This window comes from Azolla caroliniana, unplaced genomic scaffold (assembly GCF_043228905.1).
Source record: "Azolla caroliniana isolate FFs.n. ecotype wild unplaced genomic scaffold, voAzoCaro1.0.p SCAF_12, whole genome shotgun sequence".
NCBI classification, from domain to species: Eukaryota; Viridiplantae; Streptophyta; class Polypodiopsida; order Salviniales; family Salviniaceae; genus Azolla; species Azolla caroliniana.
In genome coordinates, this window is record NW_028230447.1 from 19943315 (window position 1) to 20007926 (window position 64612).

General features: G+C 37.5%; 4 protein-coding genes across 4 annotated transcripts; 1 reads left to right on the top strand and 3 right to left on the bottom strand.

Annotated features, from left to right (window-relative positions):
• Nucleotides 1-4836: 4836 nt before the first annotated feature.
• On the bottom strand, nt 4837-14162 carry LOC147857418 (RNA polymerase II C-terminal domain phosphatase-like 2). The gene is made up of 17 exons (XM_087328202.1): nt 12678-14162; nt 11624-12103; nt 11285-11495; nt 11038-11195; nt 10887-10957; nt 9652-9757; nt 8746-8838; nt 7762-8391; nt 7606-7666; nt 7406-7524; nt 7264-7317; nt 7074-7170; nt 6605-6852; nt 6407-6478; nt 6252-6317; nt 5944-6020; nt 4837-5808 (listed from the first exon to the last, which is right to left on the bottom strand). Exons 1-17 carry the CDS (start codon nt 12951-12953, stop codon nt 5703-5705), a joined length of 2925 nt encoding a protein of 974 aa, XP_087184328.1. The 5' UTR covers nt 12954-14162; the 3' UTR covers nt 4837-5702.
• A 3743-nt stretch (nt 14163-17905) lies between these two features.
• Nucleotides 17906-28673, bottom strand: LOC147857419 (DNA repair protein RAD51 homolog 3-like). Its single transcript, XM_087328715.1, has 10 exons — nt 28510-28673; nt 27795-27884; nt 26813-26935; nt 26671-26704; nt 26134-26204; nt 25886-26055; nt 25732-25779; nt 20424-20555; nt 18536-18602; nt 17906-18397 (listed from the first exon to the last, which is right to left on the bottom strand). Exons 1-10 carry the CDS (start codon nt 28625-28627, stop codon nt 18225-18227), a joined length of 1026 nt encoding a protein of 341 aa, XP_087184841.1. The 5' UTR covers nt 28628-28673; the 3' UTR covers nt 17906-18224.
• A 4004-nt stretch (nt 28674-32677) lies between these two features.
• On the top strand, nt 32678-39021 carry LOC147857420 (ubiquitin-activating enzyme E1 1-like). Its single transcript, XM_087328714.1, has 6 exons — nt 32678-32937; nt 34650-34867; nt 35735-36529; nt 36857-37725; nt 37819-38251; nt 38321-39021. The coding sequence occupies exons 1-6, from the start codon at nt 32700-32702 to the stop codon at nt 38909-38911; spliced, it is 3144 nt and encodes a 1047-aa protein (XP_087184840.1). The 5' UTR covers nt 32678-32699; the 3' UTR covers nt 38912-39021.
• Nucleotides 39022-58012: 18991 nt separating this feature from the next.
• LOC147857421 (uncharacterized) lies at nt 58013-60550 on the bottom strand. The gene is made up of 2 exons (XM_087328591.1): nt 59729-60550; nt 58013-58849 (listed from the first exon to the last, which is right to left on the bottom strand). The coding sequence occupies exons 1-2, from the start codon at nt 60381-60383 to the stop codon at nt 58611-58613; spliced, it is 894 nt and encodes a 297-aa protein (XP_087184717.1). The 5' UTR covers nt 60384-60550; the 3' UTR covers nt 58013-58610.
• Nucleotides 60551-64612: the final 4062 nt, after the last annotated feature.

Here is a 64612-nt window from a genome sequence, read left to right on the forward strand (position 1 = left end):
TTTCTACTTGCCCCAGTAAAGAAAATTTCTCATTTTCGTACTCCTTTCAACTTCCGTAGCTATGCTTTGATTTCAGGCTCACCATCAAATACAAAATCATTCTTGCATATCCCGATTAAGTGTGATTAAAACTAAGAGCACAATCTCTTCGTTCCAAGTCAACATAATAAACACAAAGACACAAGTAACTCTTTTTGCAAAGAATTACAATGCTCTCTACTAGACGATGGTTTCCATACAAATAGTGAGAGTGCCACAAGACTACCAAGTGTTGAACACATGAAGACTAAGGAATGTTAAGTGGAATACATCCGTTCAATAATTTCCACAATAATGTCTTAATCGTTGTCCCCCCCAATGTGCTATATATACCCTCATACTCAATGAAATATTGAACATTAAGTTTCTGTGGTTGTGAATTTGAACAATAGATATCCATAATTGTGAGTCTAGATACATGGCTTGCAACAATGAAAAACTATGAACCATCATATGCATAGATAAGTCCAATATTGCAACTCATGTGATTCCCATCGTATCCATCTTTCTCTACAACAAATATCGGATAGATTTGCAAAATCAAAATGCAAAGCTTTCTTTGTCCATATTAGCAATGGCAAGCAATATAATATCATCGATTCCATAATTCATTGTACAACCTTTAGTCATACATAAATGACCAAGATTGTGACTTCCAATATGTGAACTTATCTCTTAACTTCGTAACCATTCATTCACTCAATTGGCCATTCGTACATTCATTCCCAATTGATACCCAATTGTCGAACAATAGAGCCTACCCTAACCGTGAATCCTTGCCATCCAAGACGCCCCAAATCCCTCTTAGTACATGAGATGAGGTGACACTTCCTCCAATGAATATGTAATCTGGATGCCAATGCAAATTCCCTTCTCAAGATTATCATCTAAGGCTCAAAGAAACATGAAAGAATTGTTTGCCAAAGTCCACTACCAATTGCCCCCCAAGTGGAACATGAAGACCTACAATGTCAACATTAGTTGTGTGCCTTGATAACATCACCAATGGATGAGTAACAATAGCAAACAACAATGGGCTAAGTGGAAATCCTTGATAAACAAATCTTATGAGGGAAATATCAAATGTACCCCCACCATTTAGCCTTACTTAGGACATCATATCTTATCCTAATAAAAACATGAGGTGAGACATACGTGGTCCAAAGCCCATTGTATGCATACCATGGAAACAAAGAACCAAATGGATCTTAAGCTCTCTCCAAATCTAATTGCACCATAATCATTTCTTGATGAGCATGTCTTGCATAATCCATGGCCATTTGAACATTGAACATATTATTGGATATATTCCTACTTGTAATGAAATCATATTGTGTGCGGTTCATCAACTTTGGGAAATACTTTTAAATCTATTTGCCAAGACCTTTGTTGATATCGTATACAACCCGCCATCAATTGGTGAAAGGACTCATGTGATGCCATCTTCAAAAATAATTTAATGAGACCAACCTTCCACATTTGAAGCATACAACTAGAATCTTGGCAATGTTAAAACATCAAAGTTAAAGGCCCAAAAAGCTTCATTTATCTGGCCATCCCACCCAAAGCTCTTACCACTAGGAGGGTGCCCCCTCCCCCCCCCCCTCTCTCTCTGTCTAATGGTAAGTTTTTAGACTACTAATCTTACGTCTTGGGTTCAAGACCCAACTTTCTCGCCTCTCTATTATTGCATACATATTCTCTTAATTTACTAGATGCCACTATGGAATGTACGGGTTGAACACATGACCTTGTCCTCTCTCTCTCTCTAGTGCACGCTCTGTGTGTGGTAAAAGCACACAATTGTATTATTTGTATGTAAAATCCATTTATTACAACTTCTTAGTCTCCATTAAGATACCTATGTTGGAAGAGGGACATTCTATAAAGCCAATGGAAAACCCGAATATACACTTGCGGAAATGATCCCCACATGCTTTAACATCCAAAAATTCCACATAAGAATGTCTTTCAATTTCTTCATATAGGATTTCACCCCATATCTACTATCAAGCATGAACGCATTACACATATGCCAATTGTGTTGCAGTCCCCAATATCATAAAATTTGGAACATGAGAAAAAACCCATTGTTGAGGCCTCAAATATACGGATTAAAACTTGTCAAATGTTTGATAAGTACTTCCAAATCATATGCGTTAATAGGGCATTTAATGGACCTCTGTGTATTGTCCTACAACGGAATGGTGCAAAAGCACGTATGTGACCCTAGTCCTAACCTCTTTAAGGTTGAACCTAATGGGAGCCCATCAATCATGACTCTCCATATGAATACCCTTGCACAAAATGACAAACCCTTGCAATATATGCCACCACCTTACATTTGACTTACATACATTCGACACCAACATAATGATGCAATTGCATGATGATACAATATATTTGTAATGACCTATAATTGACTTTAATCGCCAATCCACCCAAGGTGCAACATTTCTTTTCATTGGCAAATATCCATACAACATTTATCTTGTAATTTCTCCCAAATAAATCCATAATTTGGGGGAATACATAACCATCATTTGGTATCTTCAAAATCTGACAACCTTTGAGATTCATCATCAACCACATCTCCCGGATCTACAAACCCCAATTGAAATAAACAATAGAATTGAGATCCCCGCTTCTCTTTTCCATGCCAATGCAACAATCAAGAAGAAAAGAGCAATTCATTTTGTAATGAATTACAAAATTCTTGATCACTTTATGGTGCCCACTCGAAAAAAGATAATGCATGTTGCCATGACCTTACCAATTGTTGTTCGTACATAATGTTGAATCTTTAGAGAATACATCTATTGATCAATGGCCACCACAATGCTTGAATCTTTGTTTTCCCAGGCACCAATCATTCATGCTCAATAAAATATTGGATCATAGATATCCATGGTTGATATTGTCGACACATATATCATAATAATGCAAATCTACAAGCCATCAAATGCATTTCCAAATCCAACCACATCACCTAACCATTTGGGAGTAGCCAAATGATCCCATTTCTCTCTCTCTCTCTCTCTCTCTCTCTCTCTCTCTCTCTCTCTCTCTCTCTCTCATTTTGTTGTACACCTTTTGTCTCATGGGCCAATTTTGGCCTTAGAAGACGTTAATATATCTTTCTTTCTTTCTTTCTTTCTTTCTTTCTCAACCCTCAAAGAGTCCTGCTTTCTAACGCAAACGAATTTGCTCCAACACGATGTTAATGGAAAGGAACTTTGTTATCCCTTCCTTGTTGATAACATGCACCAAGCTCAAAGAAGCTCCAAAACTCCTTACTGACCGTCAAATCAGCAAAAGAATTCGGTGTTTTCTACCAAGAATCATGATCTTTGATAACCACAAGGTAGTTAAAGCCCCCAAGAATCATGGTCTTCTAAGACGCACATGTAGGATCTTCTCACCTACAAGAATCATGATCTTTGATAACCACAAAGAAGTAAAATTTGGTAATTAGTAATGAAGCCAACAAAAACAAAATCCAACTTCAGCCTATATAGATGTCAAAGAAGCTATAAAAAAATAGAGGTGATGCACTATAGGACATCAATAGAACCTCTTCCTATTTACCGCATCATCTTCAATCAACTATAAATGACCTCTCCAATGAGGGATGTTGGATTTAATAAAGTCAAACATTGCATGCAGCAATTGAATGGCATCATTGTTGGTATAAAGCTAATACTGTAAGTGGTCTTGTGCCTTATGCATGTTACATTGCTTGATATATCAATTAGAAATATGAAAAGCTAATCACTTCCATTTGAGCATTCCCAATTATAAATGGAATTCATAAAAAAGCCAATTTGCATTTGATATACTATGACATTTCCAAGCTTACTCCAAATTCTAGCAATTTTATTTGTCTTCACACTGAACTCTGAAAATTGCCTATTTCTAGAAAGCTACCATAGCATTCTACTTTGTGTTAAACATGCTTACTACACAATCTGAATTCCTCGAGGTGGATTGATTGGATGTTCAAACAGTAAACATTTGTGAGCAAATCAAACATTTAATAAATTTCTAACCCAAAAAACTAACTGGTTTCCCTGACCTGTGTGATATTGATGTGCTATTAACAAGGTAAGCATTTGCGTCAAGATACAAGTTTGATTGATGTTTATAATGTTCCAGAACAGACTTCGCGGCTTGTCCAGGACAGACTTCGTACACATTCACCTCATTTCTTCTAGATCATGTGCATCATCATCATGTAGAACAATCAAATCAGTGTGACGACATTGAACAAAAAAATTAAATATTTACGATACAAATGGAAACACTTGACAACCACCAACTTTCATGTAGACTACCAAATTCTATATATTCATATTCTTTAGTACAATATTTGGTTCTACAATGAACTTTCATGTCCATTCAACCAATTTCTTCATGCATCATTACATCAATATTAAGCTGTACTATCCCCTGTTTCATCTCCTCAGTTGTAGGAGTAAGATCCAAATCCCTGCTCATATCATTGACATATATAAATGAAGTATTAAGCACAACTAAATTAACAAAAAAATCCATGTCTTCATCATTAGAGACTATATCTTTAAATAAATAGACCTTTGTGAAGACGGATTGGTGATTGATCCTTTTGGCGATGAAATTCACGCAAATGAGAATGTCTTCTCTTAAACTCCAATTAGAAAGATTCCAGCAAAATCAACTGGTAAAAAGAGATACACCTAAATTCAAATGAGAAAGTCAATTTCTCTTCATTGATTATGGAGCAAAAAATGCAGAGTCCTTGACATCGAAACATACATGTGAACGATGGCAGTATATTTATTCCTGACAGATGATTGATTTTGTCCATGTAAATAAAATGGTGCTTTTTTCACCCTCAGCTACTTCAGTTGTGAATGAGGTTTACAACTTCAGAATATGTCATTTTCAGCTCTTTTTGAAATGTATATGGGAGGCCTCAAATACATCATATATATATTTCTGTACTGAATTGACCAACTCAGCACTGAAAAAGACAAATAAAAATAATTACCCACTTCAATGAGAACTTTCCATTCACAGCTTCCAAAGAGATCCCCAAAGCAATGATTACATCCTCTCTGGTCAAAACTTGAGAATCCATTGGGTAGAGTAGCGAATCTTCACTAGGCAATTTGCTTTCTGTGTGTTACAGATACCCAGAAACATTCATAGGCAATTTGCTTTCTGTGTGTGCATACATGATGGCTGCTGTTATCATATCCATAGTGAGTTAATTGTTTGTGCCTCTTTCACAAACTTTTTTCGCACCTTGTGAGCGATTGGTAAATCGGATTTTTTGGAGAGATTGTAAAGCTACGGAAGACTCAGAGGTTGCTAGGCTCAGCCATGATTTGTTCTATGGATAAACCAACTCACCGCAACTCAAGACTCGATCACGTATAGAGCACAGGGTCTACCCATTGGGTATATTGCCATCAAACTCATTCCAACTCAAGATTTGATTTGAACAGAGCACAAAATTCCACCAAAGTGGGGTACATTGGTCCTCAAACACATCCCAGGTTAGACTTGATTGTATAGAGTCCAAAGGTCCACCCAATACCGTATATTGGTCATCAAACTCATCCCAGGTCAGACTTGATTGTATACAGCACAAAGATCCACTCGATAGGGCACCCTGTCATCTAAAAGCGTCTCGGAGAGAGGTCACGAGGTGATGGTGGCGGCCGCTGTAACCCCCGTGGAACCTCACCTGATCTCATACGTTTGTTCGATTGAAGAGGTGGAGACCTGAAAAAACAATGAAGATGCTTTGTTGTTTTTTATCACCAAAAAATGCCAGGGCAGGTGTCAAATGGAAAGCTCTTCAATGTTATTTTTGTAAAGTTAAGCAAGAAAGAATATAGTGGTGGTTCAAAAGTGCACCTTGGTGAATTCATCCTTTTTTGAGGTCCTCGTGCTTGAGATGTCACCTGAAGAGACCGTAGTGCTTCCTCCGCTGCCTGTCCAATAAATAAATAAAAATTTATTAGAAAGTAGAGCTTTATATGAAAAAGTACAAAAGGCCTTATCAGAATTGTCATGTGGTGTAAGAAAATCAATTGGCCATCAACACTATTTGCTTTTAAAGTATGCATTTTTACATATATATTCTTTACTTCCTGGTTATAAGTGGATATATAACGACTGATTCTGATGAAACAGAAAATTGGAAACCTGGCCTTGTGTCATACCTTATGTTTGGCTTCTTCCCAAGAACTTCCAATACCCTTCCCCATCACTCGACCTGCAACTTCAACCTATCACCAAACTACGTTTAGAACTAGTTTTATAATTTCGTGTAGTCCATCTTGAAATCCCTAATTTTAGAGGAGGCACTTCAAGTTACCTGACAAACATGTCCTTGTTCTGAACCAGACAAACCTGAATTAAAGATGACATTCATTCCCCCCATCGTACACTGCACAAAAAAAGGTGGATTCCCATTTTAACTATATGTACTTTCTCTAATACATCTTTGAAGACGTTAATATATCTTTCTTTCTAAAGTTCAAGTTTCCAAAAGGCTAACGTAAACCATTCTTACGTAATCTTTCAAATCTGTAACAGGATTCTGCACTCTGTTTTCTTCAGTGAAAGGCACATACGTTGTATGCCCTGAGACACTAGACACAAATGGCATGGCTTCATCACCAATGGGATGCCCCAATCCTGTCAAAAAACGAGGATCCCTTGTATTCCACCTGGGTGCACATTCATCATTTGAATAGGAACCCATTAGTTTTCCATGACCAAGTACATTTATAGCTTGTGTTGGATGGGATATGAACTGGCCTACAGAAAGCGAGAGAGATATATTAGTGTCTCTAAACGACCGTGATGGCCTATGACACCTAATAAAGATTTACAAGCACTTTTGTTAAATCATAAGCAGCAACAAGAGAAAAATATGTTCATGATTACATGTATCCTTGAGTAATTATAAGAGAAAAGCAAACAATTTGATTTTAGAACTTGTGCGCATAATGAAGAAAATAGTAAATGAAAATACTTACTAGCCATAAACCGCAGAGAACTATCAGCTGCCTTATGTTGGGCCTCTTTCTTTGTCTTTCCAATGCCTTCTCCTACCTTATCACCACCAAAAAGAACCTACAGTTTTCCACAATTTCCAAAAAACAGATTATCCACGTAATATATGGACTTCAGGAGTGCAAATGATAGTACAAAGAATATGGATAATACCTCTACAGCAAACTGAAGCTCTTTTGTTGTATTTAATAATGATTTGAACTCCAACTGATAAACCAAAGTTAAGAAATCTTAAAATTAAAACGCATTGAGACATGGACATGCTTGATTGTATGGCAATGAGATGACAGTCTACCTTTGTGTTACACTTCTGAGCAATCTCCTGTAAGACAGCTACAGGAGTTGACATGTTTGATCCAACATTTTGCCTCATCTGAAGAACTCGTTGATTCATAACTGAAGAACTGTCACTTTCTGCAAACATCACAGCTTATTATTATAACTACAGAAAACACACAATATATTATGCAAGTTGAAATCGTGAAAATATATAACCTGAATACAACTGACCCATAAATGTGGTATCAGGTCTTTGTTTCTCATCTCGAGGGTACACCTATTTCAATGAGAAGAAATTTAATAACCACTCTGGGGAAAAAAACTACCATGTAAAATCATCTATACAAGTTTCATGGGGTCATAAATATATACTTGGGAAATTCCATCATGACCCACAAACTCTGAACTGCCATAGAACGGGGGACTATGAGACCGTTGCTTTGCAAAAAGAGATGGCGATTCTGGCTCTAATACCATTCCAGATGAGGTTCTTGACACTTGCCTAGGGCTCATCTCTTCCTCAGCTCCGAGCCAACCACCAGCAGGTGCCGGTGCTGGTACTGTTACATGCAAAATTGGCTTCAATGGAACTGTTGAAGGCCCATGAGATGTATCTATATATTGTGGTGTCTCTTGTCCATGTTGCAGAATCAGTAATCTTCTTCGTGTGTCAGGATCAAGCTCGGAATCGGGAACCTCTCCTTCTTCTCGTATAGGGGAGCCTTGTCGGGAATGTTCAAAATGATGGGATGCCGGTGGTGTGGGAGGTATCACTGTCAGCATCTCACTTGGGAAACGGGACAGTTCTTGTTTTTCAACAGCAGGTGGTGTGAGGGGTCTCATTGTGGTCAATAGCATAGGAGAAGGAAATACACCTGTGGGGACAAAAGGCAACGGCAATGGCAACGGCAACGGCATAGGTGGATGCAGTACAGGTCTCTGTCCTTCGCCTTCACTTTCAGCCACAACACTTGGTAGAAGTGTAGAGCTGCTTGACATTCCCTGTATATGTACATAGTATAAAATGCACACAAAGGTTATGATAAAGGTAAATCACATGAATAAATAAAATCAAGATCATACACACTGTTTTTAAAGTTTCTCACAGCCAATTCCATTATATATAGCATAAAATTCATGTAAAGATGGCGATAATAAATATCATAAGTCAAATCATATCTTTCATTTATTGTTTTCTTACTACTGTCTCATCAGACAAATTTAGCTTTCAGATACGTTACTTTTCACCTGCAGTTTGAACTACTATATGATTCAAATTCTAATTATCTTCGATGACCCAATATGATAGGAATCAATTATCTGTATTTAAATTCACATGAAAAAAATTAACAAAACCTCTGCTAGTTTTTTCCCAACTTCAACATCTGTCATGCCATCTGGAAACACCTTCTTTTCATTGGTAGCATCAGCAGCAAACCCATTGCCTTCCTGAAACAAGGTAAATTTTATTATATAAGATGCTAATATACAACATCAATGATAATATCTAGCAAAAAAATCAAGATACCAAATTCACAAACCATTATGCATTGTGTATCTACAAAGGATAAAGAGTCTAAATGTTCCAGTATGTCAATCATTGGAGAACAATTAGCTGCTGTGATGCATTACATACTAGATCAATGTTTCCAGAGGCATAAGGAATGACTACTAAATATCCCCATCCATGTAACTGCTAGCTAAGGGTGGAAGTAGACTCATAAAGACAACCAAGAAACTCAGTTTCTACTCATTTCATAGAATGATGTGAATACGAGTGGCTTTTTAAGTCCTGATTAACTGGTCCGTTTTAGGAGGGAGATCCATTTTCATTGTCATTTAATAAAAATTGCTCACTCATCTGTAACCATCTAAGCTCCCACTAAACTAGATGTCTAGCATATATGTATATATAGGGAGACAAAGAGAGGGAGAAAGAAAGATATATTAACGTCATTTATGAGGCCAAAATGGCCTATAAGACCAAACAAGAGATTACATCTTAAGTGTTGTCTCGTCTTTGAGAATAACAAATAAATAAATAAAAGTAAATAATACTCTGTAAATATAAAAGTATATAAGATAAAAAGAGACGAGGGAATCTGGTTTTCGGCACATGTGAGATTTTCAAGTTAGATATATTGTAGCTTTTGTCTTCGAAAGATCTCTAGCATAGGTCGATCCAGAATGGAGATGTCTCCAAAGCGAGGGGGAGAGAGAGAGAGAGAGAGAGAGAGAGAGAGAGAGAGAGAATCTTTGCACCTCTACTATCATATAATTACTGACTATTGGTGGTTGTGGCAAAGTAGAAATTTCTGCATCAAAATCCACATCATCCATCTTCTTTAATAGTACTTCATCAAGATCCCTGCAATTTTCTCATAAGAAATAGCAAGTTACTTAATCTAGAAAAAAGGTATTCCAATTTGTACAAAACCAGCCAAAATACTAAAGTTAAATATCAGTAATATATATAAGAACCAGTCCAATCTCTTGAGGACATGCACCCTGTCAAGGACTAATGACACCTTAGTCAATGCCTCTTAGGTGCCAATCCCCTTGACAGTTGACTGTAAACACATCTTAAATTGGTTGAGAAATAACTTCATAGGTGTCAATCCCCTTGAAAGTAGATATATTTTCTAGTGACTGTAAGACACATCTTAAATTGGTTGCAAAATAACTTCATAAGACAAGAACATTCTGGGCTTGCAAACTTACGCTATAAGTGTGTATAAATAACACTGATCACGGACTAATCACAGTGCTTAGTCAACACCTCCTGGTGGGAACAGGGAACCATATAGTGCAATCACCCACAGATCTCCTAATATACTGTACAATCACAAGTGTAATGCTCCTTGGTCTCAGGATCTGTCTTGCAGAGAATGGTTGAGTTATCGTGGCTCACACATGAGGCTACGTGAAAGTGGGTGCTCCATAGAAAACTGTTCTTAATGCTACTATAGGAGGCGCTACCAGCTGTATATAGAATATATTTGAAGCCAAGTATGAACATTACTTCCCACACCACAAACACAAGAAATTTGACTGGAATAAGTTCAAGCTCCCACATGAGGAAGAAAAGCGAAAAACCCCAAGAGGGGAACAATCCAATTTGGTCACTATATGTAGCTAATATTAGGAACTAGAACAGTCTTGTATTGCATGTTATTGGCCAAGCTGCCGAAGTTGCAGCCAAACCCGTTGACAATATGAGACCCATGGAAAGTCTGTCTATGTGTACATAAAGGGAAGTGGAAATCTACAGTTCGTGAGAAAATCATCTCTAAGAAATGGATATGGATATCTTTTATTGCTGGGCTCATGCACAGGATGAACTAGTTATTATGGCATCTCTATTCAGACAACCAGCATTGCAGAGCAGGTGAAGTTACGTAAATCAGCATTCAAAATTAACTCATGTTAACAAGGTGATATCCAGATCAGCCACAAAGAACTGACCTACTCAACCACATATCGGAAAACAGTCTAACCTGAAAAATCCACCCCGTACATTGCAAGCTACGTTCCTAGCAACACAAAGGATTGGGACAGGAGTGCTTGTCTGAAATGAAGAAACCAAGCCATGTCATCATGCAAGCTCATTTCTGAACCTTGTAATGATAAAATCAGCTTAAAACATACCTCGGCCTGTGGCGCATAATAAGGTGCAAAAGCTGGTACAACATGTACTTGGGGCTGATCTTGGTCTTCCCAAACTTTAAGCCGATCATCGATAACCATAGCCATTTTTGGATGGCAGTTCCCACTAGAGAACATACTAGTTAAAGATTTCTTTGAGCCTGATGAGTTAAACATTATGCACATATTGAAATTCAAAGTAAAAAAACCAATGTTCAACCACAAAATGAAGATCTTTGTCCCAACTTACCTGACTTTACACAGACTACTCGATCTATCATCTCCTTTCTATTTATTAGTTCAGCATCTGGATCAAGCAATCGCCACATCTCTAGTGCATATTCTTTTTCAGACATTGTACACACAAAAACTTCAAATCGCTTGCGACCTTTGGCAGTCAAATACTTTCGAAGCTCTTCCCAAGCTGGACGCAGTTTTACCACTACACTCGTATCCCGGATCTACACCATTGCATATGTTACATAGAATTACAGAAGTGGATCATTATTTCAACATCTTATGATAGAATAATTAAAGTGTGCCAGTACTTGAAGAAAATTCTGAAGAAAGGGTAGTTTGTTTCACGCACATTAGGGTTGATGCGTGTAAAGATCATGTCACGGTCTTGCAATCTAACTACAGGACGTTTAAGGGGAAGACCTCCTTCGGTGGAAGATGGAACCACTTCCACATTGGCAGTCACAAATTTTTCTCCAATATTGTCCCACACACGATCCTCTTCTATGTACTGCTTGAGCATTTCCCGATCTTGCATGTACCGCTTCAGTTCAGAAGACATCCCTGAAACTTTCTGCGGCTCTGATTCTATTTTGAGTTTAGAGCTAAGAGCATCGATACGATCTTCATAGGATCGCATTGTATTTGCAACGATCAGAGTCTCGTCTAGATCAAAAACAAGAGCTAAGCACCTCAAGTTGAGCATGGTCAGGCAAGTATTGTACAATCCAGATGTAATCACAAAACCCCAGAAGTAAGGCTTTGACTTTCTTATCACATTCATCGCCACTAAATGAAGCTCCATTCCACCTGGCATATAAATAACAGCAGTCTGAAAAACAAAAGTCAACAAATAAGTTTGATACAAATGATGAAATTATATATTAGCTAGAAAAGGAAAGTAATCAGGTGGAAAATGTGATTTGTACTTTCATGACTCTGACGCACCCAAATGCACATAACCTATCTAAATTAGTTCGGTTTAAAGTGAGATACTTAAATGCAAGTCTCTTCAATATTAGGACCTGATGCATATGTCTATGAGCTATGATTGGCTTGACATTTGAAGTTTCTTTCCACAAATACCAGAAAATGCCCATTTACTACTGATATGTCAACTGTTCTCGTTTATCAATGTCAAATTGGTTCCGGTTCTCGCTATTTACTTAAGCCACAGTCTCAAGCCAATGGATATTAGGCTACTTCTAATACACAAAAATAACCCAAGACAACCGTTCTTATAGAGAATAACATCATAGTAAGGCTCTTCAAATAAACAAGAAAAATATGTGAAGATTCATGTACATCCACATTATTCATGAGTCACTCCGCCAGCACCACATCAAGAGTTAGAAAAATCAAAGTAGCTGAATAGTTTAGTGTTTGTTGGAGGATAATAATGTTACCTTTAATTCCTTCAGGCATGCAGAATGCACCACCTCAACTTCCCTCGACTCAGTAGAAGATTCGAGAGGTTCTATCTTGAACACCATATCATCACTTGCAACTGTACGGAGAACTACCAATGGGGAACAACGATCACTTGCGATTGAGAATGATGAGATCCTGAGATCTTCACCAGATACAAAAGGTATCCGGTTGCTTTGTGGAGAGATTGACACATCGCAGATGAATTTATCATCATTGTGTAGCCTAGCTACAACCCCATCCTTCTGTCCCATGGTGAAAGTCAACTTTATTCAAGACCTACCAACTCAGTCGAACCATTCGAAAAAAATCTCCCCTGTATGCATACAAGGAAGAACATATGAATGCTTGTAACGAATTTGTGCCCTACAATATGTAAACTACTTAGGTGATTCTTTTAAGTTTGTGTTTCATCAAGACATTTCTTTTTTCAAATCCAGCATGTTATCAAGCTGCTCATGCAAGTGGGCCCAGATTTTTAATTTGCAGGTCATCTTGGAGTGCAATCAAGGAGACCTCTACCAATACAAAGTTTCAGGTAAAGACCCCAACTTGCATGCCTGTTATAAAAAAAGTTCCTTCTTTTAAAGGCTTGGCATGATGATGTTCAAGCAAAAACCACTTCACTCCAAAGTTTAATATATGTTTAGAGAATTCCATAAGTATAACATGTATAAACCATAACATTTCATGCAAAATAATCCTTTCACTCCACAACTTCTCTAGAACCTTGTTGGCATGCCAAACATGAAAGTGATAACAAAGCCTCAAATTCCAGTGATAATATTCAAGAAAACAGCTCCCTAGCCATGTTGAAGAATGTTCAATTTAAAATCCCGTGTGAACACCAAAAAGACTTGCGTACCTCTTCAAAAAATATAATCTTAACTCGAAAAGCCCATCTCTCTTGCTATGGCCCTTATTGGCATATTCACCTATGAAGAAAATATATCACTACGAACATCCCACTTCACAATATCATACATAAATCAACAGAAAACCAGTCCAAATTCCTAATTAATGATTTTTAAAGGAGGTCTCAATCTTTGAAGATGATTACTTCTGTTTGATTTCTTCTTTTTGGCGATCAAAACGTAACCACAAGCAGAAAATTTTGGGTCCTTTTGATGGGATCAACCTCTACCAAATCACAAAAATGTAGGGTTTTCTTTACTACATCAAAGATTGTGGGGTTTTCTACAACCCAAATCAAAGGGAGAACCAAACTTTCTGTGCTTGGTGTTTCGTTTAGCAAGTTTCTATCTCTATCGATCTAATGTCTATCTATCTACCTATCTCTGTCTGTCTATCTGCCGGTCGGTCGGTCGGTTGGTCTCTATCTCTGCATACGTGATTGCCATAATCGTGTGGATGGACGGATCTTTCAGTGACAGGGATCGATCTGAAACCCTAAAAAATACAATGGAAACACAGAAAGCTTAAAGAAGCAGAGACAAACAGAGGCAAGGTTGGAAAAGCTCTTGTTAAAATATAAATCACAATTTTTATTCACAATTTGTGTAAAAGAAAAAGAAAAAAACCCAAAACTTAATAAATAAATACAAGATTTCAAGCATGAAGGAAAACTAATTAAAAACAATTCGGTAAAAATAGGGGACAAAAAAAATGTGTGTGTGTGTGTGTGTCGGTGTTTGTGTCTTTGTGTGTGTGTGTGTGTGTGTGTGTGTGTGTGTGTGTGTGTGTGTGTGTGTGTGTGTGTGTGTGTGTACGTCTCTTTGTGTGTGTGTATCTCTCTCTCTATGTGTGTCTATGTCCGTGTCTCTGTCTCTGTGTGCATGGACAAAAAAATGTTTGTTGTGTGTGCATGGACTCGAGGAATACGTATTCCGAACCCTCAAACACTACCACCGATCACAAGATGGTTAACCACACACTTCTGACACAACCAAAAAGCGTAAAGAGAAGAAGAAGGAAGAATGAGCCTTGATGCCACATCTCCGTGCGTGTATGGCCAACCATTGTCGGCCTTACTAGAGCTTTGTGCTTTATATGTATTTCGAACCCTCATACAGTAGCTGATCACAAGATGGGCAACCACACACTTATGACGTGACCAAAAAGTGTAAAGAGAAGAAATAGGAAGAATGACCCACATGCCCATACCACCCATTTGCCTGATGCCACATCTGCACGCATGCATGGCTGACCATTGTTGGCCTCACCAAAACTCTGTGCCAAGGCCAAACGAGTGCTCGCGCCCGACCCACAAATCCTTGTGTTCCTCAATTTGTCATTGCGCGATTGAGTACGATGAGTTAAGAGTTGTGATTGTTTTCCAAATAAGGTCATGTGTAATCTCAAAATATTTGTCTTTTTAATGACCATGCATTTGTCATTTGAACCAAGATGAACATATGTGCAACCTCTAGTGATCTAACCTCAAATAGACATATGATCCATCACCCAAGACCTTAGGGTAGGGTTGAAACTATCGAGCAATGGAAGCTCGTGTAAACCATCAAGAAGGAGAACACCATCAAATTGTGGATATGGTTGGTCCACAACTCTAGTTTCGTCCTTGCATGCTCGTGTATCACATACATGATTGTAATAATAACTCAAGTTCGTGTAATAACATAAATATTATTTTAGTAATAATATTGTAATGATGACATCCGTGTTGTTTGTTTAATCGGGTGATGTTAAGAATGAGGAGACAACATAGCATCCAATAATATATCTAAAAAAAGCTATGTTAGGAAGCAAGTTCATCCAAATGGTTGACCAATACAAGTTACTTGCATATTAAGATAGGTTTACCAAAGAGAGGTTGACATGTGACATCCACACACCATTGTATGATGTATCTAATGACATAATGATGCCAATATTATGACATTTTACTAAGATAGGCTTATCAAAGAGAGTTTGACATGTGTCATGTACACACCATTGTATCTAATGAGATAATGATACCAGAGGGACCTTGCAAGTGTGTCAGTGATTCTCACCACAATCGAGTTTCTTAAACATATTACCATAGTCATGATCTCAAACAACATTCCAAGTCATTCCTTGAACACATTGGATACAAACATTACCTTCAATGAACAACATTAGGATTGGCTTGCTTTAATGATGACCCACAAATTTACCAAAATAATTGAGTGCAAAACCTAGTTGGGGGACAATGTCCTTTTCAAAGTGGAAAGGCATTGCTATTTTCCTCTTCTTCACATTAAAGAATTTTGTTTTCAATATGCATTAAAGAAAACTCTACCTCCAAATGCCTTCAAAGGTTATTTTTTGCGTTTTTGTATCAAGAAAGGTGACGTGTCCCTAACTTACTATCCAAGTGATTCCAAAATAGCACCATGATCCCAAACTCTTTACAATTAGATAAATTTTATTTTTGCATTTCCATTTCATATGCTTGCATTTATCTTTTCAAGTCAACGAATAGCTCAACCAAATGCAAACAGAAGGTGTTAAACAATTGTAAATTTTTTGAGTTAGAGACTTCACATTTATATGAATGTTTTAATCACATTGTCAACAATTTCTTGCACATAATGAAAGGTTAAAAGCAATCACATCTCAAGTCTACACTAGCATCATGGAACGAACATCAATGTGACAGATAATTATTTGCACGGGGTTTCAAATCATATGCCACGAGTGAAGGTAGCGTACAAAGCAAATGATACATATTTGCACCTTCAAGCAATATGCATTCTCTTCACCAAACATTCTTGCACAAGGCATGTATATAAATGAATACACTCCCTTGTCAACGAACTTGTGGAGTTGTTTACAGCCCAAACAAATAGAAACATGTACCATTTATAACATGTCATCCAATTATAGATTGAAAGTCAAACGTGTTGAAATTAGACAGATCATAAACAAGATAATATAATTTTAAGATATAGAATAGCATACACTTCATTAACTCATGGGATACCATCAACAGCTCAATAACCTGTTTAAAAACTTAAGCATTTATATTGCATAGAATCTTAATGTTCTTTTCCTCAAATTTCTGAAATACCAATATGCGTGGCTTTTGATTACAATAAATAAAATGTTCTTTCCTGGTGTTTCAAGCCAACTTTCATAGCATACGTTATCTGATGCAAAATAAAACTTATTATCACATCTATTATCATTGTGTGAAAGAATCTAAATAATGAAAAACATGTCTATGGTCTTCTAAATTGACATGCAAATATTGCACATTATTGATACAAAACCACGTATTCATATTTGTTGAAATCATAGATTGACATATTCGCATTCGTGGGGGTTACCATACGAATACATATGAATACGCATAAGAATACATGAAAAAAAATTCGTTAAAAAAAGAAAAAAAAAGAGTTCCTACTTTTTAGTTTCTAATATATATATCATATTGTTTAACAAAGAGACTTTCACATTAAATATGGGATATTTAACTTGACATTAAAAAGGAGGCTTACACTAAATAATATTTTTATATAATAAATGGAAAACTTAAAACTTAAAAAGTATTTGTTTTATTTTTAATAAATAATAAATAAAAGTTTCATTAATTTCCCACTTTACTCTCCCACAAAAATTAATATGTTTATCCGTTATTAAAAGGGAACCTCGTACTAATAATATTTTTATAATATATATAAAACTTAAATGTATTTGTTTTATTTTTTAATAAAACGAAAAATAAATAAATAAATGTAAATAAATTAACTAAATAAAAGGTTCCCATAAATTTCATATTTTTATTTCACATTAAAAAGGGGAACTCACACTAATAATATTTTTAAAATATATTTGTTTTTTTCCAAAAAAAAATATTTTTATAATATTTATCAAGATGTATATGTTTTAATTTTTAATAAAACAAAAAATAAATAAAATATATGTAAAATAAATAGAATAAATAAATGGTTCTCACAAAATTTTATATTTTTATCTCACATTAAAAAGGGGACCTCACACTAATAGTATTCTTATAAATTATAATAGATGAAAAACTTTGAAGTATTTGTTTTATTTTTAGTCTCTTGACATTAAAAAGGGGACCTTAGACTAATAATATTTTTATATATAATATATAAAATTATTTTTTAAATAATAAATAAATAAACGAATGGTTCTGTAATATACTTGGGGTTGAATTTTACGAATATTGAGGATGTCGAATATTACGAATTTCTCGCATGGGTCAATCTATGGTTGAAATCATAGAAAAAACCATCTTGCTGAAATAACTAAATAGATATATTCAAGAAAGTTTAGTTACAAACAAGTCTTTTTTTAATTACAAATCTCCCTACCTCCAACCCTATTTACCATAATTCATTATTGCCCATAAAGACCTTTCTTTTTGCCACTATTACAGGGGTTCAATTATGTTCATTCTTTACTTCATAGCACCACCCTCTCACCAAGCCACACCCAAGTCTTTGATCATTTCTCATTACATTCTCAGTTCCCATGTGAGCTTTTTAAGCATCTAATACTACAAAAACCCAGCAATCTATAAAGCTCCATTTTGGGGCACACACTGCAAGGAGTATCTATGAGCTTCTTAACCGTTTATTACAATCATTGCCACGAATACCCTCAGGAGTTACCATGAACGGGGCTGTCTCCGAAGGGAGGGATGGTGATTTAAATATGTATGCGTACCTTTGTTTATTTTCCCAGTATAAAATCACTCTATTTGTGCAAACATGTGACCAGCTTTCACCTGTGCAAAACTAAACGTCTCATTAACATTATCATATACATATATATGCACTGACATACTATGTAGAACAGAAAAAGTCATGGACAGATCTGAACCCAGCATTATCACCATTTCACTTAAATTGTTTTATAACATTACCTAACGCTGGCACTAGCTTCGAAGAACCTCCACTAAATTTTGTAGTCACCTGGTTCATGGCTACTATCTGCGAAATCCACTCCACCAACATTAGCGCTTAGTCCTAATGTAAGCATAAGATAAGGAAATATAGAATAGTTATAAAGAGAAGAGAGAGAAAGAAGGTGTCGATCCACCCGACCACCCCCCAACGAAAGGATCGAGATAGATTCAAGCCTTGATTAGCGTCCCATACCACCACCGTGGCATCAAGTCGTACTTGGTATTGGCGCGCTAGCTAAAAGAGTTTGATCACAACAAGATCAGAGTCTCGATGTAGTTGAATGATGTGTCTGATGAGGATAGCTAGAACAAGTGGTATCATAACGAAGGTTCATACCTTCCGCAAGATTGGAACATGTATGTGTTAACGTACGAGATGTACGTAGAGTTAAGTGTGACGAGGGTGAAAGAGTAAAGTGTTGATGTGTATGTGTAATTGTGCACAAGTGTAATTGTGAGTGTGAGTAGATGCCTATGTAAACACATGCACATAAGAAGAGGTGTGTGCATGTGGACAAATAAGAAGAGGTGTGAGTGAGTGATTAGTGTGAATGGCCAAGGGGGCTTGCACCCCTATGTACCCCTCTTGTAACTATTTAACCCCCTTATGGGGAATGAATGAAATAATGAATACGTTCTCTCTTAATCTCTCTCTCTCTCTCTCTCTCTCTCTCTCTCTCTCTCTCTCCCGATGTGCCAAAATAAGTGTTATAGGTTTTAGGCCTAGGGTTGATGACAATAATGTTAATCAAGATGGTAATGAACGATGCGTGTGATGATTAGCATTGCGAGATTAATGATGATGGGATGATAATCATTGCGGGGTGCGTTAGGATGATGTTGAGAATCATTGCGGGTGGGGGTTGGTGCCAAAGAGAGAGAGAGAGATTAAGAGGGAACATATTCATTGTTTCATTCATTCCCCAAAAGGGGGTTAAATAGTTACAAGATGGGTAAATACATAGGGGTGCAAGCCCCCTTGGTCATTCACACTAATCACCCATACACCTAAATCCATATGAGGGGAGCAAATCTATTCCGAAGATTAGGTGTTGTAGCCAAAACATAAGCTTTACGTAGAGGGGCGAGGAAAGGGATCCAAGTAGTTGACTTGAAAATGTATACTTAACCTTGCAATGTCTTGTGACATTAGCTGCATGGAAAATGGTGTTGGAACTTTCTCAAGATCTCCACTTCTTAGAGATGGACGAATGGAATCAAGGAACCCATTCACATCATGGCATACTCCATCTACAACATACAAGTTGAGCACCGTCTTGTGATTTTTAGATCGGAATGTTAGCATACCTTTAGATGAACTCATGTTGGGCATAACTTGCATTGATCATTAAAGCTTGGGACAAGTGAGCATATTAACCTCAGTTATGGCCATGTTCACAACGAAATGACCTAAGGCCCCCAAGCAAGTTCACACTTGGCCCTTATGGGTTGTCTCAATTCCTAGGATTAAAAATAATCGTCCCTTCTTTACACTCTTGTTCAACCCTCACACTTTATCCATGTGTATAAAATACTACGGTACAAACTTACCACGGGATAATTTATGGTCATGCCCGTAACAACCGATATTAACAAAACTCCCAAACTCTTGCAATACTTCTAGTGACTAATCTTGTGTTGGATTTCGTATATACTTTAATGTGCAAGCTAATGATAAGTTTTGAGTTCATATCTACTCTTATAGTTGAATGCAAACCCCAAGTATATGGACAATTTACTTGCAGAAGCTAGATTGTACATGCTACCGCAAACATGATTCTAGTTGAACACACCCCAAATATATGAACAAGATGTCATCATGATGAAAAGTTGTCATGTCACTTACCGCCACTTCATGCTGTTCTGCCAAGTGCATAAGCTTTTGTCCCATGCTACCAAGTATCCTTGTTCGTAGGGGCATGTCCTCAAAACCATGTCGGAAATGAAATGTGATGCTGTCAATTACTATAAGTCTTACCTGAAATCAGATTTGCAACTGAATCATATTCAATTCATCAAAGTTCAACTTTAGAGTTAAAAACCATTAAATTCATGCAGAATGGTATCTAAAGTTTGAGATAATAGTTAATTCATGAGTCAGGTATTGCATCCAACAGGACATTTAAGCCTTTGACATCGAAGTACAGCTAGGTAATGGTATATAATGTGCTTACACGAATCAAATACACAATCAACCTAAGTAATGAGCATCATTACAATTTTTAACACTAATCAGTGCTAAATCTCAGCAATTCAGGCATTGTTTGACAATGTTAGTTTTGGCGTCATCCTCATTATTGTACACAGTCCCAAGCTAGAATTTTAAGCTTCTTTTCACGTGATATTAAGATAAACATGTGGGGTTTTTCCACTCAAGTGGAACCCATAACTCAAAGCCGGCTGAGTGCCGGCTCTAACAGCTAAGAACTGTTTAAGAAGCAGCTAAGGGCCAGAAGGAGGCAGATATATGTAGAAGTTGCATAAGGAGGGAACGTCAGTCAGAGCAAACACAAAAGAAGAACACGTGCCTATGAGAGAAAACAGAGAGAGTGAGAGCATGACTCGGATCACAAGAAAGAAAGAGCACGAGAGCGTGAGTGAGAGTGATATCGTATTGCAGATGAGGAGATAAAGATTTATAAGAGGATGTTTGTGCCACCAAGGAGCTCGTACCCAATGACTGGAGTGCACCTCTCCTATCTGTCTATAATTAGGTTTTCACGTTCTGCATTATTCTGTCTTTCTGTTGTTCTTTCCACTCAATCGGGTGAAGATTGTTACCAAGGCTATTGCCTTGAGGTATATTCCTCTAGTGAAAACTAGAGAGGTTGTACTCTGAACATAGTGAAATGTTTTGGTACCCTAAGGGTTCCGCAGTTTTTCCCGATTTGGGGTTTCCACATAAAACCTGGTGTAATCTGATTTCTGTTTTGGTTGTGTCTGTCATTCGTTATGTTGGTGGTCTAAGGTAATTCTGGTTCACATGCACACACGTGTGCATGTGTTCACATAGGCATCTACTCACACTCACAATTACACTTGTGCACATTTACACATACACATAAACACTTTACTCTTTCACCCTCTTCACACTCAACTCTATGTACATCTCGTACGTTAACAATATGAATCTCTTGGTGGGATGATTAAGTTGACCAGACCGAACTATTCAATATGGAAGTCCAAAATGAGGGACATGTTATACAAGGACTTGTGGTTGCCAATACAATGTGGTACGGACAAACCAAAGAAAATAGACGCATCGACTTAGGACATTAGGCATTTAAAAACAGCTGCATACATATGATACTTCATAGACATGAGTATATATAACAACTTTGGTGATAAAACTAAATCAATTGTATTGTGGAACAAAATAGAGAGTATGTTTGAAACCAAGAATGCCTTGAATAGAGTTTTTGTGTTCAAAAATATTGTAAGGCTGAGATACCAAGATGGCTCTAGTATGGCTGAGCACCTGAATGCATTTCAAGGGTTGATCAATCAAACAATCTCTTTAGACATACCTCTAGCAGATGACTGGATCATTGACTCGGGAACCTCGTATCATATTACCCTGTATTAGGAGATGTTTGCATCATATGGTGGTAGTGAATTTGGTAGAGTCATAATGGCTAACCACTGTGTGATAGAGGTTGTTGGCATAGGGAATATAATTTTGGCCACGGATATGAGTTACAAACTCATATTGAAGGATATTAGACATGTACCAGATATTCAAGTAAATATCATTTCTGCGGGTAAGCTTGATGATGAGGGTTATGCAAACTACTTTGGTGAAAGAAGATGGAAGGCTTTGTAATCATAGCAAAATGTTCCAAAAAGAATTCCCTCTATCTTATGCATGCTATAGTGTCCAATAAAGCAAAAAATGTTGCTAATAAGGATGTCTCTATTGAGTTATGGCACAAGAGACTTGGGCACATAAGTTAAAAAGGACTCGAGGTTCTAGCAAAGAAGAACATCTTGCCTGCAATAACAAGTATGCATCTAAAAACTTGCATTGATTGTTTGGCCGCTTTTCAACAATTGCCCCCTAAAAGAAAGTCTCAACCATTGGAATTGGTGAATCCGGATCTATGCTATATGAAAGATAAAATGCTTGGGGGAGCATTATACTTTGCTACATTCATCGATAATTTCTCGACAAAGTTATGGTGCTTTGCAATGAAAACTAAAGATCAAGTATTCGAGATCTTTAGGGGTTTTCATGTGAGTGTGGAAAGAGGAACGGAAAGAAAGCTGAAATATATTTGTGTTGATAATGGCGGTGAATATTGGGGTCGATTTGAGCAATATTGTCATGAGCATGGTATCAAGATTAGAGAAGTGTTCAAAAAAGACCTTAGCACAATGGTGTGGTTGAGAGGATTGTTAAGTCAAATCACTCAAAATTGCCAAAATCCTTTTGGGATAAAGCAATGAGGATTGCAGTTTTAGGCAATTTTGAGTGAATTGACTTAACAATCGGCAATGGTTCGGTTTGGTTTGAGAGGATCCAAACCGAACCGTTAAAATTTTTTGAAACCTAAACTAAACCGAACCGAACTGCGAAACCGTTAAACCATTAAATCGTAAAAACCGCGGTTTCGTGGTTCGGTTTTGGTTTCGGTTTTCAACATAGGCCAAATTTTTTATTTTTTAAAATTTATAATATTTCATTATTTAGAATTTTTGTTCCTAAAATGTGAGAATAAGGTGTAAAAATGAAAAGATTGTTTAAAAACAAATTTTTAGATTTTTTTTAAAATTTTTAAATTTGTTTTTAAAAAAATTAAAAATTAAAACCATTTAAACCACGGTTTTTGATTGTTGAAACCAAACTGAAACCGAACTGAACCGTTTAAAAAAACCTAAACCTAAACCAAACCAAACTGTTGAAACCGCGGTTTCACGGTTCGGTTCGTACCGATTGTTAAATTGACTGCAATCCTCATTGCTTTACCCCAAAAGGATTTAGGCAGTTTTGAGTGAATTGTCCTATTCCTCCTCTCAGCCACAGCATTGTATTGAAAGTGTTTTGGAAACACTCCTCTCAAGCCTGATACCATGCTCACGTTGCACAAAGTGTCCCTGATATTCACCATCGTTATCGGCACAAATAAATTTTAGCTTTCTCCCAATTCCTCTTTCCACACTTACATGGAAGTTCTTAAAGATCTTGAACACTTGATCTTTAGTCTTTAATGCAAAGCAACACAACTTTCTTGAGAAGTCATCAATAAATGTGGCAAAGTACAATGCTCTCCCAAGGGTTCTATCCTTCATATAACACAAATTTGTGTGCAATTCCAATGACTGAGATTTTCTTTTTGGGGGCAAACGCCAAAAGGCAACTATGTGTTGTCTCTCGCCAAACAATCAACACAAGTTTCTGAATGCATACCTTTGATCTCTGGTAGGATGTTCTTCCTTGCTAACACCTCAAGTCCTTTTTGACTCATGTGCCCAAGTCTCTTGTGCCATAGCTCAATGGAGACATCCTTGTCGGCTACATTCACCTTTCCACCAAACACCATAGCATGCATTAGATATAGAGAATTTTGTTTTAGACATCTTGCCATAACTAGAGATCCTTTGGTGAGCTTCCATTTTTCTTCACCAAAGGAATTTGTATAACCCTCATCATCAAGCTTACCAGCAGAAATAATATCCAACCGAATGTTGAGTACATGCCTAACATCCTTCAACATGAGTTTGCAACCCGTGTCCATTGTTAGAATTACATTTCTTATGCCAACAACCTCTATCACACCATGGTTGGCCATTTTGACTCTACCAAAGTCACCACCGACATATGACATAAACATCTCCCAAAATGGGGTAATGTGATACGAAGCTCCCGAATCCATAATCTAGTCGGTATGTTGGCATACTAAACAGACACAAGCATCATCACATGCAATGATAATATCACCATTACATGTGGCCATTATAGGATCATTTTTCTTGTTGTTAGTGGTTTCTTTCTTTTGGTCTCTCTTTTTCTTCCAACAATCTCTCTCATAGTGATTCGGGCCACCACAATAATGACATGTAAAATCTTTCTTAGAGTCTTTCCTATTTCTAGATTTAGACCTCCCCTTAGAGTTATTTCTATTATATTGTGGGCCTTGAGTATGGCTTCTTCCTCTATTTGAGTATGGCCTTATGCTCATAGTTGGGCTCGCGCTCCTTTTCTTATGCTTCTTTATTAAGAAGGCTCAACTTAAGCGTGTCCAATGCTAGCTCTTCCTTTTGTGTTGAACTCCCAAGAGTCACCACAAGTGTTCCCCAACTATCTAGGAGAGAGCCTAACAATAATAAAGGCAATACCTCATTTGCTAGAGGTATTTTAAAGGAAATAGTTTGATTTATTAGCCCTTAAAATGCATTCAAATGCTCTGCCATACTAGAGCTATCTTGATATCTTAGTCTTACCATCTTTCTAAACACAAGCACTCTATCTATTCAAGGCATTCTTGGTTTCATATCTCTCTATTTTCTTCCATAATACATTTGCTTTGGTTTCATCACCAAAGTTGTTATATAGACTCATGTCCAAAAAACATTGTGTCTATAGATGTTTTAAATGCATGACATCCCAAGTTGATGCATCTATTTTCTCAGGTTTGTTCATACCATATTATATGGGCAACCACAAGTCCTTGCATACTAGCATGACCCTCATTTTGGACTTCCATATAGAGTAGTTGGATTTGATAAGCTTCATTATCCCACCTAGTGGTTCATCAATATTCCAAATTTTGCAGAAGGTATGAACCTCGACTCTAATACCACTTGTTAAGAATACTAAACTGAGTCAGGATTAGCTCAGATTTCCAAGTCAATATATAGATCAGACGCAACGAAAATAAAAACAAAGTACACCCGATATTAACGTGGAAAACCCAAAACGAGAAAAACCACGGGAACCTTAAGTTCCAAGACAAATTCACTATAGTCTAAGTATAGGTGTTGACAATCTCTAGAGATTGCACTATAGGATTACAAAGTTGTGGGCTCCACTTGAGTGGATAGACCCCATAATTCATCCTAGAGTTCCCTAACAAAACAAGCATCTTCATTCTCCAATAAGCTAATCTGTACTACCAGACTTACCAACCATTTGAGTAGAGAACTAAGAAGGGCACCTCTTTATGCTCTAAGAGAAAATTCTCTAGTTGATTCACAACTGCAATCTGCCCAATAGAACCACAAATAAGGAAATAGTAAAAGATCTTATCAACATTGTTGCAAGATTCATACACTTGTTTAGACTAAATTTTGCAATGAAAACAAAATAACCTGTTCAGTAGAATCACAAATGCGGAAGTAGTAAATATTAGAAAGAATCTTATCCACATTGCATGATTCCTCCACTAGCTTAGAGTATCCTGTACGATGAAAATGATGTTGTGCGACATATGCTTCAGCTATCTGTGAAGCACGCTCAACCATAAAGCTGCCTTCAGTATCTGTTAGCAAATAAATAATAACATTCACACTCAAGTTACAACCATGAATAATTGAAGAGCAAGTAGAAGATGCACCACCTATGTATACAGCACTTCCACCAACACCATCTCCATCTTTGGAAATCTGCACATTAATTGCTAATTGCATTCTGGAAAAGATTTTATTACCATGTTTTCATGTTTATTCGTTTCACTAATCCAAAAACAAGGTAAAGCTCACAATTTATCACCTTAAGGTCATGGGTTTAAGTCTAAAGAAATATTTCTAATATTGCATTCACCATGGACAAACATTACTTCCTTCGAGATCAGTGCATTAGTCATTAATAATTAATTTAATTTTCGTAAAAGCATGGCTTTATGAATTCAATTTTTTGCTACACAAGGGTTGAAAACAATATCCTTGCCCAAGCAACGGGAATGCTAAAGAAAATATATTAGCTTCCTTCTTACTCTATTCTAGATTTGGATATCATTACAATAGTTTTTGACAAACATTTGTCTTCGAAACATGGATTTAAGATGTTTAATTATCTCACAATCCAAGAATTTAAAGCACAAGTATTGCCTCATAAAAGACAATGCAAGAATAAAAGAGGTTTGCAGCATTCTTACCCGAACTGAGTCTTACCAATGCCTGGTGCACCACCTGTTCCGAAAGGTCACCCTTTTTAATTAAGGGCATGTTCTAGGGAAGAAATTGAATTTCCTCATCAAGCTTATCAATATTAAAAGATTTCTTCAATGATAAACTTACAAATTTCGGTGACTTCTTTGAGACATATCCCTCCTCCTAACAATGAGTCAAGTTCTGCACAGGATGTGGTTATGCGTTTTCGTGCCTTCTCATAGCAAAGCAAGTCCCATGCTGTTTTCCCACCTGAGAAACTTTAATCTATTATATTTGATATCAAATCAAAGTAACACGGGTTTCCATTCATTATGTCTGATATCCAATCTAAGAAACTAAGACTTTTGAGGAGTATCGCCGATATCTGACAAAAATCACTTATGTTTTTGTGCATTACAGCTGAGCAAAGTCCCTTAGATTTTCAAGCATTGTAGCTGACACCTGTTCGAAATTACTTGGGATTTCGTGCATTATAACCAAAAGCTGATCAAAATTACATAGGCTTTTGTGCATCATAGCCAAAACCCGGCCAAAGTCACTTGGGTTTTCGCACATTATTGCCAATACCTGATTAAAGTGACTCCATTTTAGATACTATAGCCAATATCTTATCAAAATCACCATGGATTACATGCATTGCAACCAGTACGTGATCAGAGTCACATATGTTTTCATGCATTATAGCTGATATTAGATCAAATTCAATAATGCTTTCATGCATTATAGCCTGTAAGACTATAAATGATTGAAGTTCCTAACGCATTCTTGCACCTCAAATTCACTTAGGCTTTCATGTATTATAGCCTATAAGGCTATACAAGATTGATGACACCAAAGCATTCATGCACCTCAAAGTTACTTAAGACTTTTCTGCATTATAACCTATAAGACTATATATGGTAAAAGTCACTTAGTCATTTGTGCAGCATGACTAATATCTATAATCTGATCAGATTTGTTTAGGCTTTCAGCCATAATAGACAATAACATATCAAAGTTATCATAAATATTCCATGCATTATAACAGGTATCCTATTAAACCCATTTAGGCTATCCAAAAAAGAAACAGATTTTTATCAACAATCCAGGGAGTAAGTTGTGATCTCACCACGAAGTAAGCTTTGATTCTGCGGGGATGCGCCAATGCCCCGTAAGGACTTGATGATGTGCAGAGCTTCTTCCTGAGATACTTGAATATCTAGACAAGAAAAGTGAAAGCCGTCAGAAAAACAAAAGGAAATGAAAACCTAAACACAGAGTAGATCCCTAGAAGCTTGGTGAGAACCTTAACCTACAAAAGAAAACTATGCACAATGAAAACACTTGGCGTGCAGTACGTAAATATTAGTAAAAACCTAAGAAAACGGTGAGATCCTAAACACGTAGGGGTAGGTGCCTACAAAAACGGTGAAAACCTAAGCTTTGAACAAATATGCTGAAAATAAAGTAAAACAGGGTTCAGAAAGAAAAACACAGAACACTCGGTGACAAACACATTCTGCAGGAAATGCTAGAAAGAAGAAGAGATGCAGAATAAAGCCAATGGCCTAAGCTTTGAAAAAACGCGATGAAATCCGAGACACAAAGATGGAAAATGGAACTCATGAACAGTGTATTTAAGAAGAAAAAAATCCGTAAAACACACAGTTCAACAGGAAAAACGAAAACCTAAAAACACGTGATCGGAAGAAATCGTGAACCGAGATGTTTCAAAGAAACCCTAGAAAAACAACACAAGTGGAAAGAGAGACCTAAAACGGGGAAATGCAGGAAATAAGAGACGCGAGCGACGACGAACTTCATTTTTCCGTATTTTGACTTACCTCGAGCAAGTGCAGAAGGGGCAGTGGAGAGCAGGGAGGCGATGGAGCGGTATCCAGCTTCGGCGAGCTTGGAGCGAAGGGCGACAGGGAAAGGCCACACTGCGTTCACCTCCTCCATGGCCCAAGCAAGGGAACCTGTTTCCTCTGATTCTCTCTGTCTCTCTGAGCTTCTTCTCTTTCCTCTGATTCTCTCTGTCTCTGAGCTTCTTCTCTCCTTTCAGAAGCTCTCTCTCTCTGCAATGGTGGCGGAGCCCCCGCCATGGCGGCCTTCAGGGTTTAGGCTTTAGGCTTTAGGCAGCCCTTTTTCCAGGATGTGGCTAGCAATAGACACGGTTTCGGTTAGAACCGAACCGTTAAGCCATGGTTTAATAGTTTATTGGCTCCGAAAAAAAAATTAATGGTCTGGTTTGGATTTTCGATAAACGGTTCGGTTTTGTTCTAAAACTTGGGTTTATTGGTTTTTGGTTAACCTTTCTTTTTTTTTACCTTAATAGTTCAATTAAAGTTTCTTTTATTGATTTAATAAATTTAACTTAAATGCTTATTTAATTTAATGTACATATTTTTGTTTTTTTGGATGTTTAATTAGTTTGATTTAAGCTTAATACGCCATGGCGGTCTTCAGGGTTTAGGCTTTAAGCATCCCTTTTTCGAGGATGTGGCTAGCAATGGACACAGTTTCGGTTCGAACCGAACCGAACCCTTAAGCCATGGTTTAACAGTTTATTGGTTCCCAAAATTTTTTAATGGTTTGGTTTGGATTTTTTATAAACAGTTCGGTTTGGTTCTAAAACTTAGGTTTACAGGTTTTTGGTTTACTTTTTTTTACCTTAATATGTAGTTTATTAAATTAATGGATTTTTATTGATTTAATTAATTTAACTTTTATATGAGGAAATAATAATCGACAACAGTTCGGTTTGGTTTGAGAGTGTCAAAATCGAACCATTTAAAATTTTTGAAACTTGAACCAAACCATGAAATTGTGTAAATCGAACTGTTAAAAAATAATCTAAACCATTAAATCGTTAAAACCGCGATTTCGTGGTTCAATTTCAGTTTTCAACTTAGGTTGAATTTTAAAATTTTTTATTATTTTAAATTTAAATTTTTCTACAATTTAAAGATTTTTTTAAAATGTGAGACATTAGGCTTAAAAATGAAAATATTGTTTTAAATTTTTTTTGAAACCATTAAACCATTTAAACTATGGTTTCTAATTGTTAAAACCGAACTGAACCATTGCCGACTATTATGGGAAAAGGGACATTTGCATTTAATGCAATGAGGCGCATGGGTCCTTCATTCTTCATTTTTGGGGTGGTCTTCTTCAGTGTTAATGGGAGCTTGGGAATGTTCATCTTTGTCTACTTCGATTTTGTCAATTGGGGGAGTCTTCTTTCGTTTTCTTTTCTTCTTCGACTCTTCTTTATATAAGTTTTCAAATCTCGAGTGGAAGCAATGAGGAGGCAACAAGCAAACACACCAATTGTTTGTTGGGAGGATAGAGTGACATGAGAGGTACTCGTGGTCTTCATGGCCCGCTTGACTCACCTACACCTAAAGCTTTGCTCCTCTCACTTCTATTTCTTGAGGTTGCCACCATTGTAACCCCTTCGCCTTTGTTACTTATTAACCCTAATTTATAAAAGGGTTTTTCTTTGTAATTGTGTATTCTTCGGCCTTCAAAGTGGTCATTATGTCTTAAACTCATACTCGTTGCATTATTCACGTGATTAATCTCTCTTGTTTAAGCGCCCAAGATGATTTAGTTTGCATCCGCGAACCCCCGCGATTTCGTGTTTCACAAGCGTTTGCTCCTCTTTGTGCATCACCTTCGAGTTACTCCTTTCTTCGACAAGAGTGAGTCTTTGACATATGTGATTTCTTTGACTATAGGGATTTCTTCAACATACTCCTCCCTTCGACACGTTTCTTTGATATCAACTAATCCTTTTTTACTCCTAGATCTTTTCGACCCCATGTTTTTGAGTCCTCCTAACCTTAACGTCCTCCTTGGTTCGAGACCCCATGTGGTCCCACTCAAGTAGAACACACACGCCCTTTTAAGGCTTAATCGGTTTGGATAAACCGGTTCCTAAACTGATTTATGGGTAAACCGATTTAGGAGCTCATTCAGTTCAAGTTTGAAAACTCCTAAACCGGTTAAGGCTTAACCTGTTTCGTTTGGACTAGGCCAAACTGCTTAATCCAAAACCGAATTGTTGTCAATCCCATAATTTCTATAAAAATACGTAGGAATTTTACACAATATGCATAATAAATTATATATATATATATTCTATTTTTATATCTCAATTTTGGGCTTTAAAGTGTACGCGTAAATAAAAATAGGTAAAAACTACTAGTGTTTATAAAACAAAAAGGGTCCACGTAAATACACGAATACAATTATTTATATTTATATTTATTATAACAAGATTAAATATGTACATGTTACAACACGTATAAATAAATATACGAATACCTTATTTATATTTATTATGACAGATTAAAGATATGTAAGAACACGTATAAAACACATACATACGTATTTAGATATACGAATACATGATTTATATGCACGTTTATTATCACATATTAAATACATGTACGAAGTTAGAACACGTATAAATATACGAATACATTTATTATACTTCTATTTATATTTGTATTATTACACATTAAAATACATGTATAAACACGTACGTATAAATATACGTATCGAAAGGTAAATAATGTATTCAGATCTTCTAGCAGCAGCAGAGGATCTGCAGCAGTGATTGATTGATTGATCTGAAGAAGAAGAAGAAGAAGAAGAAGAAGAAGGTCGCTCGCTGATCGTTTCGCTAATAGGTATGCTCTCTCTCCCTCACGTTCTTCTTCTTCTTCTACCTTCACTCTGCACCTTTCTATGCTCTCTTGCTCAAATCCACTCTTGATGAAGTTTTATTTATTTGTTTTTATTTTATATCAATTCTTTTCTTGATTCAATTGGGTGATTGTTTTCCGTGAATGAAATTTGGAGGGTTTTTTGTTTGATTCGTGTCTGTTTCTCTCTCTCTCTCTCTCTTATCTATCTATCTATCTATCTATCTATATATACACACACACACACACACACCAAAGGCCAGATTGTTTAGTTACGATTTCGTTTTTTCTTTTTTTTCGGACGATTCGTCTGAGAAATTTCAGGTTTTGGAACAATTGATTCCGCTCTTAGATCTGGTGATTGTTAACTTTTCAATTATATCTGCAATTCCGTGGTTTCTTTCTAAAGCTTCAATATCACTGAGATTTTATTGTTTGTTGTTTTATTTGAGTTATTCTATCATTGGAATTCCAGGGGTTTTACATGTTATATGCCATTTGATTATCCTTGGCTGTTGTCAACGATATTGTTATAGATTCAATGTTCGTTTTTTTATGGATTTCATCATATCTGAAATTCTAGTTTTTCCGAAAGACTTCTTCTGGTTGTGGCGATGTAACATCAAGATTAATTGTTCCTGCCACCTCCGCAATTGTAGGGTTTCCCATTTAGTTTCAAATAATTCTGCTGAAAATTTAGGGTTATTTAAGCCTTTCTGCAGTTTCTTTGTACGATGATTTGTGGCCAAGGTCAATGATATTGTTATGCATTCGCTATTTCTGAGTTTTGTTTTTGAATGCATTTTCTGAATTTCTTGCATTTTTATTTTCTATGATGGCCAAGAACTTTAATATTATTACCTATTTCATTAACTTTAAACTTCTAGAATTTGCTGTTCAGTCCAAACAAATCTTCTGCATTTCTAGGGTTTTGAATGATTTCTGCTGTTTGACATTCTGGGTTATGGGCAAGATGAATGTGCAGGTCTCATCATCCTGGCAGTTCCTGGGTTTGTTTAGTTTATACTGTTTCTGCCATTTCTAGATCTGATGACCTGTTTCCACTAAAACATATTAGGTGTTTTTTCCTGATGAAGAGTATTGCCCACTATTATTTTATATTAATTACTCAATTGATTATGCTTCCATTTTTGTATATAAATATTGCTGTCAATTTAATTATTCTGGGACATTCTGTTTCATTTGAATGATTTTTGTTATTACAATGACTACAAGGATTGGCTGATCTTGGTCAAGATTAACGTGATAGCTAACAGTTGTTGTTTTTTATTTGGAGGCTTTGCAGTTCTTTCCATTATATGCTTCCTGAGAAGAGAGGTGCCAGAGGAGATTCAGGAAGCATGTTGAAGAAACCGCTGCCCGAGGACAATGCCACAGCGATCGAGGAGTCCATGCCCTCTGATATCACGTCTGGAATTGATATTGATGAGGATCTTCACAGTCGTCAATTGGCTGTCTATGGAAGAGAGACCATGAGACGGCTCTTTGCTGCAAATGTGCTGATCTCGGGGCTTCATGGTCTAGGTGTTGAAATAGGTAAGCATCCATCATCCACTAGCACTCCAAAGTTGTGTGCTCCACTAGGGAAGAAGGGCATGCGGCACAAACCAGTCTTGGTAGAAAATGTCAGGCCTAAAAAATAGTGCAATTGTGAAGTGTTCAAATAGGTAAGAATGTGCTTGCAATGTAACGCTCGTTGTGGCTGGCCTAACGCACAACGATGCATGGCACATAGTTCCTATGATGCGCAAAGTTTTGCTTGCTACTCGACCAAGTTTCCTTTCATACATAAAGTTGTAGGAAATTATGATTTTAACTACCTAGGGTCTCTAGCGCCAGAGATCATGTTAGAGTAAAGAAATACACAAGGTACATCTGATTGGGTGTAATTTTTGAATTTGATTCACTACTCTGAAATTAGAAGATTTTTTAGAAACAGCCCTAGCAGGTTTTTTTTTGCTGGTATTGATCTAGATCTGGACACTTGGATTGAATCTGGAGCATTCTAGTATACTAGTGCACAAAGATATGATTGCCTAGCAGGTGGTACACAGGATAACATATGATGCACCCTTTGTCCCTATGTGTTGCCAACAGGATCTAGAGTATTTTAATCAAGAAAGATTAATGAAATTTCCAGTGAGTATTAGTGCTGTAGCAATGCTGTAAATTGAGTCCATCTAAAGCTTAATTAGTGCCAGTGTTAGTATTTTCATTGTTTCTAAAATTCTGATATTTCATGTAAGGTTTTTACTGCCCGATGGGAACATTGAAGGTGACAGGTGAATAAAAAGAATACCATAACCAACTTAATATTAAAAAATGTAATGAGAATGGACAGATAATCATGAAACAAACAGGCAAAATCCCTGAAGGCCCTGCACATTTGGTGACTTTGTCCCATCACACCAGTATCTAGTGTAACAAACATAAATATGATCATGCTTTTTATGTTAGCTTTCAAGTTTGAAGTTCATTGTATTGGATTGTAGGTTGATTTTCTTTTTTTTAGGGAAAACCTCTTAATATCACAATATGGTTGGTCAACTGAATCACATTGAATTCCATGAATTGTGTACAGTGGAGAAACTATCCATATAAGTCTCATGAATGATGAGACATTGACCACACTTACTCGTACATCATGTTCTGACTTTGGGTGCTGCATTCCATATATATATTTTACAATAGAACTTGCATATAAATTCATAATCAATGAAGAATCTATGTGCCGCTTGGCCTAAATCTCAATCTCTTTTGTCAGTTGAATCATAGGAACTATGTGCACTTTAGGTGGAATTGAGACCCAAATGCGCAGGGTTTGAGTATTGATGATTGTTAAAACGCACACCTTTCACAGAACTATTTTCGTTCTTTGTAATGCCATCATTATTTGACATCTGACCTATGGCATGCTGCAAAGGCAACCAGAATTCTATCATAGAGGGTATGATCTTCTGAAAGGATTTGCTTCACCTATCAAAGTGGTGAAACCAATTACTCAAATCCCTCACGGAAAGCTGCATATAGAGTTTTAGAACTACTTGCAAACTGTTACATGTGTAGGCATTTGGGTTTTTACAACACCATTTTTAAGTTCACTTTAATTTGGTCCAATCTTGCTTATTTTCTCTATAATTTGTAAGGATCTAGGGGCATTTCTCTCTCTTGAATACTGTTAAAGGAAATGCTAATTCTTGTTGATATTGTTTCATAATTCTAACTTCGTGAAATCAATTTGGATGCAGCAAAAAATGTGATACTTGCTGGTGTCAAGTCTGTGGTGTTGCATGACAAAAAGTCTGTTGAGACATGGGATCTTGGGGCAAACTTCTATTTTTCAGAGTCTGATATAGGGAAGAACAGAGCACTTGTATGTGCTAATAAGTTGCAAGAGTTGAATACAACTGTTCTTGTTACAGCAGACACGTCTGAAATAACAGAAGCCTTGATATCTGATTTTCAGGTAGTTATTTCCGTACTGTTTCAACTATAATTTTCTGTCTATGTACAATTCAATTGATTGAGGATATGATAACATGAAAGTTTGTGACAATAGTAGAATTTCCTCTAAGAATGGAAAATTTAATTGCACTTGGGACTGTTCATACTGTAGTTTTCTTACTTATGTTTACTGGCTATACTGTAATATCAACACATATACTATTCAGTTAATTTAGTGTGGTGTGCACATACTGTAAATTTCTTGAACCCACATCTTAGTTGTATGGAATGTACCGAAAATGGAAATGACTTTACAAAATAATTGTGGGAAATGTTGCCCCAAATTACTAAACAGTGGGATAGGATTCCATTTTAGGTTAAAAAACAGGTAAATTTAATAACTAAAAATACACAGATTTAGTAACTCACTAAAATAAAGGAATAACATAATCTACATTCATAAAGTTAAGACGATAAAGATTACACGCCCAAATCAACTAACAAAGCAAATGCTTCCCAATCATAGCCAGTTGTATATTGTAATTTGCTACTAAGGTGATTGTTATTCTTGATTGCTAATTTAATCTATAGATAAATATAATGACTGTTTTGCAGTGTAAGAAAAAGGTTTCTCGTTTTGTAAATTGTTTAATTATTACAACTGGTCACTTTTTAAACTAGTTTTTTTAATTAAACGTAGTTACGTCATTTATTTCTCTCATTTTGGGGCCGTTTCAGAGGTCCTGAAATGCTCACCTATGATGGAAACGCAGGAACACTGTTTCCAGAAGTAGGGGAGGCATTTCCTGCGATTTAAACCCACCTCTTTTGTTAAGGAAACATTTGTGACAAACATAAAGCTCCTCTAAGAACAGAAAATTAATTGCAGGTTGTTGTCTTTACTGACATCTCTCTGACTGAGGCAATTGCTTATGATGATTTCTGCCGCCAAAAGTCCCCACCAATTGCTTTCATTAAGGCTGATGTGCATGGGCTTTTTGGGAGTGTATTTTGTGACTTTGGGCCAGCGTTCACTGTCTTTGATGTTGATGGTGAAGAACCTCATACAGGCATTATTGCATCTATTAGCAATGGTAATCCAACTTTGGTATCGTGCGTTGATGATGAGCGCCTGGAATTCCAAGATGGTGACTTGGTTGTGTTCTCGGAGATACATGGAATGGATGAGTTGAATGATGGAAGACCAAGAACAGTTAAAAATTGCAGCCGGTACTCTTTTTTCCTTGAAGAAGATACCACCAGATTTGGAACATATGAGAAGGGAGGAATAGTTACTCAAGTCAAGCAACCAAAGTTGCTTAATTTCAAGTCATTACAAGAAGCATTGCAGAATCCCGGTGAATTCTTGTTGAGTGATTTTTCCAAGTTTGATCGACCCCCATTGTTGCACCTAGCTTTCCAAGCTCTTGATAAATTCCGTGATGAATATGGATATTTGCCAGGAGCAGGGAACAGTGATCAGGCTTCAAAATTTATCCATTTGGTGAAAAATCTTAATGAATGCAATGGGGATTTAAGGTTGGAAATGATTGATGAAGAGGTTCTCAAGCTGTTTGCCAGTGGTTCGCAATCAGTTCTGAATCCCATGGCAGCCATGTTTGGAGGCATAGTTGGACAAGAAGTCATTAAGGCATGTTCTGGAAAGTTCCATCCACTGTTCCAGGTGAGATTATCAAACTTGTTTCTCATTTCAGTTGGGCTTGTTTGGTGAGGGTTTTTTCAAAACAGGTCCAGAAATGGTTAAAAAAGTGTGTTTTACTATGTATGATATTTGCCAAAACGTGTTAACGTTTTATACCATTTCTGGGGTCTTTCACACACAAATGGTAAAACAGGAATTATTTTCAATTCAGGAAAATAAGCTTGCCGAAAATCTGGGAATGACAAAATACGCTCTACTGATGAATGCTCATTAGTAACTGTCTGGATTTTCATGAGAAAAATCTGATATTGGTCACAAAGATTATTTGCTGACATCACTTTCTTGCAGTTCTTCTACTTTGACTCACTGGAGTCTCTTCCAATTGAGCCATTATCTGAACAAGACATTGTGGTCTCAAACAATAGATATGATGCACAAGTTTCTATTTTTGGGCAAGAGATGCAGAAGAGGTTGCACGATGCAAAAGTGTTTGTGGTTGGTGCTGGTGCACTTGGCTGTGAGTTTTTAAAGAACTTAGCTTTAATGGGGGTTGGTTGTGGTAGCAAGGGGAAGTTGATTGTCACAGATGATGATATTATTGAAAAAAGCAACCTAAGTAGACAGTTCTTGTTTCGTGATTGGAATATTGGACAAGCCAAATCCACAGTCGCGGCAACTGCAGCATTGGCTATTAATCCCAACCTCAGAATTGAGGCCCTACAGAATAGGGTTAGCCCAGAAACTGAGAATGTCTTTGATGACAGATTTTGGGAGAGTATTGACGTAGTTATTAATGCATTGGACAATGTAAATGCGAGGCTTTATGTGGATTCAAGATGTGTTTATTTCCAGAAGCCACTTTTGGAGTCTGGTACGCTAGGTGCAAAATGTAATACTCAGATGGTAATACCCCATTTGACTGAAAACTATGGTGCTTCAAGAGATCCTCCTGAGAAACAAGCCCCAATGTGCACCCTACATTCCTTTCCACATAATATCAATCATTGTCTTACATGGGCACGATCGGAATTCGAAGGTCTATTAGAAAAGACACCTGCTGAGGTAAATACATATTTATCAAAGCCAGAGGAGTACAAGGCAGCGATGAGATCAGCAGGAGATGCTCAAGCTAGGGAGTTGTTGGAGAGAGTGGTTGAATGCTTGGTTACAGAGAAATGCAATACATTTGAGGATTGCATATTTTGGGCCAGGAGAAGGTACTTGCACTATCTCAAGCAACTGATTCAGCTTCATTCCTAGGCTTGTCGCATTAGGGAAAAACTGACCTCAAAGCTAATACATGTTTTTAGGTTTGAGGACTACTTTGCGAACAGAGTGAAGCAGCTGATTTATACATTTCCAGAGAATACGATTACGAGCACCGGTGTTCTTTTCTGGTCAGCTCCCAAGAGGTTCCCGAAACCTCTCGAGTTCACCTTTGAGGATCCTTCTTGTAGCTCTTTTTTAACCGCTGCGGCTTTTCTAAGGGCTCAGACATATGGAATTGCCATTCCTAATTGGGCTTCAAATAGCAAGAAGGTAGCAGAGGTTGCCGATAAGCTGGAGTTGCCTCAGTTTCAACCCAGACAAGGAGTGAAGATTGTCACAGATGAAAAAGCTACAAGCCTTAACTCACCTGCATCTGATGATTCCATTGTAATAGAGCAACTTATACAGGCATTGGATAATGGAGCATGCAGTGTACCTCCAGAGTTCCGGATGACTCCGATACAATTCGAGAAGGTAATCAAAATTCAAACCGTGTTCTCAATTCAGTTTGATTTAAAAATAACGGAGTCCCATGAAATGTAGGATGATGACACAAACTTCCACATGGACTTTATTGCTGGCCTTGCCAACATGAGAGCGCGGAACTATGGCATACCTGAGGTGGATAAGCTGAAAGCCAAATTCATTGCCGGCCGAATCATCCCAGCCATTGCGACCACTACTGCCTTAGCCACCGGCCTTGTATGCTTGGACCTTTACAAGGTTCTCTTGGGGCACAAGGTAGAGAAGTTTCGGAATACATTTGCAAACTTAGCATTACCACTTTTCTCCATGGCCGAACCTGTACCCCCAAAGATAAGCAAACATGAGGAAAGGACTTGGTCCATATGGGACCGATGGGTGATATCCGAGAACCTGACTCTTAATGAGTTGCTGAGTTGGTTCCAAGACAAGGGTTTGGCGGCGTATAGTATCTCGTGTGGTCAGAGCTTGTTGTATAATAGTATGTTCCCAAAGCATAGGGAGAGATTGGATAGGAAAGTATTAGACCTTGCTAAGCAAATTGCTAAGCTGGAGATATTGCCAACTCGCCACCACTTTGATATTGTTATTGCATGTGAAGATGATGAAGGCAATGATGTAGATGTACCCCTGGTTTCTATTCGCCTTTGAGGGCCGAGGATTCTTGTACTTCAGCCATGTGACTTCATTTCATGTACTAAATAAAGCCATATCCAAACATTTCTATAATAAAACATGCTGATAAGATTGCACTAGTTACATGTCTTCTCTTTTCCTCTTCTTGTTTGTAATTTCCTAAACGAAGTTGTTTGGGTGTCGGTAATTCTCAGTCGTCAATGACTATGCATAGGCCAAAGGAATTTGGGTATCATGTGTAAAATGCATGGTGCTCTATTGTCTTGATGGTTATTGTTAGGGTTTGTTATGGTAAAAGTTTGGATAGTGGATAAACCCAATATGAATTCCCATTCTAAAACTCAACATGTTGAATTATATTCCTGTTGGTGCCCTATTGTCAAATCATTGATTACCTAGACAATCTAGATAAATTCATTATTGAACTTAGTAAAGCTGTCTATAGAATTCTTAGTTGAACTTATCAAGCTCAGCGAAACACATGTTTATGCATGGTTATGGCATGCTCAATTCAATTGATTATGACGTCATAGACTAGAGCATGGATTGATATGAAAGAATATTTTTTAAGCCCATTTTGCATATAGAACATCTTTGTTTGGTTGTTCGTAGAAGTCTAAATGTATGAATCCTTGCATAATGTGTTCTTGTACATATGCAATCTTTATATAAATATTTTGTGAGTTGGGCTATTATATAAATATTATATGAGATGAGTAATTTACTAGAAATATTGGAGAACAAGCACTATATGTAAAATTCCTTGACCATGCAATTGGCTTATTTTCAACATAACTAGTTTGTCTTACGTATATGTTTACTTTGGTGTTTGAAGATTGTGGTATTCAACAAATCATTTTGGGAGCGTACATGCTTTGAAGAAATATTTTTGTGGTGCAAATTCTTTTGCGCATGGTTGCATTTAGTGGCAACCAAGCTGGTATACATTGTTGTTTGCACTTTACAAGAGTCTTTGGGCAGAATGACCTTGGCAACTACTTTAGATGGGACTATAGATAGTAAGATAACCCTTGTTTTCTTCTTCCGCACCCTTGGGTGGCTTCTTTGCAAGAGTGGACCATGAGGCCTTACGTTTGCTAGTCTATAGATGTCAATGGTTTGCTCATGAGTGGGGTTGCTAACTGTTCATATCTTTGTATGGTGGTGACTTGATTGTAATACTCATGTTTAGTTAAGAGGTTAAGGATACTTTACAACTGACGGGGGTCCAAACTTCCCATTTGAGAAGTACTTCCAACAATTATCGGGGTGGTGTAAGATAAAGGCTTGACATCATTAACAAAATTGTGGTTAACATATTCTAGTCTCCTCTTAATCAAAGTACATCACCCCTCGTCTAACCAAGGAGGAACCTTCGATCTCTCATGCTCCCAAGTACAAACAAATGCTTTTCAATGAAGCACACATATTGGAAATGCATCAAGAAATTTAGTTCAAAGAAAAAATAGTTCGATAAAGAAAGCCATGAAGCTTGAGGGTGCCTTATGATTTTGGATGTAGTCAATGATAAAGAAATTGATCAAAAGCATTTGCATGAGTACAAAAGGCTTATTCAAAGAAAGAGAAGAATATGGGAAGTTGCTCAACAATTTCTCCAAACACAAGAAAAAGCACTTGCATGTGCTGAATTTTGGGGAAATCTAAAGGGGAAACATGTTGAGGGTTATGGTGCCTTAATTCTTTTGGACTTGTCTATACATTGTAAGAATTTATATGAGCTATATCTTGTCGGAAAAATGATGTGTTATGGTTCTATTTCACATATCTCTCTCAGTTGGCAAGCGATCTTCAATGTATACAGGGTGAAATGCTCAAATGAACGGGAAAGGAAGCACATACATGGATAAGTGATATGTTTAATCATGCAATGCAACATGGCATGCCTTATGATTGAACTATAAATATTTTTTACAAATCATCATGGTTTTTTACCATTGGGAATGCAAACAATATGTTTTTGTTATATGTGGATTATGTAGTACTTTTTACAAATACTTTAGGAGATGCACAAAAGCTTATGACGGTCAAGGCATTAGAATTTTTTTGCACGCATACTAAATTAAGTGTCAATAGCTCTAAAACAAAGATTATGTTTGTGAAGAGCCAGGAAAAATATAAACCACACATGATGTAAAATAGTGCGCCACTTGAATGTGTGGAAAGCTTCAAATATCCTGGCCTTGAAGTTCCTTGAAATCATACATGGAATGAATGTGCTACCCGCTTGTTATGTACACATAACGTTGGTGAGGGTAGGTCACCAATGTTTACATTAGTGAAGGGTATGTTCACTAATGTTAAAAAGGGGACTAATGATTGGATAGAAGGAATTATAGGTGCATGTATTATCATGATTTGGACAACTAATGAATGGAGAGCCTTTTAGAAAGGCACATCTATTCAAGGGGCCTAGGAAAAGGTATAAATATGAGGCTTAGCTACCCTCATAATCACATTACGTCAGAAGGCTGTTGTCTTAGACACCGGTGGTGCGGGCTAGGCTTTCATCTCGATGATCCTGTTTATCTCTTCCAAGGTATTGGTCATCCTAATATCCGGTGGTATGGGACCGTCGGTGGTAGGTTGGTTATGTCTAGATCATAGCTCAGGGGCGGTCGGGTGGAACGGGTTCTTCTATCCATTCTATTTTCCTTCTTTTACTTTATTTTGGTCTATTGATTAGTAATAGACTCTTAACACCGCTGCTTAGAGGCAAGAAAGAGAACATATTATGCTTTTGAGAACACATGCAATCATGGAGAAATTAAGTGTTGAGTCCTCAAGAAATACTTTTTCAATACTTTGGTGACACTAGTGCTTCTCTATGGGTTGGACAATTGGGGTAGTAGCATCCCTAAATTTACCTAGAAAGAGTTTGAAAATGTCCAAAAACATCTTCTTCCAAAGTTTTTGCAAGTTAAGAAACAACGTCATAAACCCTCCTACTTGAGATGAGATCACTTCCAATTGAGATCATGTCCATGAAAAGGGTTGTCGAATATACGCTAAGGTTCAAAAAAGTCCCTCACATAGACTTCCTAGAATCACATGGGATGTAGTTAAAAAGATCTGAAAGACACATAAAAGAAAAATTTTGTGTTTTGGTTGGATGCAAGATATGGGGAAAATGGTTTGGTAGATGGGATGCAACACACTTACTTCATGATGCATCATTAGATTCCTCTGTAAGTGAGGTTTTTTTGCAATTATAATGTATCATGACATGAGAAAAATGTGGAGGCTCACGCTTCATACATTATACAACACATGTTGCACCTAACTACAAAACCATATTCTTTGTTAAATGAGTACATATGTGGATTGTAGATCCTGATCGGATCAGGATCTACAATCCATTTATGACTAGTATACGCGAGTACTCGAATTGCGTTATTTTGTGTTGGTGTCTCAGTGTCTCGCAATTCAGAGCCTTCGGGTTTGTCTGGTGGTCCCCTACCTCTCGGGATCAGAGATCCCTCCTCCTCGTGGCCTATCCATTTCTCCATTGTCGTCCTTTGAGTAGTAGATTCCCTAATCAGTAGAGCATTAATGATTTCCGATCTCATAGTCCATCCGCCCCTGATTCCATGGAGTATGTTCGCTTGATCTTGTAGTGGCAGTGACATAAACCATCGCCAACATTCTATACTTTTTCTTGGACCTTCTACAATGTATCCTTGATACATGGGTTCCATAGGATACGTTGACTGAGCCATGCAGGTTCGCATCTCGGTTGGTCACACTTGAGCCCTCGACGAATGTCACACCATGCCTTCCACATGGATGCACTGAATCTATCCTCCAATTGGTGGGAGAAACTAGGTTTGAGATCCATGTTTAGAATCCATCCCGTTTGAGGGGTCCAATTGACCCCTTTTCGTGGCCTAAAGTAAGCGAAACGTAACCTCAGTAGCATTTTCCAACAGTCATTTCCTAGTTGGAGTCCTCGCACCACAAATTTGGCAAGTAAGGCTTTCGATTGTGAAAGGGGAACAATAAGACCCTATTCCCCTCTCGACTTAGGCGCTGTGAGTATAAGCCACGCCACCTTGGTGCGAGCTACATGGTCTTCCTTACCAGACCAAATGTAGTTGCGGACCAATCGTTGAATCTGATGTATACTTTCCTTGGAGATTGTCCAGGATGATAGACTGTACCATGCTGTTGCGAGTAGTACTTGATTTCCCACTATGATGCGACCCGCTAGCGACAATTTTTCGAGCTCCAATGTATCAACTTTTGTCGAATGGAATGGATAATGGGTGCAATCATAGTCTCCGGTAGTATGTTGAAACCAATTTGGAAACCCAAATATTTGGTGCTCGCTCCTTGATTGATCCATTTGATCCATTTGAAAGCGGGATGTGGGTGCCACACCGGATGTGTTTCTTGAGAGAGCCATATTGCGCAGGATTTGTGCCAATTGATCATGGCGTTGGATCTCTTGCAAAATATAGCTAGCCCACTTTCTAGCTTTTGGAGGTTTTCCAAGCCCCCTTGCAGGTAGACTGCTGTGTCATATGCAAATTCTATATCCAGGATGCTTTGGTGAGAATGAGGTACGGGAAGACCACGTAGGTTGAGATGCCACGAGTTGATAAAGCAAGAGAGTGCTTCAGCGTATAATAGGAATAAGGATGGAGCTAGTGGGCAACCCTGCCGTACAGATCGGGATATTCGGAAAAAGGGGCCCCTTTCACCTGCCAGTGAAACGCAATTGTTGTCGTTCCTATAAAGTCCTATAATGCGTTTGATCCATGTCTCTTGAAAGCCGAGTTTCCCCATCACACTTTCTAGAAAGTTCCAGCATACCCTGTCATATGCTTTCTCAAAATCTAGTAGCACCACCGCTACCTTGTTGTTGGTACGCTTGGCAAGGGCTACTGCTTCCTAGAATGAGAAGAGGTTGTCTAGGATGCTCCGATTTCTAACGAAACATGTCTGGACGGATGAATGAGTTGAAGGAGAAGTGGTGTTAAACGGCGTGCCACGATTTTTGCGAGTAACTTATAGACAATATTGAGAAGAGTTATGGGCCGCCACTTGCTAATGTCGTTGGCATGCTATCGAATACGAGTGTATAATGGTCGTATTCACACTGTCCCTTTGGACAACCCAAGTTTGGGCTATTTCTATAAATAGCATAAAGGGCAGTTGCCCTAGGACAGTCACTATATAAAGTGACTTTGTAACCTTTAGAAAAGGTTGGTTGTCATTCTTTGTAAACTATTGCTATTGGAATATAACGTTTTTCTTTGTGCCTATCTCTCTCTCTCTCTCTCTCTCTCTCTCTCTCTCTCTCTCTCTCTCTCTCTCTCTCTCTCTCTCTCTCTCTATGTGTCTATCTTGCATATGTGCATACATAGGTTCTTCTTCATCACGAATGTTGCTTGCACTTCCGCATTGACGGCCTTGTCCCCAACATTTGGTATCAGAGCGTTGGAAGTTCTTCAACCCGCTGCCGGCCGTCATAGTACACAACACAACATTCCGTTTTCGTTTTCTTTGAAGAACAGAGAAGGGAGAAGAAAAACAAAAAGCTCGCATCGCACTGTGTTAAATCACAAATTGGAGTAAGCCAATCGGTTGTACTCTGTTCCTGTGATTGTAACCGCTTGAGGGGAGCTCCTTGAGCAACAACCGACCCAATCGTGCTTCATTCAGTTAAACAACATCCGAATAGGTCACTGGACGCTATTCACCCGCTTGTTGTAACCACCCACTACAGATTGGTCTCCAGGAAACAACCAAATTCGTGTTGATCCTCCGTCCCTGTCATTGCTGCAGTCATCCGAAGCAGAATCTGCCCAAACAATCGGTTTCGTGTAATCGGTATTCGGCATACGATCGGAAGCTAACTGGGCTCACTTTGACTCGGCAACATTTGGGAAGACCAGCCGGTTCTGTCCCTCAAGTTACCGGAGTCACTCCGAGCAAGTTCAGCAAACAAATATCCGAAACCAAACAAACTCGGGTTCAAAACTGACTAGAATGATATCGGGTGAGCCGATCGGCTGCACCTCACTAAGGTTCGTAGTCAACTCCGAACCGGGTCTTCCCAACCGAAACCGAATCAGATGGCATCAACATCCGGCTCATCGGAGATGAGTCTAAGGAGGTTCGACGACCCGAACTTCAACTTCTGGAAGGAACAAATGCATGACTATCTCATAGTCAAGGGTCAGATAGACCCGATTGAGAATGAAAATCCTCCAGAAGCATACAAGGCAAACAAGTGGCTAAAGCTGGACAGAATTGTCCGCGCCACGATTTAGATGCACTTGTCGGAGTCAGTGTACTTCACAGTGCAATCATGCACGAAAACTTTTGAACTATGGAAAACACTGTCAGAAACGTATGAAAAGAAGGTCGCGACAACGAAGATCTATCTGATCTGGCGCCTCTACAACTTGCGGATGAAAGAATCTGATTCGGTTCAGGCACACCTCAATGAGTACGAAAGCATAAGCTCCCAAATCTCGTCTCAGGGGACGATAATCGAGGATGAACTCAGAGCAATGATACTCATGAGTAGCCTCCCCTCTTCATGGGAAACTTTCGTTACAACCGTGTGCAATACTTCAACAACTGCCGTTAAGTACTCCGAAGTCACGAGCGCAATCCTAACTGAAGCGGCTCGGAGAAAGTCTTTCGCCGAAGACTCGACAGATGAAGCTTACGTAGTACAAGGTTCGACCGACCGATCGAACAACCGGGGAAGAAATTCTTCCCGACCGCCGAACAATCAACGAAGCCGGAGCAAGTCCCGAGACAACCAAATCTGCAACTACTGCAAGAAACCGGGACACATCAAAGCCGACTACCAGGCACTCAAAGCAAAAACCGATAAAACTCATAGAGTGGATCAAAAGAGTAGCCGACATGAGGAGGTCAACTACGTCGGCTCTTTAGCCAAAATTTTGACGATCGACCCGAACATACTGTCCATAGAGAACCCAGTCGAATCAGAAGTTCTGCTTACGACTGAGGAATCGAGCACATGGCTCTTGGACTCAGGCGCATCGTATCATGTGACACCTCACCGATCTCAGTTTTGGCAATACTCGGACCGGCACTCCGACTCAGTTTGAGTCGGAAACTCGCATCACTGTGCTATAATCGGAATCGGCACCGTAGAGCTCAACCTTCCGGACAGCTCTACACTCGTACTACACAACGTCCGACACGTTCCTGAGCTCTCAAGACCCTTAATCTCAGTCGGACAGCTTGACGAAGCCGGCATCCGTGTCAGATTCTCATCAGGAGGGTGGACACTCCACAAAGGGAACCTCCTGCTTGCTCGAGGAACAAAGGTACATTCCTTGTATCCTTTATATGTCACACTCAAAGAGGGTGACTTATTTTTGGTTGATATCCCCGTGTCATCGTTATGGCACGGACGACTTGGACACCTCAGCAAGGCCGGCATAACGCACCTATCCAGAGCCAGTTACATCCCCAATCTCTCCTTCTCAGATCACCAATTTTGCGAGCATTGCCAATACGGCAAACAGGTAGCCGCATCACACCCGACATTAGCACTAAGGGAATCGAGTCCCCTCGATTTGGTCCACTTGGACGTCTGTGGCTCGATGCCACATCAGTCTCTCGACGGTGCCTCGTACTTCGTCAGTTTCATTGACGACTCAACTCGGAAGGTGTGGGCTTACTCCATCAGAACCAAAGATCGGGTGTTCTCGATCTTCTTCGAATGGCTTGCAATAGTCGAAAATCAGACCGGTCGGAAACTGAAATGTCTCCGAACCGACAATGGAGGAGAATTCAAGCCTGAAGAATTCGTCAAATTCTGTTGGGAACATAGCATTCGACGTGAATATACGGCACCCTATAGTTCGGAGCAGAATGGAATTGTTGAATGCATGAATCAGACGATTCAAGAACGCGTAGTATCCATGCTCCAACACTCCAGACTGTCGGATGGCTTTTGGGCAGAGGCTCTACCTATGACAATACACATAATAAATATGTCGCTAAGTAGACCGAATGGACTAGACAACCACTATTCTGGAATCCTCACGTGCGAACAAGTGACGACACGATGCTAGGGCAACTTAAGGGCCTAGCATGGGGAAAGCTGGCACAAACAGGCCTCCTATCTATAGACGACTGGAGACGCATGGCTGTTTCAGGAAGAGCCCAAGAGGACCTTTTCCCTCCCCTCAAGGGAGCTACGAAAATGCGGAGACTGATAGCTGAGGCAATTGACAGGGTTCTAATGGGGGAGGCGAGAGAACCTGCATGGTTCGGTCTCTTTGATGAGGTTGGAATGGTCAAGTCGCTAAAGGGTGTGAGCGGATTAGGGAGAGATACAGTTTTTGGGGACAGTCAGAGCAGGGGCTCTTGGCACCCAATCCGAGTGGTGGCACAGGTTGACAACATCTGGAAGACAGACCCGGATGTTGCTAAGGTGGAACCCCATTGGAGGTTAAGGGTATATGGTTGTCGCCCCCTTGTCGATCTGGATTGGGACCCAGGGGATTTCAGATGGAAACATGATGATAGACTCCATCACTTCTTCGATTACACCACTAAATTGGGTCAGACTTTGCAGCTGCAGCTGGGCAGCCCCCTTCGCAATGGCTGGCGAACATTGGGCATCCCCGATGAGGCGCTCATTACCTTTTGGAAAGGTCTCTGGCGCCTCCACATGCCTGAAAAGATCAAGCTCTTTTGGTGGTAGATCGGTCATAATGTGGTGACCGTTGGTGAATGGCTAGGTAAACGCGGCGGCCCGAGGTGGAATTACCAACCCCCACGCTGGTTGTTTCCTACTCACCTGCCACCCTCTCTTCGTTGTAGGCCCCAAGAGCCGACTTGTACTAGGCAACATTGAAGGCCATCGCCTTAGATATAAGTAGCTTCTTACATTAAGTTAGACCGCAAGGCATTGTAAGTAGGCTGATCTTCTTTTACTTGATCGGAGGAAGACTCCCCAATGTGTGTATAAGTTGATCGGAGGAAGACTCCCCGATGTGTGTATAAGTCTCCTTGTAGACTCTCTATGTAATAATCCTTCCTAACTAATGGGAAAGTAGCTTCATTTTGAAAAAAAATAAAATAAAATAAAATGATACATTGGTCATTGTGGTGGAATGTCGTAAGGCTCAAACTGGTCATATTTGCCCCCACTACAATGTTATTTGGTGATTACCTTCTAATCATGCAATATAACTTGCTTGCCTTATATATTTGTTTGCTTTTTTGTGAAAGTTTTATAATAACATTTTGTTTATGAAATGGTTTATTTGTACGTTGAAAGCAAAAATTTGGGTTGGTTGGAAGATCAAACATTCATCTTTACATTTAATGATATCTATTCATCCTTGTCATGTGGTTGTTGGTCCAGCATTTACCATTTGGGCAAGTTTTCCCAAGTGATACATCATATAACCACCATTAGTTTCATTTTAACATTGTAACTAGCTAAAAGTGGACGACATGGCATGAACACTTCAACGTCATGTATATATTAGATTTTCAATATGACAAAACTAGATAAGAGTGTTGATGATTTTCATCAAAATAATAGCATGTCCTCAATAATAAGGAGATTTATATTATTTGGAAAGATTAAAAAAATCCTCAATATTATAAAATTGGGAGATGAAGTAAGACAAATGAACATTATCACGATGAATGAAAATACATTTTTGGATGTTAAATGTAAGTTCCAAGCATATTATAAAATTTTGAAGCACAATAAAAGTTGCAATCACTATTCCCTCTAGAGTTGGATGCATTGGTGCATGAGTGTCATAAAGTTAAATGGTATTTCCCAATAATAATAATAATAACAACAACAACATAATGAAATGTAACAACATCCATGTAAAATAACAAGTTGGAACCAAAATGGAATGAGTTGTTCAAGATTAGCATCATATAATCTTGTTTTAGACCTATCATGCATGATAGTTAGTAGAAACTCAATGTAGAAAGATCATGTAAATGTAACAATCGGCAACGGCAAAACGAACCGTTTTAAAATCTTGAAAATTGAACCAAACTGAACTAAACCATGAAACTGTTAAACTGAAACCATTTGGTAAAAATCCAAACCATTAAACCGCTAAAACTGTGGTTTTGTGGTTCGGTTTCAATTTTCAACCTAAGTCAAATTTGAAATTTGAAATTTGAAATTTTTTTATTATTTAAAAATTTTCCTAAAATGTGAGAATTAGGCTTAAAAATAAAAAGGTTCTTTAAAAAGTAATCATTTTAATTTTAATCTTTTTTAAAAATTTACAAATTTTAAAAAGAACGTCAAACCGTTAAATCATTTAAACCGTGGTTTAAAACAATGAAAACCGAACCAAACCGTTTACAAAAACTTGAACCTGAACCGAACTGTTTAAATTGTTAAGCCGCGGTTTCGCAGTTTGGCTCGGCTCGGAACCGAACTGTTGCCGATTGTTATGTAAATGCATGAGTTTTTTGTTTTGTTATAATTATAATAGTGTAGGTTAATCCATATGAAATATGTTATTCTAGAATAGTGCTCCATACGGTAAAACATTTTCCCCATGTGATCAATGTGATTACTCAAATGCACTTTGGCTCATAGTTTTCGAGATTTCAAATGATTTATTGAGTTTCAACTCACATGGTATCGTACAACTAGTAATAAAATCAACATGTGATTTTCGTTCCTTGACATGCTTAATAAAAAACAATTTTAACTCACCGATATTTTAAGCAAACATTTATTTATTTTAAGGTTGTAATTTGATGAAACTCAAAAGACTTCTGCATTACTTGTATTGTTTTTTTGAAGTAGGATTTGTGCTTCAAATTCAGTAGAAATATTATTTACTTGAGGAACGATCAAGTTACTTGGAATTAGGATTCAGAATACAATTTTATTATTTATAACGAAGACATGGATGCCATGTGGTATAGTTTTGGGCAAACATGTTGTTTAATTAATACAAAAACATTGTCGGAATTCTAATTCTAAACCAAGAACATCTCCCAAGGAACATATGTTTTTTAGTGATTACGAGACACCATGATTAGAAGGAATCTTAAATAAATGTATAGGTAACAAAATAACATGACACGTTTCTAAACCTCTTTGGCCATTCCATGTATGTATGCCACAATGGTATATGAAAATTTTAAGCACAATACCTTTTGAAAATGTTTTCCATGCTTGAGATTATTGGGATACATGCCTCCAAGTAAGGATGGTCCTAGATAATAGATATGACCAAATACATCGAATGGAAGAGAGAAATGAAATAAGTTGAAACATTTTTCACATATATTGTTGCGCATGTTGGAACGTCAAGATCAAGAACAAACAAGATAAATATATAATAACACTCAAGATTATTCTAAGAAACAAAATGCGTATTTTATATATTTTTATTGCACACAAATAGGCAACCCAAATTCCATTGTGATATTGTAGTAAATCAGCTTACAATACCATATTGTATTACTCATATAGTATTTACAATAGAGAGTCATACAATGTCAACATGGACTCATATCACATCAACATGGTACGTACGTACAACATGGACTCATATAAGTTGTGTATGTATCCATGGATGCTAACTTAAACCTCAAGGATCCTATGCAATTTTAAGCCAAAGGTTATCATGCATATGTAGGTAATGATTTAATTAGATGTCTATCAACTCTAAATATTTTTAATACGTTCCTTTTTCTACCAAATTATGGGAGGAAAATGTTTTTATAGTATATGTTGTTTATAAGCATACATGGATATAACCCTATATAGAGGATATTATATCATGAACATATTCTATATACCTTCTTTTATTTATTTAGCATAGAAACTAGTCTGATCAATGTTGAGAAATTATGGTTTCCTTAACCCATTTATGTGATGCATCTAGAAGTTCATTACACATGAGAAGGAATTATATTGAAGTCAGAAGGACGTAAACGGACAAGGGCCTTTTAAGCTTTCACCTTTGGATGACATCACAAAAAACCTCACAATTTTTATTTTTTCTATTTGGCTTTCTTTTGTCTCTCATTTGGTCCTTTTATTTTTACCCTCATTTATGATGTATATAGGACACTCCAATGAGAAAGGCCAATTGAACTGGCATATTGTGAACCCTACAAACCCAAGTAAATAAATGGCAAAATTAGGGCTTGAGCCTTAAACAACAACATTGATCTTTTTTGTGATTGTCATCTAGTAGAGTGAGAGAGAAATGTTGTACATGGTATTGTACCGACTTTGGTGAATAATGAAGCTTCCAACTCAAGAATTTTGGATTGAATTTGTGTCATCGTATTGATTCTGTAAGTATTATGTGCTATTGCCCAAATCTAGCTACTAATTGTCTTCTTTTTTGGTGTAGTATCTTTAGGTCTTGAGGATTTAGGTCAAACCTTGGGTTATCCTACCTCTAACAAGTGGTATCAAAGTGATAAGATTGTCTTCAAGTGGATAAGAAGGAAGATCATTGGCAAACTTGACAATGATCTCAAGGAGGTTGTGCAAAAATGCCACAAGAGAAGAAGGGGACAAACATGTGATTAAATCAGCCGTTGAGAAAAATGGATGAGTTTAGATGAGGTAGGAACTTAATCACTAGAATATATTTTCCATATTGTCAATGTTGTCGCACAAGTCAACAAGTGGGTCATCACACACAAGAAGATTCCCAAGGGGACGTCATGACCCCCATGAAGACGAGGCTCAAATGTCAAGAAGTTTATCGACAAAAACTTCAGTACCTTATAGATGAATCAATGTACAATATTGTGATGTAGTGTGCGTGAGGCATGTGATAAATGTGAATAGTCCACATACTTTTTTGATGAAGCTAGGGCCCATGCCCGTGGGTGTTGAACAAGTGCAAACAAAAGAATAAAAGAAGTGATGCATGTTAAGCAGAGATGTTAATATTTGCTTGACAAGTGTCCCTCCATCAGTTGCCTCTATGTCAATATGTAGATTATTATACTTTACACCTAAAACAAAGACACACATACACACTTGTGTGACACACATACACACTTGTGTCACCCCTCCCCCTTTCTTTAACTTTACTTTATCTTGTGGTACCCCTTCACCGATACCTTTTTAACACTTCAACTTTTGGCATATAATCGTTGTGTGTAAGTCATGATGAGATGAAAGGACTATGAGAGACATCTTCATTACAAAATCATCACTTGTAAGGAGTATTATATCAAAATCCCTTAGTACTCTAAAACTATATATGTTATAGATTTCCAAGTACCTAAGTAACTGAAGATGTCCTAGTTAGGCCACAATTCAGTCAAAAAAATCACACATGTCCAATGAGACCTTATTTGGTGTACTGTGGCCCAACAAACTGCAATCACTTTTGGAATTCCAATCCCTCCATTTCGCCACATTTTTTGCTCATTGGATACAACATGCCATTCACACGCAATAAGTATTTTTACAATAATGATGCAAACCAGCACATTACCGCCTTTACAATATGGCAAGAACACCATGTACCACACTAACTAAACATGGTAGAAGCTAACAAGTCCAAAATCATTGACTTTGGGCTTTCTCTCAACAAAACGGCTAGATGGTAAAATTGTTTTCATGCAAGCCATACCGTGACGCTTGATGATGTATTCTTGAGCTTCTCGAAGCCATGCAATATTTGGTCTACAACATTATCCAACTTTGTCTTAGTTCTCACTTCATTTTGACCAACTATAATGGTGCCTTCTAGTTTCATGCTTGCACAATGATGAACTCAATTGCACGTTTATTGGTACCATCAACGAACCACTTGGAACTATCTTGATAATGCTTGACGTCTCCTATTCAATGTACAACAACATAGTTGATCGAGTCCTAGACATGAACCACTTTCTACAATCACAAGCTAGGGCAATATTCCTAAGAGTCATATAGATGTAGCTAAGAAAAACGGTCTAGTACATGAATTACCTCACCCTAGCCACTTGACTATAGATTGCCCACTAAACATTCAACCAATCAATACATTGGAGATTATTTTACCCATAAGAAACTCGCTCAATAGACCTCTTATAAACATTTCCTTAAGCACAACCCAAAATGTGAGCAACTATCCAAATTCCTTAAGGAGCAATGGTCATACACCACTCATAGTCGCAACTTGGACCTCGATAACTAATAACCATTCTATGTATCTGGGGATTATGACAACAACCAGCATAGCCATTAACATTATCTACATGACAAATGCCAAGACTGTGTAGACAACCACTCTTAAATATGCAACGTATGACTAGAACTTGACTCATGTGGAGTATCATTCCAATTGACAGGATTATTAGTATGCAAGTGACACATTTCATGACCTTTAACAAGATTATCATAATAGTTTTGACTAAAATATGTGGTTCAATAGACGTTGAGACCATAACTAGCCCTCTCACCATGACCCACCCTACATATAGATCAGACCCCTAGCACAATATAATCTCCATGACATCAAGATTGTTCCCACCCCTTTTTTTGTCAAGCAACCTCATGAACCCTAATCCAAAGGTTGGTCCCACCCATTGTTGTAGAATACTTAGCATACAATACGTGTAGAGTATGTATACTAAGTATTCTACCTTTTTTTTAAAAATACTTAGAATATATATTGTATAGATAAAATGCGTTAAAAAGGTTAAATACGTAGAATACATGTAAAATATGTTGAATACTTCTTAAATTTTAAACTGTTTTTTAAAAAGCAAATAATACAATATGTGTAGAATGCGTACATACTAAGTATTCTACCTTTTTTTTAAAATACTTAGAATACGTATTGTACATATAAAATACATTAAATAGGCTAAGTACGTACAATACATGTAGAATACTTTAAATGCAAAAAATATGTGTAAAATACTTTGAATACTTCTTTACAGTTTTTTACATTAATTTTTACAATTTTTTTTAACTTTTTGGAAACATTAAGTGCTGGTTAAATACATAGAAATTTAGAATATGTGAAATAAATGGCAATTCTAAAATGTAGAATATGTGTAGCATACTTTCAGTCATATTTACCTAAAACTCAACATCAACCTAATTTAGTTCTAGACTTGTGTTTCGTGTTTGTGGCATCATAGCAGTCAAGACTTGAGGAGTGCATGATGATACTAATGTTAAAAGCAAGGTATTTTGCAACTTGCAACTAGTGTCATGTGCGAGCATGCAATATCTCTTTCTCGTCTAGTTGTTGACATGGGTGTGACATATTGTCAAAGTGACAATTGTGATACAAACATGATTATTAAATCAATATTTTCTTCAATATTTGTACATATGACTTAATTCTATGCCTATCATTACATGACAACATTGTGCATATTTGAATTATGATACAATCCCTAATACCTTCGAAAAGGAGAAAATTGAGCAAATAACCTTCTCAATGTTAGGTAAAAATGTGACAAAATCTAGCAAATTTTAGAAATGTGATCCTGGGTCTTGTGAGTAATCAAACATTATAAGAGATAGTGAGGACTATCTTTAAATTAAATTGTGCAAAGAAACAATTGCCTATTACTAGAGCAAACTCTCTAGAGTTTATTCCTTGTATGTGTATGTAGATCAAACCTTTTCACAATGGGGGATATATAAATAGTGTAATAAACTATTGAACAATCATGGCCGGTTTTCTTATGGAACATTTTGTGAATGTGTGTAATGAGATCAAAGCTAAGTGTATTTGCTAAAGAGAACGGAAAGAAGAAACATGGATAAACATGGTTTTGAAAACATCATAAACATGATCTTGATCGCCTTGTGACACGTGGATTCTTAAGCACGGAAAGTTGTTCAAAATGTAAAGGATTATTATGTTCCCTCAAGGATTTCAAAAAAAGTCTTGATCTGCAACCTTGCAAAAGTTCTGTGGAAACCCTGGGAAGCACGAGAAGAACCAAATTATTATATACTTGCAATTTCTTGGATTCGGATATAAGGGAAGATGCATGTCTTGTTCCTATGGAGTATATAATTGCAATTTCTTGGATTCGGATATAAGGGAAGATGCTAAAGAGAACGGAAAGAAGAAACATGGATAAACATGGTTTTGAAAACATCGTAAGCATGATATTGATTGCCTTGTGACACGTAGATTCTTGAGCAAGGAAAGTTGTTCAAAATATAAAGGATTATTATGTTCCCTCAAGGATTTCAAGAGAAGTCTTGATTTGCAGCCTTGCAAAAGTTTGGTGGAGGCCCTGGGATGCACAAGAAGAACCAAATTATTATATACTTGCAATTTCTTGGATTCGGATATAAGGGAAGATGCATGTCTTGTTCCTATGGAGTATATAATTTTAGGGTTTTTCATTAGCACTATTTGTGTTAAGGATGCTATTGATTTAATGAATAGGAAAAATGATTAATTTCATAAAACAAGGAGACACAAAAGAGTTTACTATTGTGAACATGTCTTTTCTCATGTGGATTGTGTGTGGTGTTTTTAGGAAATCCTTTAGAAGATGTATAAACACTTATATTGTCGAAGACATTTGCGTTCAGTGCCAACAACTCTAAAACAAAGGTTATGCATGAGAAAACTCAAAACAATGTATTATGCATGTATATAACAATGAACCACCTAAAACTATAGAATACTTCAAATATCTTGGTGTTCGAGTTCCATACAATCATAAACATAAGGTATGCGCTATGTCTCGTCACTAGGAAGTGAGAAAAAGGGCTTTACTTTGCATTTGGGAACATGTGCAATGGAGGAGAAATCAATTGTTAGGCTTTCAAGAAATACCTCTTTGACACTTTGTGAACCCCAATGCTTCTCTATTGGTTTGAACTTTGAAGTATGGGGTGGGAATTTTGAAATGTCCAAAAGTGTTTTCTTATGAGCTTTCTTCAAGTCTAGATATAAAAGCCTTAGATGATTCCACTTCTCAACATTGGATCACTTCCATGGAGATCATGGGAATGGAAAGGATTGTGGGCCATAAATGCTTAAGATTTTTAAAAGAACTTCAAATTTGTGACTTCCTAGATTTCGCATGGGAATCAAAAAAGTTCAGGACATAAATAAAATTTTGAGTTCCAAATGAATGGTTTGGATGATGGGATGCATTAGACTTGCTTCATGATTTATTGTATCATGGCCGCTTGGCAGAAAAACGGAGGTTTACATTTCCCACATTATACTAATATGTTTGTTGCCTCAAACGACAACACTATCTTCTTCTCCGATAGGCAAATCGCCCTCGCCCATGCATGCTAGAGCCCATTTGCATGTGTGGCCACATCCACACTATCGAAGCCCACATTGTCTTCAATGGGATTGGGATGGTGGAACATATCATATATGCGAGGGAGAGACTCATCAACTAAGCATATTTTGCCCCAAACAAGTTCATGAGCCTTAAGTATCACATTCATATTACCGTTCCCCATATTTTAATTGAGCTTGACCCATCCTTACGCATATTTCTCTCTCGATCACAATGTTAATTGGTAAAATTCTTCAACATCGAGATTTACTTACCAACTCTATACAGATTATGTGAAAAGCTATTATTTTAGTGCCATACGTCATTTTCGAGGTTGATAATAAAATGTATATAAATTTTTTGTACACATCAAGAGGTTCAAACTCTTGGAAAAATTTGTAGCCTCAATAGAGAGAGAGAGAGAGAGAGAGAGAGAGAGATGTTCATCCTAAAAGAAACCGGTTTATTTACACGAGGCTCTTAGATGTAATGATCAAGCTACCGCAATGAATACTTGTCCATAAGCTTAGGGAAAACATCTCTAAAGGAAAATTGAATTGCTTTGAGCTTATGTATTCAATGATTGCAGTACCCTAGTCCATATTAAGAGGAAGTGTCTCCTTTTTTGGGTACAAACTATTATATTCTAATAGTGTATTTTTAAGTGTTATCCACAAGTGTTAGAGATGTGGGCATTGAAAAAGAATTTTGTGTGTTCAATTTAATAGAGTCGAGAATTCATCGGGAATTCTTTTGATGCATGAGATGTTGATGACGAGGCCTACAAACAATACTTGAGTTAAAAAATAGCTAGTCCCCTTGATACCCACCATGATATATGTTTTGTTTTTTACATATATGGTGGAATGTGGGGTGTTCCAAAAGAAGGTTTGGTTAAATAAAAGGCCCTTTTTTAAAGGAAAAGATGACTATTCTTTATATAGTTTTACATTGAAAAGGTCAAATATATCCCTTCTCAAAGCTATTAAAAAGTATACTTCCTTAGCTTATGGAAGGCTACATTATTTCGATATAGAGTTTTCATCCCCAAAGCCCTATATCTTGTCATTATAACAATTATAAAAGGTAAGGTTGACAAGAGTTCACAATCCAAAACTAATATGGAAGTTAGTTTCCTTAATTTCATGGAAACCATAAGCCAAAGCTAATATGGAAGTTAAGGTCTCCTTAGTTCATGGAAAACATAACAAATGCTCACAAATATTTGAGGATATGTAAAATGAACTTGTTTTGGGTTAAGCAATTCAAATTCCAAAAATACCCATTTTGAATACAACATATACCATGGTTACATGTGCAATGATAAGAAACCTTGCATAGTTAGACGTTGACGATATCACATTTGTCTTTTTGTTATACACAACATTAATTCCTAGCAAAACTTGTGAGAGTCACCAATGCAACAACTTGTGTGGTCAACACATGTCCGAAGGGAGTGAAGCTTGGAAGAAATCTTCATTTTAATATTGAATATGTTCCATTTTAACATAGCTCCCGAAATCTTCGGTACATTGTGCTAGACTTTACCATCTTCAAAGAATTTGGAACAATGGACCACCTCTTGACACCTTCATGAAACTATCTATGCTCATCCAATTCTGACCCGTGTTTGATCTATATCTTTGAAATAAAAGAAGAGATTTAAATGTCCAAGGAAAGGCATGTCATTGATTTGAATTGAGTTCTCTAATAATCAAATGCTAGAGTGCTCTGTCGAACGATAATGTTAGCACATGGTGTCACCATGCAATGCAATAATTGACCGAAGGAAATTGGATTTCATTGGCCTATCCACAAAACTTGAAATAATAATAAAACTCGACAAAACAAGATTTTCAATCTTATCGCTTTTTTTTTTTCGGTGCGTTTTTTTTCCAAAGTATCAAAAATACATTGGTGGTCCCACTTCCTTGCCTCCTCCAATATTTTGCTCTGTGCAAAAGTAAAGAAGAAGGGCCAAGAAGAGTACACATCAACCTCTATTTTCATTTACAAAAAGAAAAAGGAAGAAGGAAAACCGAAAGAAAACTCGCTCCAAGGTGTCAGCATATGTATATGCATGGCATCCTGGGGTGAAATGAGCGAAGACCCCCGTGGCCTACTTCGGAGAGAAGGGAAGTGTCTTGAAGTCATCTCAAAAACTAGCCTATATTAGTATATATATGTATATTTCTCCTACTACATCTTAGAAGTCACACTCTTCTTTGAGTTTTTCAAACTCGAGCTCATCCAAGAGAAACCACCAAACCACGTAGAGAATCAATCGCGGAGAACTGGGCTTTCCTCATCCAACAAAAATCATCGGTTTGACAAAAAAAACCCAACGAAAAAAAAGATGAAAAACCCAACACGTGAGCGAAATTCCGAGCTCTGGGGGGAAAACTCCTTATGAGGCATGTGGCGGGATTTACTCAAGACACAATTGTAAGACTCAATCTGCGAACCCCATTTGGCTCCACACGGCATTGCGTACACGGCTCAAATCTCGACCTTTTAGTGTCCGCCCTAACCCTTCGCAAACCGAAAAGCTAGTCCTTTGGCTCCTAGCATACTCTTGGGCAAGGAACTCATGCGGTGGAAGTCGCTCATCATGAACTTTGTCCTCGTCTTCTTCTTCGTCCTTGCAATGGGCATCCTCCACGCGGCAATTCATCTTGCCTCTCGCTTGCACTACACCCATTCATTACAAGTCCAAAGATTGTTATAGTCAAGATGACCATGTTCATGGAGGTGTGTGTGTGTGATATGCTAAACATGGAAAGCCCATGCCAAAGTCATAGCTATAGAAGAAATGGTAGAACAAAAGGTGAAATGTATGTGACTCTATCTATAGATATACAACATAGCTATAGACATGAGAAAAACATGTATGCACATGAGGCTATGGCATACACATACATATCCATAGATAGAATATCATGGCATAAGAAAGGTTATTGCTATGTATGTGATGCCATCCCTCGTCGTGTATGCATAGATGCCATAACCAAGCTTATGAATGTAATGATGCCACATATAATGCTTATGGATGTATGTACACATACATATATAGACATTGTAAAAGGCCCATCATGTATGTGATGCATTTATGCCATGCCATGCCATGCTTACGAATGCGATGATGATGATGATGCCACAGATCATGGTTATCGATGTATGTACACATACATATATAGACATTGTAAAAGGCCCATCATGTATGTGATGCATTTATGCCATGCCATGCCAAGCTTATGAATGCGATGATGATGCCGCAGATCATGCTATCGATGAATGTACACATACATATGTAGACATTGTAAAGGGCCATCATGTATGTGATGCATCTATGGCATGGCATGCCAACATAAAGGTGGCATATTAGAGAGCAAAGCTATGTATGTATGGTGATGGCATGACAAAGGGTTATGCCATATACATACATACTGATACATACATACATACATATGTATATACACCAAGAAGGCTGATTGTGGTAATATGGTGGTGGTGATGATGATGATGATGGCATGATATGATGTACATAGAAATGTAGAGCATAATACTAACCCACAATTGTGGACCAATGTGGGATTTGAACCGGTGCGGATTGCCGCCTGGGCCTGAGCCTGGACCCGGCTTCGGAAGGCGGTGGTACCGCCCTGTTGTCACGCAGAGGTATGATCCAATTCTTCGATGATGATGATGATGATGGTGGCATGGTACCATGCGGAGGATTATCATGATGGCCCATATTTTGTGATGCCTCCTCTGCTTGTGCTGCCATAGCTGTCCTTCTTCTCGGTGATGATGATGATGTGGTGCAAATGAGCTTCATCTCCGCGGACTGATGATGGGGGGGATGAGCCATTGATGAGCTTCTTGGAAGAGATGAATGGGCAGTCATGATGATGGCATGGCAGGAAGAGGAGGAGGAGGCAGCAGTGGAATCAGATGCCCATAGCACATCCTCCTCTTGGAATTCATCCACCAAAGACGACAAATCCTGGGTATTATTGTTGGCAGAGGCAGAGGCAGAGGCAGAGGCAGAGGAGATGATGCCAAGGAGCATAGCGTTGGCAGTGGTGATGGAGCCTGCAGCGGCCATGAGCTGCTGCTTCTGGTCGCGGAGGATGAGGATGCTGCCCACGCCCCCAGACGCTGCCGACGAAGGAGATGATGTGAAGGCATCCGACGACCGCAGAGTTCCGAGCTGGGCAGCCATATCCTCCTCTTGGAATCAATGAATTTACAGTCAAGTCTATATGCCTCCTGCCTCTGTGTGTCTCTCTGTCTGTCTGTCTCTCTGTTTCTGTGTGTGTGTGTGTGTGTGTGTGTGTGTGTGTGTGAGAGAGAGAGAGAGAGAGAGAGAAACAGAGCAGAGCAGGGGAATGCAGGAGCAGGGTAGAGAGAGAGAGAGAGAGAGAGCCAATTCAGATACATACATATTAGAAGGGGTCCCAATTCAGAGAGGGAGAGAATAGAGAGAGAAAGGGAGGACTCAAGAGAGAGAGAGAGAGAGAGAGAGAGAGAGGAATATGCTGTTTTGGGATCCCTCGGAGAATATGCTGTTTTTTATCCCCTTTTAGATGGATGGATGGATGTAATCATGTATGTATGTATGTATGCAGGTGAATGTATGTATATATTTGAATGTATGTATGTATGTATGTATGTATGTTATGTATGTGTGTATGTAATGTAGGTATGTATGTATATGTATGTATGTATGTGTGTGTGTGTATGTAACATAGATATGCAATGTATGTGTGTGTGTGTGTAATATAGGTACATATGCAATGTATGTGCGTGCGTGTGTGTGTATGTATGTGTGTGTGTGTGTGTGTGTGTGTAATATAGGTACATATGCAATGTATGTGTGTGCGTGTGTATGTATTTATGTATGTATGTATGTATGTATGTATGTATGTGTGTGTGTGTGTGTATGTATGCATTTATGTAATATAGGTATGGTATGTATGTATGTATGTATGCATTTATGTAATATAGGTATGGTATGTATGTATGTATGTATGCATTTATGTAATATAGGTATGGTATGTATGTATGTATGTATGCATTTATGTAATATAGGTATGGTATGTATGTATGTATGCATTTATGTAATATAGGTATGGTATGTATGTATGTATGTATGTATGTATGTATGTATGTATGTATGTATGTATGTATGTATGTATGTATGTATGTGTGTGTGTGTGTGTATGCATTTATGTAATATAGGTATGGTATGTGTGTATGTATCTAGCATACATGAACACACTAGGAGGAATGGAGTTTTTTTTTTTTGTTTTGTTTTTTTTAAAGATATCCACTCAAGGAATGGAGTCATTTTGAGTATGTATGTATATGTATATAGAGAGAGCCTCTTTTCTTCTCATCCATTAATGCAATGTATATTTCCACGCGCACAATACAGCTTCACATTTTCTATAAGCCAATCGTATACATACATACTATCAACTCCCCAATATCCCCTTGTCATGTCTTCTGGTTTGGTTTCTTCTTTGTGATTCGGTTTATGTATACATACATATTCCCATTTGGGGTGGGGTGGGAGGGGTCTTTGGAGTGCTAGGATGAAAGGAAATACTTGATGCCCTTTTGTTGTTGTGATGGTCACGACTCGCCTCTATGAAGAACTTTTCACCTAGGATATCCCTTCCCCCCTAGGATCTATTTGTTTACTATGTTTTGCACTTAACAAAATAAACAAAGAACTAGAGAGAGAGAGCGAGAGAGAGAGGCCCAAAGGCTTGTAGTTCGGTTTGCAAGGTTGTCCCGTTGGAACGAAAAGTCCATGCATTCAACAACTACATTCTGATGTGGCATCTAGTAAATGAGTGCATAAAGTCGATGATAAATTTGGGTTACCACTAAGGTATACATATCCTTAATACAAGAGATAGGCATATCTTTTTTACATCCATAGGGGAGAGAGAGAGAGAGAGAGAGAGAGAGAGAGAGAGAGAGAAACTATTATGTGGAATTTATTTTTTCACGGTTTTAAAATATTTCCGACATCGTCAACCCTTGAATACTCCATAATAGGTATGACATCTTGTGTGGATATGTTAGATCAATGCTCTATTTTTAATGACAATGTAGTAGAAACTTTAACAACATTTTGATGATATGTATTTGTCGGTTTGCATTACAATGACAATAGTTGGTCACAATACTGGTCTCTTAACGTCCATTCCCTACTCCTTCAAACAATTGTGCATTAATGAAATGTGTGTCCAATGATAAAGGGTCTCCTATCGAGGATCGATATAAGAAAATTGGTTTCACAAGTTTAGTCACCCATATTCCACAACTCTAGGGAGATAAATATGGTAATTTTGCAAAGACCGATTCTTCTAACATAATCCATGGTAAAGTCCCATCCTAATGATAGAGACATGCACCCTATGTATATAACACACATCAACCTAGTATGGTACATATGCTTAGCTTCTAATTTAATGTCATCTAGTTTGCTCCGTCCTTCCACATTTTTTTTATAGTGTTCTCTTTTAATGTATCAAGTGCAAACACATGGATAGAATAATGTGAATGTACCTATCGGTTTCGTAAATAGGTTTCCCACTAGGAGCCTTGTTTCTTTTCAAATCCATGAAACATAATGAACCATTCAAATCCATAATTTGTTGTTTGAGTTTTAAATCATGGTTCATGCGTCACATGAACCATCCTCTGGGTAACGTTGCATTTTCTTCTATTTTTAGTGATATATGATGCTATAGGTAACTTTACATTTTTCTTTTGATCATGGTTGCGTAACTATATCCAATCACATTAACTATCTCGTGTTCATGTACATTGCGTACACTTATCTCATAGATTCATGTATGCGAGATACATTAATGTAGTGTACTCACCTATATAGTACTCTCATTATCACTTCAAAAAATGTCACTCTCTATTCATTGAGTGCTCCTGCATAGAATAATGTCTTTATCATGAAATTATATACACACATGCACATGCATTTTATTAGCATATACATACATACATACATACATGTTATTCGAAGTTCTTTGAACTATTTTCTCACATATGCACGTTATAATTTCACAAAACAAAAATTCTTATGAACATTGAGGAAAACATTTTAGGCAATATGAATCCACATACACCTCCCAAATTGTTGAGGTAACACAATATTTGTTTGTTGTGTGTATATAGAGACACACATATAGATACATATATTAGAGATTAGTAGCACTATAGATTTAAGAATTTTAAGAATGGATCATGTATAAGTGATATGTATTATTTAGTGTCCTCTTAGAAATACATATTGATATATATATAAGCATATGACATTAAACACATAGAACACTTTCAAGCTCCCTCAATTCTTTTTCCTCTTAATGATGAAATATCATAAACATGAAGTGACTACCTAGCTAGGCAAAATCTATGTTTCTGGTATCCTATCCGAACGTTGAGTTTATCCTTCAAGAGAAAACATCTCAACATAAGCAAGTGTATGTGAAAACTTGGATGTATATGTGCTCAATATTATGTTTAACCATTAAAGGATCTCCTTGAAAAAATCATTACAATTGGGTGAAGTTGATCAATAATCATATGTTACGAGAATTAAATCTTCAAACAAATGAATGTGGGTTAAATATATTCAAGTTTATTATGGACTAGACACAAAGTTTAAATAAAATATACAAAATTGGGTTGGAAATGAAAGAAATAAAACTTCTTTATATGCCTAGTCAAAGCTAAAACTAGCCTATGACAATCAAAATGTGGCATCTAGGTATCCATGACAGAAATCAAATAAGTGATACAAGTAAAGGATATATAGATATGCAGAGAGACCGGTAAAGATGTTGATGTTATTATCATCTGCATGTGACTTAACACAACCTATGAAAGTATGATCACGCAGACACTAAAGTATTTAGGTAGACAAGGTCGATGGTTCCATTGTAAGCAAATAGACCATGTCTTGAAAGATTGACCCAATAAAAGAGGGATCTAGGCCTCACAAAAGTCTTTTTGACAGAAACTATGCATAAATTGCCATCCTTACATATAATTGGATGGAAACATGTGGTTGTTTCCTTATATTCCCAAATACTTCTTGATTGTTGGTATGTATATATTGACAAAAATGGTTTGTCAGAATTGCAAGTGTTGACTCGAGCCCACCATCATTTTAGAAATGTTTGTGATGCATTACATTTGCCCAATTCCAAAACCATTAGCAAAAAGTAGGAACATGGAATCACAACTTCCTATGTCATCTTAAGTACAAGTGTTAACATGGAATATTTAGGAGTTAGGTAACCCCTTATAAAGATCATACAAAAGTTGTCTTCAAGAAGTAATTACTAAATGCTTAGTTGGAGGATCTTTAGACTTCCCCTTGTTACAAGAACGTCATTGGAATGCTTTCATAATATC

Bases quoted from the DNA above. Each gene is read 5' to 3' on its own strand.
- LOC147857419 (XM_087328715.1), bottom strand. From the start codon at position 28,627: ATGGAGGAGGTGAACGCAGTGTGGCCTTTCCCTGTCGCCCTTCGCTCC. The intron at 27,885-28,509 runs GTAAGTCAAAAT...TTTCTTGTCTAG, and splicing joins CCCTTCTGCACTTGCTCGAG to ATATTCAAGTATCTCAGGAA. The intron at 25,780-25,885 runs GTTATTTTGTTT...TCTATTGGGCAG, and splicing joins TTTGTGATTCTACTGAACAG to ATTGCAGTTGTGAATCAACT.
- LOC147857420 (XM_087328714.1), top strand. From the start codon at position 32,700: ATGCTTCCTGAGAAGAGAGGTGCCAGAGGAGATTCAGGAAGCATGTTG. The intron at 34,868-35,734 runs GTAGTTATTTCC...AATTAATTGCAG, and splicing joins CCTTGATATCTGATTTTCAG to GTTGTTGTCTTTACTGACAT. The intron at 37,726-37,818 runs GTACTTGCACTA...ACATGTTTTTAG, and splicing joins ATATTTTGGGCCAGGAGAAG to GTTTGAGGACTACTTTGCGA.
- LOC147857421 (XM_087328591.1), bottom strand. From the start codon at position 60,383: ATGGCTGCCCAGCTCGGAACTCTGCGGTCGTCGGATGCCTTCACATCA. The intron at 58,850-59,728 runs GTTAGTATTATG...GAATGGGTGTAG, and splicing joins ACATTGGTCCACAATTGTGG to TGCAAGCGAGAGGCAAGATG.
- LOC147857418 (XM_087328202.1), bottom strand. From the start codon at position 12,953: ATGGGACAGAAGGATGGGGTTGTAGCTAGGCTACACAATGATGATAAA. The intron at 8,839-9,651 runs GTGCAAAGATTC...ACCTTGTTTCAG, and splicing joins GTAATTATATGATAGTAGAG to GAAGGCAATGGGTTTGCTGC. The intron at 7,318-7,405 runs GTAGACTGTCAT...TTGGTTTATCAG, and splicing joins CTCAGAAGTGTAACACAAAG to TTGGAGTTCAAATCATTATT.